The sequence below is a fragment of the Pinus tabuliformis genome, chromosome 1_1 (genome assembly GCF_031772625.1).
Source record: "Pinus tabuliformis cultivar Carrire ecotype Pingquan chromosome 1_1, CPIR1, whole genome shotgun sequence".
In the NCBI taxonomy this organism is placed as follows: domain Eukaryota; kingdom Viridiplantae; phylum Streptophyta; class Pinopsida; order Pinales; family Pinaceae; genus Pinus; species Pinus tabuliformis.
In genome coordinates, this window is record NC_142297.1 from 90,402,281 (window position 1) to 90,474,369 (window position 72,089).

Genomic DNA, 72,089 nt, shown 5'->3' on the forward strand with positions numbered 1-72,089 from the left:
AGAGGAAAAATATTACCATTATTGAAAATATCAGGATAAAGGGAAAAGTGTGAACCTGAAACAATGCATTTAAAACTGTCTCTGTTTGAGAGCTCTTGTGCATTATGCTCATTGTAAATTTCAGATTGCTGATCATTCCTTTGCATGTATATGCTTTCTTGAAGAACGCTGCTTTGCTGCTCTGATTTCAGCATTTGTTCATCATGGAGAAATTCAGAAATTTGTACAGCAGTTTGCATTTTATTTGCTTTGATTGCTGCTTGTACTTGCTGATTTGCGTTTTGATTTTCCGAATTTACTTCAAAGTAACTTTCAGATTTCAAGGCGGCTTTTTCTCCAAAATTGCTGTTGTTGTCTTCTTGCATTTGAATGGAAATATTTTCCAAGCTTTGTGAAACCACTTCGTCACCATTTATTTGCACATCCGAATTGGGATTCTCATTTGTATTGGAAGGGGATGGAACAAAGCTTGAATCAATTTCATATGGATTGGGAATGGTTGGAAGAGAACTAATATATTTAAACCAATCTAATGATTCTTCTTCCGTAGGTTTATCTTCGTCGCTAAATCTTAAACAATTCAAGTGAAATCGAATATGAAAATCATTAACAGATTCATTTTTAAACCTTCGTAGATATTCAATTTCTTGACATACCTGTTCATAATCGTAGCCGTCAAATTTACAAATGAAAATTGTAAAAAATTGATCCCAGCTATGGATTGAGGCAACTGGAAGAGTTTTGCACCAGCTTCTGGCTTTTTCCGCAAATGTGAGAGTAAAAATTCTGCATAAAATGCCTTCATCAATTCCTTGAAAATCATATTTTGAAACATTTTGAATAAATTGAAAGACATGGTTAAAAGCAGAAGAATTTCTCTTACCATTAAACTTTGCCTGAGACAAGAGTCTTACCACTTCGGGTGGAGTATTGGAAGATGCACGTCCATGGATACAACTCCAAATTGGAAGTTTAAGAGGAGCCATCACAATAAATAAAATATTAAAATTGAAAAGACTCCAATAGACAAAAATATCAGGCCCTCCTTCTAGCGCCAAAAATGTTGATGCCTCGAAAATCGCTGCTACAACATTGGGGGATAACCACCCGGTCCGGACCTTAAAAGCAGCTCCTTTTCCGTTTGGTGTGGTGGCTCCGACTGTTCATCTAGGTCCAGTTACCTTCTCCCTATTGCTGTTGGTTTATAATGTATCTTTAACTACCAATAGACAGGGACATCAGATCACTTCTCCTTGCTGATCAGGCAAGAGAATGACCCTTAAGCTGATTTGGGTTCAGCCAAGCCACAACTAAAATTTTGCCTCTTTGAGGAGAGGACTTAAAAGAATGTAAAATTACTCTAAATGCAAGCTTATTCTATGATGCAAGCAAAAGAAACTAATCTAAATCCTATCTTAATTAGGCAGATATAGATCTAACCCAACTAAGAGCAAGATAATTAAAGTATTGGGATTTAGATATGTCTTGTTTATGATGAATATCAAGTTAATGAAGTAGTTCAATTAACTGATATTATGGATATCAAAACACATCCTATTGAGACCTTTTAACTGAAATAATAAACCAACAACACTCAGGAAGTAGTTCACATAAATGATATTGATTATCAAATCAGCAAATCCAATAATTGAATAATGATATGTAGAAATAGTTCACACACATTATTATTCAATAAATCAGTTTCATAAGACAGATTTCAGAGTAAGTAGTTACTCCAAAATGAGAAATTAATCCATAAAAACAGAGATACATAATAACAAGATTGAGACAAATTACCCATATTGACAATAGTGCACAAACATGAATAAATTGACACATTCATATCACCATAAAATTAAAACTGATATTTGAAACAGTAGTATTAGAAATACCAATTTATTGCATCCATTTCTCTGTTCTTGGTCTCCAACAGCCCTTTACATTGCTTGAACTTCTGCCTTCAAAACTAGAGCCACAATAGTGCAAGCTTTGTTCCTCATGCATAATTCAATATACAAAGGGAAAATCCTTAATAATCCCCAGATCTGAGATTTTTCACTCCTCTCTCCTACAACTCTAAATTCCAATTACAATAGTGCTTTTAGAAGCTCTAAAATTGCAGAGGAGAGCAGCCCTTTTTACATTCTGCAATTTGTTATTTATAATATTTGTCAAGGAATTCTTGAGAGAAGAGTTTGTTGAAGAGAAATCTGCTAAATCCAATTTTACTTGCTCCTAATTCTGATCTTCAATTGCTGGAGCATTCTCATTGCTTGAAATCCTTTTCTCCATATCTTTTCCACTGTTTTTCTGCAAAAGAAATCAAAATAAATTAAAATGCAATCAAAATATCATTTCTGGCAATTAAATCAAACCCAATCAAATTCTATTTAAATAAATAATAAAAACAAAATATAAGCTACGTATTGATGCTTGGAATGATTTGATTGGCAAAGGATATCATTGGCCAATGGATCTGCAATTAGAAGAGGCTCTGGACAAATGAAATTGAAAACAATAACTCAGAAAATTGATTTTGTTTCCAAAATTCGGAGCCTGATCTTCTGCCTGATTTTTGGCCCAATAAATGACCAAATCTGTTGGTGAAACCTCCTTCAAAATGTTCTGCTTGATTTTCTCTTTCCAATGAGCCGTCCTGGGCCTCATTTGGCCAAGTAGAACTCAATTTATGAGCTTCCAAAGTTGATGGGTCAAATCTGATGTAAATCTGGAAATTCTGTTGCTGGGCTAAAAAATGACAATTTAAATTAAAAATTAAATCCTAAATTAGCATTCTAATTATCTAATAATAAATTCTAATTTAATTGTTAAGTTAAACTAAACTAATTATTTATTAAACTATTTATAAACAAATTTAATCTAATTAAAAAAACTAATTAATACTATACTAAATAATGTTTAAATTTAAATTAATCAAATTAATTAACTATTATAAATTAATTAATATGATTAATTTAAAATTTATTAATTAAATAATATATATTAATTAATTTTAAAATATTAAAAAATTAATTTAATATATTATATTATATATTTAAACTAATATACCTACATGTCCTCACTTCACTCATACGTATGAGTGGAAGTTTAAGAAAACAAATAACTTACAAACCTTACCATTAATGCTTCATTCCACCTTTCACTCATCGGCAAATTTTCATATCGCTCATTCGCATCGGAGCTCATGAAATATTCTTTATCGGCAACTCGCATCGAAAATGACTAATGGGTTTTTTAAATATGTTAAGTCCAATTTCCCGATGCGATATCGCATCGGAGGTGGAGGTATGATGTATATCGGGGGGTTTGAAAATGTATTGTGAGTAAGATTTGCGATGCAATAAAAAATCCGATGCAATTAATTTTATTTTATATATATTAATTTTAAATATTAAATTTTAATTTAATTAAATTAATTATATTTTATATAATAATTAATTTAATTATTTTGAAATTTAATATATAAAATTAGTGTTTTGTTTTGATTTTATTTTAATGAAATTTAGTTATGAAATTAACTAAACTACAGCGACTTGGAAAATAAATGAAAAATAAACTACAGCCACTTTGAAATTATGATTTTCGAGATTAGTAATTTATTGGAGTAGATTACTAAAATCCCGCTACTTAATGATTTGGCCGCATAACTAAAAATGACAAATGTTAGTAAAAACTCGCTACGGGTTAATATTTAAAATGAATGGCTTATTGAACTAATTTATTTACAAAATGCAATATGGTACATTTTATGCATTTTTAACCCAGGCTAGATAAATGATGAGACTTCAAAGGAGTGCCATTTTCAAACCGGTTGACCAAATGAGGCGAAACAAGCGTCAATGTGAAGCTTATAAAAAATCGGTTTTAACAAAGCAGTCAAAACAAGAATCCAAAGAAAACTAAAAATTAACGAAAGCGTAGGGCAATCAATTAAAATAAAAATCAAAAAGGTGCTTAGCCAAAATTTTTATAGAAAGGGTCCCCATTATTGAAGCGGACGCATCAATAATGGGGGGTGTTGTGTTTTTACCGCAACAATTGGCGACACGCGGGAGAAGAACCAGTTATCTCTGTTATGAATGAGATTTTCCTAAAATTAAAGCAAAGATAATTAAAGAAGAGAAAATTATGCTTGAAATGCTTGACTAAGTTCATTAGTCTGACTAAAAGCAAGAATCATCTAACTGTAATTTTTCTTAAAATTTCTCATAAATTAAAATATTTCAAAACTATACATCAGTCCTTAATTAGTTGTAGAGATAAAGCAGGGGTCACTTTACAGCTTAGCTTTTAAGGTATACTCATTTGTCACAGGTAGAGCCACTGTTGCCAGCAAACATCCATAGTTTCGACAGGGTTACCTTTTAATCATCAATGATTCAGAATCCCATCTTTTCAAGAATTATTGACCTAGAGATAAATCCATTTATATATGTATTACTTTTTATTTTATTTTTTTTTTTTTTTTTTTTATTCAATCTTAAAAGCCATTGTCCTAGTATGGTAGCCAGATAGTTGACAATGCCATTCACTGGTTAAAATTGGACTGAACAAGCTGGCTCGTGATGAGACCCCTCGTCTTATAATTGTTTGCAATCATAAGCCATTACCCTGGTTTGTTTAGCAGTGGTGGTAATGTCAGCCTATTTTTCCCCTATGATCATGGTAAGCAGGCTCATGATGAGACCTCTTATCTTCTAAGTTTAAATATATTTCAGGATTATCCTCTTGAATTGGGACAGGGAGAATCATTGACTCCTTAAGAGTTAAGAATGACAATTTTAGAGTTTAAAGGTGCTTTGCTGTAAAGTGTCTTTACTTGGTTAAAAATAATTTTTCTTGACTGATAATAGAACTTTGAAAGATCCTAATGAAATTTTGAAATCTCAAAATGATTACAATTTGATGAAAAAGAAATTTTTCAGATTTTATGATACTTTGCCAACTTCTCTTGATTGGTAATCTCTTCCTTAAGTATATCTACTTTTATAATAAGAAAATCAAACTCTACTAAAAGATGTAAGAAAAAGCTAATAGGTGACTATTAACAATTTTTCTCCACGTATCCTGACCATTGTTAGGTAACCAATAGGCCTTCCATATAAATCACGGCAAAGTCACCAAAATCAAAACTGAAAACTAAAAGAAAAGAAGTCTTATGCTAAAGTGAGAAAAGAAATCAGCAAACAAAAATAAAAACCAAGAAATCTGTAAAAATGGAAAGGAAAACCCAAGTCTCACAAGATAAACTCAAACAAGAATGTTTATACCAATGTCTCCAACAATATGAAGAAAAAGAAAATAAGCATGTTATCATTCCTTCTTATGTTAAGATTTAGAAAAACATACCTTGCAGAGTTGTGAATGCTTTAGACTTTTAGATAACAGTGATCGTAAAATTCAGCCACAATGAATACTTTCTGTCTGATATGAGTCTTCTTGTTCCCAAGCATCATCTTAATCATTTTCTAAAAGAAAAGGAATGCTTAGAGAAACAAACTAAAAGTTCAGAATCTTCCTGGTGTGGCTGTTTCAATGAGGATTATCGCTGCTTCTTGAAATAAAGCCAGCAGAAGAGTATGGACTTTCGAAAATATGATCTGGCAGAGGATTGAAAGCTTTTAAATGGAGAGCTGCAAAACAAAGTTTTGTATCAGCATAATTTAAAAACAAAAATGAAACTAGAATGATGAAATGGAAATTAATGAAAATGGGCACATGAATCTTACCATTGGATAATTGCTTTTGATCTTACCTGAAAGGTATCAATTTCTCCAAACTAGCTGATTCCTTATTTTAATTAACATTAAAAACACGAAGAAGTCATACTAACCAAAATCTTATAACCCAAAATCATCATTTATTTTATTTAAACTAAAGCAAGCAGTAAAAATGGAATGCTTAGTGCTCAAGGGAATTGAAATTAAAGCAAATGCATCAAAAATGAGAATGAGAATTTGCAGCAATGACTGTTTCTCAAAATATCACAAGTTTCATATAAATTCCATGATTTTATAAATAGTTCGGAATCAAGACCAAATCTACGATAATAAAATTTAAATATGAAGATAGAGAGGTCTTTGAATTCCATTTTTAATTATGGAATTATATATTTAAACTAAAATGTATGAGAAATTGAAATCGTTTGAATATGCTGCAAATTGGTCATTAACTGCTTTCTTACCATAGTGGTTACCCAAGCTTGCTTTTAAAATAACACATTGACGTATCGGATGATTCACATAACATGTTTCTTCACCATGCTTCAAATTTAATCTGCAGAACTTCACCTTTATTGCTATGCCATATATCGATTAAATGTTAATGGCTCATAGGCATGCATTGGAAGCTATTGCATCGGAGATTGCAATGGCAAATTGCCGATAAGAACATGTGCAATGAAATGAAGCGATCGCATCATTAAAGAAATATTATATCGGGGATCAGAAAATAAATTGCATTGTGCTTCCCATATTGCAAAATACACATTGTAGATTTAGAGAGGTGATGTGAGCGTAAGAATGTGATGAAATGATTGCAATATCGGCGATGCGATGAAAGTCGTAGCTAATCGGAAATCGGCAAATTTTGGTTACCCGATGTAACACAATATATTTTTTGCGATGTCGATATGCGATGAAGAGTGGACCCGATAACTTTTATGATGGGATTTCAATAATCAAATCGGATCCGAGATATCGGCGATAAATAAAACTGCAAGGGAGCGATTGCGATATCAGCGATGCGATGGATGACGTAAATCGGCGATCGGCAATCTTAAACACTCGATGTAACACAATATGATTGTTGCGACGCCGATATGCGATGAATGACGTGGCTAATCGGCGATCGCGATTGGCAATGTTATGCGCATGATTTAACAATTCTTAATATGCCGATATGTGATGAAGAGTGGACCCAATAATTTTATGTTGAAAATTTGATAACATATCGGATCCGAAACATCGACCTCCTTTAAAGTTATACTCCTACCATTATTGCGATTGAACATACGCGATATTTTTTATGAATTTGCTTTGAATTTCATATCGGGTCCGGAATTATGTGTTTATCGCAATATCGGTAAAGTCGATTATCGGAGATAGGCGATTCATGTTCATGGAAGTATACTTCACTTGGAAAGCTCCGATAAGCGAAATGCAATATGACATATGAGTAAGATAATACATCGGAGGTCTTTAATGAACAATTTGTGATCAAAAGGAATGCTAAGAGCTACTTCCGATGTAATGTGTGATGCGAATGGTCTTATGATATTTCTTGAAATTTCAATTGGGTCTTCTAATGAATGAAAGCAAAGCTAAAAAATGCTTAAACTCTAATGAATCAAAATTGAATTTCCCTGAACCTGTTTGCAAATTTAAAATGAGTTTGCTGCTTACTTCAGATTTTGAAAAGAAATAAAAACCTGCAATTAAAACGGGACACAAATCAAAAATAAACTAAGGAAAAGAGAGAAACTAATAAGAGATGAGAACAAAGTTGTAAATGCATACCTGGAAGGAATTTGTTTGTAAATTTCACCTGATAATCTTCAAATTCTTCCTTTGATTTAAAATCATCTCATTATTTATTCTAAATCTAAGTGTGCAATCAGCCTAAATGAAATCAATCATTCATGTTCATGGAATATAAAATTTACCAGAAATAAATATGAAACTATGCTTCCCTTTCGAAGTGAAGTAACAATTTATTACCTCTGCTCATTCCGAATTAATCTTGAGAAAAATCTGAATTGTTATAGTGACTTTTTAATAATGCCTTTAGTAAATAAACATGATGCATTTTACAACATCAGATAATAAACTAAAGATTAGAATGAGATTAAGCCACTAATTGTAGAAAAATGTCAAAACAGATTTAAATGTGTGCACTTGGCAAAATGGGCATCCTTAAGATCAGCTTTTGGCAAATTCCGAGGAATATAATATGAACTTCATATGATTGCCGTGACAGGTTAGATTGACTGATAATGATTGAATTAGAATTAGGCTTATCATAGTCAATCATACATCTCATAGGATAATGGGATCATGAAGCTTTTATATCCTCAAATCCTTACCATAGAAATTTCAAAAGAAAATCTTAGAAGGAAATCTCGAAATGAAGAAAAGTGGCTTTGAGGCCATTGATGCCAAGTGCAACCTCAATTGAATTTAATCAAGACATTATTCAAAATAAGCAGAGTTAAGGTATTGCTGCAAGAAATTTTAAAAGGCAAGCAAGAATTAAAACTTTCTGATAAGGAGAAAATGTTTCAGTGAACATACATGAGAATGGCTGATTTCTTTGTTTTATTCTTTAATCTACAGAACTAATGCAAATAAATTAACTACATAAAACAAGCTAACTAAATTAATTCTACTCCTATTCTAACCATATTCATGAAAATGACTAGGTATAGTCATATTTCCAGTGTAACCATTCTCTCATTTTTATTCCCGCATATATGTACAGTTCAAATGTTAGTAATAAAAATACAAATCTAACTAAACTAAGGAAAATAAATCTGAAATAAGAATGTACAGTTATTGTTAGCAACTTAATTAAAATCTCTTTCTCATGAAATTTCCTTTCCAATTCGATACCAATTGGATCGCAAAAATCTGGATGGATTTCCATTAAGGATGGGGAAATGTTCAAAGGAAGAGATAACAGGCCAGATTGTGAAGATGAGCATTTAGATTCTTTGACCTGAAAAAATTTGTTAGTGTTATGTACAAATGTTAAATCATTGACAATTTTCCTTGAATGAAAATTTTCCAAACAATTTTCAAATGAGTCAATGAAAAATGGATGGAAGCCTTTCAAATAAAATGACAATTTATTAATTGAATTGGATTGCTGGCAGATTTCTAAAAATACATTCTCTTGTTGACATTGCCTTTGAAAAGATAGAAGCTTTTGATGAAACATTAGCATTGATATAAATTGGAATATTAATATTTTTCGATGCTGATGATTATAATATGAAACTTGAATTTCCCAATTGGGCAATGCATCAATTGAGCGTTTGATAGTAAGGTGTTCAATATGCCAGCAAAAAGTGTGAAAATTTTGCAAAATAAAATCAGAAAATAAATCTAAGTTTAAACAAAATAGCTGCGAAAGAAAAACTAAAACGAAATCACTATTTGTACAACTAATGTTACAGCACATTTGGGATCGTTTTGAAATGATTTCATTTTCACAAGGAATGGCCAGAATTATGGAATTTGAAAAATTTTGAATTCCAACTTGTGAAATAGAAAACAAATTATGATCATGAATAGGAATGGGAGTTTGATCCTCATGTGAATCATAAATTGGAATGTTTTCTTGAATGGTGAAATCATGAAGATAATTTGCTGCTCTAAAATGAGGATTAGTTGAGATAATTCCTAAATTGAAGCGTTCTTCATCCTCAGATGTTATTTGAATTTTATCATGAGGATTCTCTTGAGAAAAATTGAAATCAACATCCTCAATATCAGAGTAATCATCATAAATGACCTCACAAGACTCTCTAGAATTCCCTTCAATCTCATCCAATATATCCAAACAAGGAGGAACAAGCATTTCATGTTCATCAGTGACAAAAGAATGATCAATTATTGTTTCTTTATCTTGATAAAAACTTAATGGTAATTCATTTAGATCAACCTCTTTAATTTCTGGAATATCATTAACATCAAGAGGAAAAATATTACCATTATTGAAAATATCAGGATAAAGGGAAAAGTGTGAACCTGAAACAATGCATTTAAAACTGTCTCTGTTTGAGAGCTCTTGTGCATTATGCTCATTGTAAATTTCAGATTGCTGATCATTCCTTTGCATGTATATGCTTTCTTGAAGAACGCTGCTTTGCTGCTCTGATTTCAGCATTTGTTCATCATGGAGAAATTCAGAAATTTGTACAGCAGTTTGCATTTTATTTGCTTTGATTGCTGCTTGTACTTGCTGATTTGCGTTTTGATTTTCCGAATTTACTTCAAAGTAACTTTCAGATTTCAAGGCGGCTTTTTCTCCAAAATTGTTGTTGTTGTCTTCTTGCATTTGAATGGAAATATTTTCCAAGCTTTGTGAAACCACTTCGTCACCATTTATTTGCACATCCGAATTGGGATTCTCATTTGTATTGGAAGGGGATGGAACAAAGCTTGAATCAATTTCATATGGATTGGGAATGGTTGGAAGAGAACTAATATATTTAAACCAATCTAATGATTCTTCTTCCGTAGGTTTATCTTCGTCGCTAAATCTTAAACAATTCAAGTGAAATCGAATATGAAAATCATTAACAGATTCATTTTTAAACCTTCGTAGATATTCAATTTCTTGACATACCTGTTCATAATCGTAGCCGTCAAATTTACAAATGAAAATTGTAAAAAATTGATCCCATCTATGGATTGAGGCAACTGGAAGAGTTTTGCACCAGCTTCTGGCTTTTTCCGCAAATGTGAGAGTAAAAATTCTGCATAAAATGCCTTCATCAATTCCTTGAAAATCATATTTTGAAACATTTTGAATAAATTGAAAGACATGGTTAAAAGCAGAAGAATTTCTCTTACCATTAAACTTTGCCTGAGACAAGAGTCTTACCACTTCGGGTGGAGTATTGGAAGATGCACGTCCATGGATACAACTCCAAATTGGAAGTTTAAGAGGAGCCATCACAATAAATAAAATATTAAAATTGAAAAGACTCCAATAGACAAAAATATCAGGCCCTCCTTCTAGCGCCAAAAATGTTGATGCCTCGAAAATCGCTGCTACAACATTGGGGGATAACCACCCGGTCCGGACCTTAAAAGCAGCTCCTTTTCCGTTTGGTGTGGTGGCTCCGACTGTTCATCTAGGTCCAGTTACCTTCTCCCTATTGCTGTTGGTTTATAATGTATCTTTAACTACCAATAGACAGGGACATCAGATCACTTCTCCTTGCTGATCAGGCAAGAGAATGACCCTTAAGCTGATTTGGGTTCAGCCAAGCCACAACTAAAATTTTGCCTCTTTGAGGAGAGGACTTAAAAGAATGTAAAATTACTCTAAATGCAAGCTTATTCTATGATGCAAGCAAAAGAAACTAATCTAAATCCTATCTTAATTAGGCAGATATAGATCTAACCCAACTAAGAGCAAGATAATTAAAGTATTGGGATTTAGATATGTCTTGTTTATGATGAATATCAAGTTAATGAAGTAGTTCAATTAACTGATATTATGGATATCAAAACACATCCTATTGAGACCTTTTAACTGAAATAATAAACCAACAACACTCAGGAAGTAGTTCACATAAATGATATTGATTATCAAATCAGCAAATCCAATAATTGAATAATGATATGTAGAAATAGTTCACACACATTATTATTCAATAAATCAGTTTCATAAGACAGATTTCAGAGTAAGTAGTTACTCCAAAATGAGAAATTAATCCATAAAAACAGAGATACATAATAACAAGATTGAGACAAATTACCCATATTGACAATAGTGCACAAACATGAATAAATTGACACATTCATATCACCATAAAATTAAAACTGATATTTGAAACAGTAGTATTAGAAATACCAATTTATTGCATCCATTTCTCTGTTCTTGGTCTCCAACAGCCCTTTACATTGCTTGAACTTCTGCCTTCAAAACTAGAGCCACAATAGTGCAAGCTTTGTTCCTCATGCATAATTCAATATACAAAGGGAAAATCCTTAATAATCCCCAGATCTGAGATTTTTCACTCCTCTCTCCTACAACTCTAAATTCCAATTACAATAGTGCTTTTAGAAGCTCTAAAATTGCAGAGGAGAGCAGCCCTTTTTACATTCTGCAATTTGTTATTTATAATATTTGTCAAGGAATTCTTGAGAGAAGAGTTTGTTGAAGAGAAATCTGCTAAATCCAATTTTACTTGCTCCTAATTCTGATCTTCAATTGCTGGAGCATTCTCATTGCTTGAAATCCTTTTCTCCATATCTTTTCCACTGTTTTTCTGCAAAAGAAATCAAAATAAATTAAAATGCAATCAAAATATCATTTCTGGCAATTAAATCAAACCCAATCAAATTCTATTTAAATAAATAATAAAAACAAAATATAAGCTACGTATTGATGCTTGGAATGATTTGATTGGCAAAGGATATCATTGGCCAATGGATCTGCAATTAGAAGAGGCTCTGGACAAATGAAATTGAAAACAATAACTCAGAAAATTGATTTTGTTTCCAAAATTCGGAGCCTGATCTTCTGCCTGATTTTTGGCCCAATAAATGACCAAATCTGTTGGTGAAACCTCCTTCAAAATGTTCTGCTTGATTTTCTCTTTCCAATGAGCCGTCCTCGGCCTCATTTGGCCAAGTAGAACTCAATTTATGAGCTTCCAAAGTTGATGGGTCAAATCTGATGTAAATCTGGAAATTCTGTTGCTGGGCTAAAAAATGACAATTTAAATTAAAAATTAAATCCTAAATTAGCATTCTAATTATCTAATAATAAATTCTAATTTAATTATTAAGTTAAACTAAACTAATTATTTATTAAACTATTTATAAACAAATTTAATCTAATTAAAAAAACTAATTAATACTATACTAAATAATGTTTAAATTTAAATTAATCAAATTAATTAACTATTATAAATTAATTAATATGATTAATTTAAAATTTATTAATTAAATAATATATATTAATTAATTTTAAAATATTAAAAAATTAATTTAATATATTATATTATATATTTAAACTAATATACCTACATGTCCTCACTTCACTCATACGTATGAGTGGAAGTTTAAGAAAACAAATAACTTACAAACCTTACCATTAATGCTCCATTCCACCTTTCACTCATCGGCAAATTTTCATATCGCTCATTCGCATCGGAGCTCATGAAATATTCTTTATCGGCAACTCGCATCGGAAATGACTAATGGGTTTTTTAAATATGTTAAGTCCAATTTCCCGATGCGATATCGCATCGGAGGTGGAGGTATGATGTATATCGGGGGGTTTGAAAATGTATTGTGAGTAAGATTTGCGATGCAATAAAAAATCCGATGCAATTAATTTTATTTTATATATATTAATTTTAAATATTAAATTTTAATTAATTAAATTAATTATATTTTATATAATAATTAATTTAATTATTTTGAAATTTAATATATAAAATTAGTGTTTTGTTTTGATTTTATTTTAATGAAATTTAGTTATGAAATTAACTAAACTACAGCGACTTGGAAAATAAATGAAAAATAAACTACAGCCACTTTGAAATTATGATTTTCGAGTTTAGTAATTTATTGGAGTAGATTACTAAAATCCCGCTACTTAATGATTTGGACGCATAACTAAAAATGACAAATGTTAGTAAAAACTCGCTACGGGTTAATATTTAAAATGAATAGCTTATTGAACTAATTTATTTACAAAATGCAATATGGTACATTTTATGCATTTTTAACCCAGGCTAGATAAATGATGAGACTTCAAAGGAGTGCCATTTTCAAACCGGTTGACCAAATGAGGCGAAACAAGCGTCAATGTGAAGCTTATAAAAAATCAGTTTTAACAAAGCAGTCAAAACAAGAATCCAAAGAAAACTAAAAATTAACGAAAGCGTAGGGCAATCAATTAAAATAAAAATCAAAAAGGTGCTTAGCCAAATTTTTTATAGAAAGGGTCCCCATTATTGAAGCGGACGCATCAATAATGGGGGGTGTTGTGTTTTTACCGCAACAGGACATTAACTACTCAGCTTGATATTGTGCAGGCTAAACAAAAGCAAATGGAGGCGGAGCAAAATCTGGCAATTTTCTGCCCCCGATGCAGAAGAAAACACAGCCACAAGGAATGTCCGCTAGATACAGTTCAAGCATGTGCTATCTGTACAAAAGACCACCTTACTGAGAGCTGCCCCTCACTTCCTGGATTGAAGGCTGTATACAAGGAAGTAGAAGAAGAATCAGAACTAGCATACTTTGTCAACCAACGTCGCCAATGGCAACCTAGGCAATCTGGTATGTTTTCTGACTCGACTTCTTCTTTTCAGCCTCCTCAATACAATGCTCAGCAATATGGTATGTGGCAAAACCAATCTACACCCCCAGTCACGAATTGGTCATCACAGCCGTTTCCTTCTCCAAATCCATGGATGAATCAGACAAGCCAATTCGGATGTCCAAATTTTCCCTACACCCCACCATATTGGCAGAATAACTCATACCCTCCGCAATGGATTCCCCCTACTTCACAAGGTTCACCCTGGCAGACAAATTGGCCAAGATCGACATATTAGTCAACAGGAACTATTCCACTCCCTCAACCGACTTTGCCAGCCTTACAACAAAATCCCCAGTCTAATTTAAGGCTGCAACTCCTAGCCCAAACCAATCCCAATCCTAATAATAGACCAGTCCAATCCCTCCAAATTATAGAAACATCAGAAACTAGACTTGACCTAAGGGAGTGCAATGACCTTCAGTTACGATCTGGACGTATCATAGAAACAGAGGGAGACAAAACAGTTCACATTGAAAATCAGTTACCAATAGAACAACCACCACAACAAGAGGGTGTAAATAAGGAACAGACCCATCAACAAACAAATACATCCTCTCCACCTTTCCCGGAACGATTAGTCATACCACGACCTGTGCAACATCCAGACTTTGACATTCTGGGAGAGTTACAAAACCTGTACATAAAAATTCCATTCCTCCAGGCCATTCAAGATATTCCTATATACGCAAAAACTATAAAAGAACTGTGCATAAAAAAATCAAGGAGGAATATAACCACTAACCCAAGAGTCCAAGTCGTCGGCACCTTATCTGACTTATTATCAGGGAAAGAGACACCTGTCAAATATGAAGATCCCGGAAATCCAATTGTGACTGTCCAAATCTATGGCCAAACCCTGACTAATGCTTTAGTTGACCTAGGAGCTGCAATCAATATTTTGACAACCTCTACCTGCCAAAAGCTTGGCATCACATCAGTAGAACCTACTTCTACTTTGCTAGAATTGGCAGATCGATCTGTAGTTCGACCAGAAGGCACTCTATACGATGTCATGGTTTTCGTAGACTCTTGGGAATATCCAACTGATTTCCTGATAATTAATCCAAAAACCCGACTGGATGGACACCCGCTAATATTAGGAAGACCTTGGCTTGCTACTGTCGATGCCTACATTGGTTGCCGGCAGGGAAACATGACTATAACTAAAGGACCAGATGTTAAAAATCTAGTTCTATATCCTCCAGCACAGCCAAGCCTACCAATGATCAAAACCAATCAGTATCCTGTGTCATACCTTACTAACAATATCAGAGCCCCATTGACTGTACAGAAGGCTTTAGATTTTAAAGATCAAATAGAAGATGATGCCATCAATAACTTCATTAGTCAAACCGAATCGAGATCTCACACACAGTGTTTTATGATAGAGACAACATTTGATAGTGAGCTAGAGGAAGACCCTTTGAAAGACGCACATGACCAAACAATACTAGTAATTGTTGTTGCCAATAGTAAAGTAGTGGAAATTGAACCTGGTAAGGCCCTAAATATCAACGCCAACCTTACACCAGACCAAGAAGCAAAACTTGTAAATCTGTTACGAAAATATCAAGGAGCATTTGCGTGGGATTACCCTGACATGAAAGGGATCGATCCCCAATTATGCACCCACCACATCTACATAGAAAAAGATGCAAAACCTGTTCGTCAGCCGCAAAGAAGACTTAACCCCCATCTAAAAGAGGTAGTAAAAGCCGAACTTCAGAAACTTCTAGATGTTAATTTTATTTATCCCATCTCCGACAGTAAGTGGGTCTCTCCCCTGGTGGTGGTACCCAAGAAAAACGGAAAATGGAGGATTTGCGTAGATTACAGGGACTTAAATAAAGCCACACAGAAGGATCACTTCCCTCTCCCGTTTATAGATCAAGTATTGGACACTTTGGAAGGAAAGAAATTATTTTCTTTCCTGGACGGTTTCAGCGGATATAACCAAATCCAAATTGCCCCCGAAGACCAGGATAAAACTACCTTTACTTGCCCTTGGGGAACGTTTTCCTATCGAGTTTTTCCCTTCGGCCTATGTAATGCCCCTGCTACATTCCAAAGGGCTGTCATTAGTATCTTCGCAGATCTGATAAATGATGGACTTGAAGTGTATATGGACGATTTTACACCATATGGAGATGATTTTTACCCAGCTCTAGATACCCTGGAAAAAGTCCTACAACGTTGTATCGCTACCAGACTTTTTCTGAGTCACGAAAAGTGTTACATGATGATGACAGAAGGACTCATTCTAGGGCACTACATCTCAGCAGCTGGCATCCAGGTAGACCCGGCTAAAATCCAGATTCTTTTGCTTATTCCTACCCCCACTACTCAAACGGAGGTACGCAGTTTCCTTGGCTTTTCTGGGTATTACAGACGATTTATAGAACATTACTCACGTATTGCTGCACCTCTATATGCTTTAACTGGCAATGTTGATTTCTTGAGGACAGAAAAATGCGACCAGGCTTTTAAGGAATTGAAGAAGCTGCTATCAATAGCCCCAGTCCTTCGAGGACCCAACTGGAATTTTCCATTTCAAATCTCATCTGATGCCTCGGACACAGCAATTGGTGCAGTCCTAGGGCAAGAAGAGGATAAGAGACCATACGCTATCTACTATATCAGCAAAAATCTATCCTCTGCCGAACTCAATTATACTGTTACTGAAAAGGAATTCCTGGCTGTAATACATGTTGTTAACAAATTTAGACATTATATCACAGGCTATCCCGTTGTGTTATATACAGATCATTCTGCTATCAAATATTTGGCAAATAAACCTGTTACGAAAGCCAGAATAACCAGATGGTTGATCTTATTGCAGGAGTTCGACATCACAATCAAGGATCGACCTGGCAAGGAGAACCCTGTAGCTGATTTCCTCTCACGAATACCGAGAGCAATTGAAACAGCAACAGTGGAAGATCAATTTCCTGACAAGCACCTGTTTGTTGTTGCTGTTCGAACACCCTGGTATGCTGATGTCGCTAATTACCTTGCAGTCGGTAAGCTACCGAAACACTTAACCCCTCAGGAACGCAAGCAGATTGTTCAGAAGAGCACTCGATTTTCGTGGATTGGAGGCCATTTGTTCCATACATGGGCAGACAGGCAAATCATAAGGTGTATTCGAGAAGACGAAATCTTCGACATTCTAAAAGCTTGCCACGACGGGCCATGCGGGGGACATTTCGCTGAAAAAAGAACAGCACATAAAGTATTGCAGACCGGATACTATTGGCCTACAATTTTCAAGGATGCGAAAAAATTTGCACAAGCCTGTGACAGCTGCCAGCGTGCAGGAAAACCTGGCCAAGCCGACGAAATGCCTCTGAGACCACAGTTGGTCATTGAGCCATTTAAACGATGGGCTCTGGACTTCTTTGGGCCCATCAATCCATAATCAAATCAGAGGACATACATTCTGGTGGCGACAGACTATGTTACCAAATGGGTCGAGGCCGAATCATTACCTAGGGCTACAGAAGACTCTGTGATACAATTCTTGTTCCATTTGTTTATATGTTATGGACTTCCGAGAGAACTAATCACCGATGGTGGACCACAATTTGTTGGAAATAAATTAGCTGCAACACTTAACAATTATCATTTCCAACATAATATCACTACCCCATACCATCCGCAGGCAAATGGACAAGTAGAAAGTAGTAATAAGGTAATAGAATCAATTTTAACAAAGACCATTGCATCGCATCGGCGAGATTGGGCCGCTCGACTACCTGAGGCACTGTGGGCTTACAGAACCACATGGAGAAGTACTACAGGATATTCACCTTATCAATTGGTGTTTGGAAAGCAGCCAATTTTCCCCATAGAATTCGAAATCCGAACGCTACGAACTGCACAGGAAGTCGGCCTAGATCTGAGTGAGGCACAAATCAATCGATTACAGCAGACTAAAGAATTGGACGAAATCAGGCTCTCTACATTACAAAATACAGCATTAATTCAACAACAACGAGCTAAATGGCATGACGCACTTATCAAGAATAAAGTCTTTCATGAAGGAGACTGGGCTCTGTTATATGACTCTCGATTTCAGGACTTCCCGGGGAAACTCCAGACTCGATGGTTAGGACCATACGAAATCCAGAAGGTACATGACAATGGGACCCTTACCCTGATCACAATTGACAGTTCTGGATATGCATTCAAAGTAAATGGCCACCGAGTTCGCCTTTATCGAAAGCCACTCACTCGGGAATCCTTCTGTCAACAGCTACAACAAGATACTGATATGGAAATCTTAGGAGAGGAAGCGAAATCTTCCTCACCTATAGCTTAAGAAATTCATTTTATAACTTGTACATAATATCTTGTATATATGTTTCCTTGATTTTTTTTTTTTACTCCAAGTGTTTTGTTGTTCCTTTGCGAAAAGGAACAGCACTTGTGTTTTTTTTGTTGTTCCTTTGCGAAAAGGAACATCACTTGTGTTTTTTGCGGTTCCTTTGCGAAAAGGAACAGCACTTGTGTTTTTGTTGTTCCTTTGCGAAAAGGAACAACACTTGTGTTTTTTTGTTGTTCCTTTGCGAAAAGGAACAGCACTTGTGTTTTTTGTTGTTCCTTTGTGAAAAGGAACAACACTTGTGTTTTTTGCTGTTCCTTTGCGAAAAGGAACAGCACTTGTGTTTTTGTTGTTCCTTTGCGAAAAGGAACAGCACTTGTGTTTTTTGCTGTTCCTTTGCGAAAAGGAACAACACTTGTGTTTTTTGTTGTTCCTTTGCGAAAAGGAATAGCACTTGTGTTTTTTGTTGTTCCTTTGCGAAAAGGAACAGCACTTGTGTTTTTTGCTATTCCTTTGCGAAAAGGAACAACACTTGTGTTTTTTCTGTTCCTTTGTGAAAAGGAACAGCACTTGTGTGCTTTTTGTTGTTCCTTTGCGAAAAGGAATAGCACTTGTGTGTTTTTGTTGTTCCTTTATGAAAAGGAACATCACTTGTGTGCTTTTTGCTGTTCCTTTGCAGCACTTGTGTGTTCGTGTTGTTCCTTTGCGAAAAGGAACAGCACTTGAGTATGTCTGTTGTTCCTTTTCAAAAGGAACAGCATTTGAGTGTCTTTGATGTTCCTTTCTCAAAAGGAACAACAGAATAGCATTTGCGATTTTCTGTTTTTCCTCTCAAAGAAATGGTATCCTACGAATGAATTCTTCTCTCAGGAATGCCATCGCCACATTTTTGCCCTTATGGAGGATGCTCTGCCCCACGTTCTCCTCAATCTTGTAGATACAGCAATGAACTTATGCGGTGAACATAAAGCCATGATATACCGAAATCAGCACATCATAAATCGTTATCACTATGAAGCCAGTATGTATAAGAGGACAAGAGGAGGGACGTGAACTTTTCATCTTCGTTGTCATTGTCATTTACCGGTACCATTTTCATTGGTGATCTTTATCATGACGATTCCCCTAAAAATATCTTTTTGATCATTACTGAGGAATAGGAACAAACGATTTATATCTATCTGTTTGGATCGTAAGACTTCTTCCACCATTCCCCGCTCTTAAGGAGTGCGGAACCACCCTTATGTGAAAATAAACAAGAGAGGTGCTCTGCAAAAGAAAACAAAAACAAAATATGAAAATTGTCAAATGCAGGATAGGGGGTCTCATTCAGAGCCGGCCTACCATGATCATAAGGGTGGAAGCGAAGTGGCATTCCCATAACAGCCACCACACCAGGGATATGGTCCGAAGGTAAATTAACAAGCAAACCTTGGAACAGGAGGTCTCATCGCGAGCCGGCCTGACCACGTTTCGCGCCTACCTTGTGAATGGCATTATGGCTATCTGGTCACCAAGCCAGCATGATGGCCTGCATTTTGACAAAACACTCTTCAGAATATACACAAAGGATCATGGTTCCGGAGGGTGAAATAAACAACTCTGCCAAGTTTATGAACACCTGTTGGCAGTAGAGCTCTGTTAATGGCATAGAAGTCGTAATAATTACACCAACAGGTATGATACTAAATTTTTCTGTCTCTTATCCTTTGCAAAGATCATATGTCACACCCGATGAATATATCGCATGAATATTTATTACCACCAATCATGGCAACGGAACTGAAAGTGACCACTGAAGACTTCGTACGCTTGACAGACGTCCCATCCCCTAGCTCCTCATTATATCACGCAGGCTCTTATGCAAAACGCGATCTACCTTTTTGCCTCGGTTTCGGCATTTCGTTGTTTTTCTAAAATATGGCATAATTTCATATGTTGTACTTTATGATTGGACCTCCGAACTGGTTGCTGCTCCTCTCTTTGACGGCTGGGGACAGCCTATCAGATCGCGGGGGGGAAGGTAATCTCATTACTCCATGATTACGTGGCTGCACACCATTCGGGCGAGACAATGTACGAAGGAATGACATGGTTTAACGGTATGATGCTTCCATTCTACAGAAATTGCCATCCACGATCTTTTCTTTATTTTTGCATGCTCAGTGATCATCCTCTCTGCGTCGCAAACACCGCAAGCATTTGTTGTTTCATTTCTGAGAAGAATCATGGGCGGAAAGACGGTCCGAAGTGAACCTCACAAGCTGACAGTTTCCGCTGCTGCTCGCAAAATTCTGGAAAACGTAGGGTGGTTGAATTACTTCAGCCGCTTGCAAGAATCAAATGAAGCCGTAGCGTTGGAATTCCTGCAGAATTTGCAGGAAAATTACTCCATAGTAGGAGGGAAGCGGATAGGGGTTACAGAGGATATTATCGCAGAAGTTTCAGGATTACCAGCTGCTGGACCCATATGGACGCCGAAGAAGGAAAGATTCCAAAAAGCTATGGAAATTTTCCAGGACAAAGGCCAAAGCTTGACAGTCAAAGGGAAAGGAGTTATGCCGACAACACTAGGGGAACCCTGGACCGAGCTAGCAAAGACAGTACAAAGTTATATCACCTGCGAAGGGAGAAAAGACGTGGTAAGACCTCGTCACTTGAAACTTTTAGCTGTTTTAAAAGGAAAATGTTCTGTAAATCTCCCTGCACTTTTTAATTCGCTACTACATGACGCGGCCCGAAACCTGAGAAAGGCCCAGCACACAGATGCAGTCGTTAGCCACCATGGACTGATTCGGTTGATAGTGAGCCAAAGTCTCAATCAACAGCAAAGAACTTGGGAGGAATTGATCGCAATAGTCGAAGGAGGATCGGCTGCACCACCCCCAAAACCTGAACAGTCCTCTAGCACGCCGGAACGATTATAGAAATGCAAGAAGACAGCAACAGAAAGACATGCCGCTTCAAAACGAAAACAACCTTTCGATACGCCAGAACGACTAGAGGAACCCAGAGAACCTGCTGGCACGCCCGACCTACCTGAGAGACCAAGGAAGTCAGCTCGGCTGGCCCGAATACGAGGAAGGTTGGAAAGAATTCAGGAAGCAACGGCCCAGCCAATTGAAATTGAGGACGAACCTCCAGAACCAGAAGGAGGACCTTCCGAAGGAAATTTGGAGCAATCAGGGCCTGGGACTGGCCAGCCGGAAGGGGAAGAAATGGTTATCGAACAGAACAATCAAGAAAATGAGCACTCTGAGGAAGAAAGGGTTACCGAACAGGGCAATCAAGAAGAAGAAATAGCACAGCCAGGGGGTAGCCCGTTGCAGGACCCTGTAGGTGAAGAGGAATTGGCAGCAGTTCTGGCCAATATGGGGGAATATGGCCAGCCCTCCGGCACAGCAGGCGTCCCTGACAGTCCCGCAGAGGAAGAACTACCCGAGGAAGCACATGCAGAAAAGGCAGGAGAAGAAAACCCGCCTGGTTATGATAATGAAATTGAAGACAACAATCAGGGACAGTCTGTCCCCAGGACGCCCGAAGATATACCAGATGAAGAAGGAGTGGGCTTAAGGGTCAAACCCTCTGCCGAGGTAAGGGAGATTAAGAAATTAAGAAAGAAACAGCGGAGGTTGTTGGGTATTATAGCCAGGCTCCGGCAGCAAATTCGAATTCTGAAAGCCGATTTGAAAATACAAAGGACCTCAAGGAAAAGGAGGAGGGCCACTACAGCAAAAACCCCAAGGACAAGAACCTGTATTGTTGGTCGAAATCCCATTAGAAGACCTACTGCCGAGGAACAGTCTGTTGTTCCAAATGTTAATGAGGAACAGGGTGTTGTTCCAAATAACATAGAGGAATAGACTGTTGTTCCATCTGACCCTGGAGAACAAACTGACATTCCAATTAAGAGAGAAGAACAGCAAGATGTTCCAATGGCAGGGGGACCTCAGCAGCCTTTCATTCGTGTCAAGAAAGAGAAAGAGAATAAGGATACCCAAACAGAGGCACCACCGTCAGGGGTTATTCGGGTTCTGAACTCTAAACAGCGTAATAAAAAGTTGCAGGTAAAATTCCCGGCCTCTACGGCTCAATGGAACAAGGATCCAAAAACGAGAAAATTGCACAGGATGATGAAGCAAGCCCAACAAGAAGCTGAACAACTAAAGGAGCAAGCAATCCCCCGGGAGAAATATGAAGAATTACAACAGCAACTTCGGAATATTAGTCAATCCGAAAGCCAAGCCTTTGAGGGATGGCAGAAGGAACAAGAAAAGGTTGCTAAGGTAACTCATCGATTAGATAGTGTTGTTAAGCAGATGGACACTGTGTGTTCCTTATATAATGACGTTTTGACTTGTAGGGCCCCTGCTAAAAATTATGCTTTATTTTTACTTGAAAGATATGTGAGATTGAAAATAAAAGCCGTTAGGGCAGGAGCACCTATCCACATCAACACTGTTAATGATTTTATAGACTGTTGCAAGCATTATGGGGTTAAGGTTCAAAGGTTATTGTGCGAGTTTTACTTGCACAACCTTGTGCTAGACCAGAAAACTGATTTAAATCCTGGCCCTTTTGTTGGTGATATACAATTCCAAGCCTTCATCTCCTTTGGGGTTAATCAGGTGAAATGGCTTAGAGCTTATAACAACTTTCAGAGACAAGAAAATGTTGGAAATAATACTGAGAGGGGGGGTGAATCAGTATTATCAGATCAATCAAACTTTTTCAATTTCATACTCAGAAACATATACGCTACTTCAATTAAGTGAACCCACGTGTACACGCTACTGTGTCTAAAGAAACTCGCGTATATCCAGAGATCTTATAATTCAGTTAGCTGAATCTTCAGTAAATGCATCAGATCATTATTAAGCATATTAACAGTAAACAGGTGCAGAGTAACAGAACAAAACATCACACAAGAGCCACACACATGAACACCATGATATAAGGTGGAAACCCAATGTGGGTGAAAACCACCTGCTGCAATTTGTTTCTTTCTTCTTTGATGAGAAACTTCTTTTACAATGTACTGGTGCAGTCCTTTACCAGCACGCAGGCTACAACCTGCAGAGGGCTACAACCCTCTTAGCTTTTGTACTAGCCGATCCATTTACTAGTACGTAGGTGCCTACCTACAGAATGCTTCTTTACTCGTTTTCCAGCTGCTAGTGGAAGGGAGCTACAACCCCCTGGCTCTTGTACTGGCTGATATGTTTACCAGTACGTAGGTGCCGGCCTACGATCTATGCGGGACCACGTTTCATACATTTTCATACTGGATCCATAAGACAATCATCTTTGTAGTACAACCTGCATCATCAATCACTGAAACACCCAATTCTGAATCACTGTAACCCTGTCAACAACAATCAGACAGCATAGCAATAACCAGATCCAGCTCCATATTCAAATATCATACTTCACATTGTATACGCTACTTGGATGAACCCAACCTGCGTGTATACGCTCTTTTACCAAGACCAACCCGCGTACAGATCTGTAAATTCAACCTTAAAACTCTGTAGCTATATCAGACATCAAAACATACCCAGATCATAATAATAAACATGCGTCAGTAGATCTAGTCTATCCATAGACAAACCATATGAAGATAATCATTCCAACCCTTGAGATCTCGTTCCATCATTCATTATCCTCCATATGAGTGAAACCTTGGTTTAGATTACCAACCCATAACCAGCACTTGGATCACACTTCCTTAGATCTTCATCACTCATGCACACTCTCACTCCTTGCTTACTTACACTTGCCTAATGATCTTCTCCTTATATAGCCTTAGGCCTTGTTCAATACTAAGAGCCAAAACCATAGTAACACAATACCATCAACTTCAAAACTAGGGATCAACACGCCCGTCGAGACGCAATGGTCCGAAACCATAGGCACAACTTCCAAGGACTAACTGCCATGGACCAAAGGTACGTTTCCACATACACGCGCTTTTGATGAAGCCAACCAGCGTGTACACGCGACTTGGGCTTAACTAACCTGCGTGTATGAACTTTCTCTTCTTCTTATAGTCTGATCATCAATTCCTTGCTGCTGACCTTCTGTACTATGATTTGTCATCAGTGAGGTTTGCCATCAAGGACAACACTTATCTCATAATGCCAACAATCTCCCCCTTTGGACTTGATGGCAAGGCTAACTTGTCACACTTAGAACTATCATCTGATTCCTTTGAGCTGTCCTCCATCAGTCACATCTGATATCTCTTCTGAAGATTATACATAAGTGAGATATTCTTCTATGAGAGGGTTGCCATCAAGTACAACACATGCATCATAATGCCAACAATCTCCCCCTTTGGACTTGATGGCAACAACACCAAATCACTCTCCCCCTTTGACATCAAGGGCAAAGGGTGGACCAAGATATTCTCTTCCTTTGCTGAATCATTCCACTGTCCATACTCCCCCTGAAATCTCTGAATAATCTCCCCCTTTGTATATGCCAAGGTGTACCAATCTGTCAATGCTCCCCCTGAGTACATGCCAAGTCTCTGTACTGCTGAAGTGTGCTGTTCATGCTCTTCCTGACCCTAGGCAAGATCTGCAAAAGATGTTCTTCAAGAAGAACATGACTCTATACATCATAAAAGACCTTCCTATCACTTAGGACTCATACATACATCCATCTCTCAACTAAGTGAGGATATACAAAAATTGACTCATCCACCCAACCAAGTGGGAATACATCAAAATTTTACATATGACAACCAATCACATTGCATCAATCATCCCAGGCATAGTGGGGAAACCAAAATAGGCCGTTACATGACCTTGACACCATGAAAGAGATATCACAAGAGAGATACATGACATAGAGACAATAGATTTAGACCAAGACTTATGAAAGTCACTAGCAGCATCTGATAATCACCATTCAGATCAGCAACCAAGAGATCCTTATGTTCTCCTTTCGCCTTTGTTCCTCCTGAAATCAACACCAAATGTGAACTAGAACCAAAAGCTTTAAGATAATGCCAACAATGCATGATTGGAAGACTATCTGCTCCCCCTGAACCTGTGCCAGATGATCTCTGTCAGACCTATATCAGACTTTCTGCAACCAACATCTGTCCCTGCTGATTTCCTTTAAAAAACTCCATATACGCGCCTGTATACACATAAAACAGCGTATATATGCGGATATCCCTTACGCAACACGCGTACACAAATTTCCATATCAGCAACCTGTAATGTCCTGTAGAGAATAGGTCATCAACCTATAACAAGGTATGTTTGTATCAATTCATCTCTTTGAACAGAATTCAGAGTCATTCACATTGTATCATGTGTGAAACCACCATAGCCATTTCATCAAGCTCTACATGATTCAAGTATCATTACTTGGGAACATCTGCATCAATCAACATATGTAAGGATCAACCTATCATCATATAGATAAGAACTCATCACCATGTCTCCAATAAAACAACTTTGAGTAGTCATCCATGTATCAGCATTATGTATCTTGAGCTCAAGCTCATTTGACAAAACTTCTTGATATCATCAACAGCAACAATCCTTATCCACAAGAGTGCCTGTATCATAACGGTATGATTTTTATGCATATGACAACAGCAGTATATAAGTGACCCATCATCAAGTGAGGAAGATGTATATTCAAGCTTTGTACTTCTTCTTGTCCTTATGAAGATCACCATGTAAGCACCGTATATGCATCATCAAAGAATCATCCATAAATCTGATCTGAACATCAACTATGTAACCCCAAGAATCATATGAGATAGACAACTCACAACCACATCATAGCAAAGATATATCATTTAGCCATATAAGAATCATCACCAAGGATTATTAACCATAATGCCAACAATGAATTACTAAAGGCATATGCTCCCCCTCAACCAGTGCCATCTGTTAGATCTGATCATGCATATATCAGCAATAAGCATCAAAACATCATCATCCTCAAGTTGGGATCAAAGACACTTCTAGACATCATACAAGTAACACAACATTTCCACACATCCTCAGCAGACTGTAACCAATGGAGCAAATAACAGACTGAATCATATCAGATCCTTTTTCTGATCCTGTTCCCACTGCTTTTCCTCAGACTGACATATACGCGACTTTGCAGTGTCTAACTCGCATATATACGCGACTTCCCTTTAAGGAACTTGCGTATGAGATTCAGAACACTGAAGTTTTACACTTTCAGCTCCCTCTGAGTCTGATATGTCTGTGTTGTGCTGTGTCTCAGTACATTGTGCTGACTGTACTTCCTTCTTCCTCCATATCTTCAAGTGTGATGAGGTTTTCTCCTTTTGGTGTGATGTCCATCCTTTGTTCCTGCATTCCTTTGCTATATGTCCAAGCTTGTTACATGCATAACATCTTACATGTTTCATATTCCTCCTGTAGCAATCAGCAGCTTTGTGACCAAACATATTGCAAGCAAAGCAATATCCATTAAAGTACCTTGAGTGTGATGATCTTTCTGCATGATGGTCTTGAACCCTTCTTCTTCTACATCTAGCTGCAACATGTCCAAGATTATGACATACATAACATTCAACATTATTCATAGGAGGAGTAAAAGATTTTCTTTGAGGAGTCTCTTTCCTTGATTGTTGACCTTTCATCTCCTTGTCGATCATTTTAGTTTTCTCTTTAGAGTTCCTTGCCTCACCTTGTGAGCTAGATTCACCTTCAACAAATTCATGAAAACCAAGACCGGTCTTGATAGCAGGAGACCTTTGATTACTAAGAATATCATCCAAGATTTTAGTACTATCTTGAAATCTCAACAGTTTATCCTTTTCTTCTAATTTACCTTTCAAGATATTTACCTCAACCTGAAGTTGTTCTTCCTTTTCTAGACATTGCTTCTTCATGTCTTCTTCAACTTTTCTTCCTTCTTCCATTTGTTGCCTTAGATTGAGTATCTCCTTTTCTTGCTTTTCATGCAGATCCTGCTGCATTTGACGAACTCTGAAGGCACATTCCAACTGTGATTTTAAGCTGATGACTTCGTTGTCTTGTTTTGCAATTGCTTGGAGTAGATCTGTATTCTGCTTCTTTGATTCTTCAAGATCTCCTTTTAGTGAGAGGATTGTTGCTTCAAGATTTTCATAGTAGCTGGATCTATCTTTGAGTTTCTTGATGGTTGTGCTTCTTTCGTTGACCTCTTTTCTTAATGATGTCACTTCATGCTGCAATTTTTGACATTGGTCTTCCTTGTCCTTGAGAAGCTTTCTTACCTTGTTTTCTTCTTCTAGTTGGGCCTTTAGTTTGGTAACTTCTTCTTTGAAAGCACATTCCCTTTTGTTCAGTAGATCTTGTTGATCTTTAACTTTGTCTGTAAGCCTTCTAAATATTGCCTCTATTTGATACTTTTCTTGATCACCCATAAAAGCATGTTCAGTAGTTTCACTATCACTTCCATCACTTTCACAAGGAAATATAGCAGGAACATCAGAGGATAACACATTCATACCTGATAATGATTCTGAATCTAATTCTGAATCTGATTCTGAATCTGAAGAACTTCTTATACCTAATCCCCAATCGACTCTCCCACTGTCATAGATCTTCTGAGATGTCTTCTTCTTCTTATGAGCTTTCTTCTTAAGCTTCTTTCCCATTGTTCCACGGATCTCCTTCAAGCGATCAAGCTTCTACCAAAGGACCTGCTCTGATACCAATTGTTGGAAATAATACTGAGAGGGGGGGTGAATCAGTATTATCAGATCAATCAAACTTTTTCAATTTCATACTCAGAAACATATACGCTACTTCAATTAAGTGAACCCACGTGTACACGCTACTGTGTCTAAAGAAACTCGCGTATATCCAGAGATCTTATAATTCAGTTAGCTTAATCTTCAGTAAATGCATCAGATCATTATTAAGCATATTAACAGTAAACAGGTGCAGAGTAACAGAACAAAACATCACACAAGAGCCACACACATGAACACCATGATATAAGGTGGAAACCCAATGTGGGTGAAAACCACCTGCTGCAATTTGTTTCTTTCTTCTTTGATGAGAAACTTCTTTTACAATGTACTGGTGCAGTCCTTTACCAGCACGCAGGCTACAACCTGCAGAGGGCTACAACCCTCTTAGCTTTTGTACTAGCCGATCCATTTACTAGTACGTAGGTGCCTACCTACAGAATGCTTCTTTACTCGTTTTCCAGCTGCTAGTGGAAGGGAGCTACAACCCCCTGGCTCTTGTACTGGCTGATATGTTTACCAGTACGTAGGTGCCGGCCTACGATCTATGCGGGACCACGTTTCATACATTTTCATACTGGATCCATAAGACAATCATCTTTGTAGTACAACCTGCATCATCAATCCCTGAAACACCCAATTCTGAATCACAGTAACCCTGTCAACAACAATCAGACAGCATAGCAATAACCAGATCCAGCTCCATATTCAAATATCATACTTCACATTGTATACGCTACTTGGATGAACCCAACCTGCGTGTATACGCTCTTTTACCAAGACCAACCCGTGTACAGATCTGTAAATTCAACCTTAAAACTCTGTAGCTATATCAGACATCAAAACATACCCAGATCATAATAATAAACATGCGTCAGTAGATCTAGTCTATCCATAGACAAACCATATGAAGATAATCATTCCAACCCTTGAGATCTTGTTCCATCATTCATTATCCTCCATATGAGTGAAACCTTGGTTTAGATTACCAACCCATAACCAGCACTTGGATCACACTTCCTTAGATCTTCATCACTCATGCACACTCTCACTCCTTGCTTACTTACACTTGCCTAATGATCTTCTCCTTATATAGCCTTAGGCCTTGTTCAATACTAAGAGCCAAAACCATAGTAACACAATACCATCAACTTCAAAACTAGGGATCAACACGCCCGTCGAGACGCAATGGTCCGAAACCATAGGCACAACTTCCAAGGACTAACTGCCATGGACCAAAGGTACGTTTCCACATACACGCGCTTTTGATGAAGCCAACCAGCGTGTACACGCGACTTGGGCTTAACTAACCTGCGTGTATGAACTTTCTCTTCTTCTTATAGTCTGATCATCAATTCCTTGTTGCTGACCTTCTGTACTATGATTTGTCATCAGTGAGGTTTGCCATCAAGGACAACACTTATCTCATAATGCCAACAGAAAATAGCCTAGACTTGTGGATACGAGCTGAACCTAGAGACCCAGTGACGCTATGGAGAGAGCATAGGAGTCTTATGAGGATCCCAGGTGTCATTGAGATAATAGGACCCATGCACGAAGACTTGATCTGAAATGGTCTGGAATATTTCCTGACTATTAAAGATCTTGCCCTCGATGCTGCAAAATTTCGATACCGGACCTCTAGTCCAAGCATCCAGCTCAGGGAACCATTCAAATATGAGAATTTTGAGCTGGCTGCCAGCCGATTGAACCTTTATGGGGAGCGAATTCTACAAGAAGGGCCATCCTGGTTAGGGTATCGATTTCGCAGTCCAATTATTTGGCACCCTGCACCCGGATATCAGGCCTTGTATGAAATGCCTGCAGATCAAATAGATCAGTTCTTTGATAATCTAGTTGCTCATCACGGTTGTCGGCCTCCTCACGAGATCCCTTCTCCGACCTATTCTCTCACCGCCTTGCATGTCAACTACAATGTTTTCATGAGGCCATGAAACAGGGTAAGCAGGGGGGTGTGTGGAGCACCTGGAAGGTATGCTTTTGACTAGCAATCTAGTGGTTTTTCAATAATAATTGTAACTTTTTCTGCATGAGAAATTCGAAGAAGATAAAGGATTTTGATAAAATGTGAAAAAATAGACAAAGGAAGCTCAAGTGCTAATAATTGACGTTTTCTATGCAGGAAGACATGCGAGCAAGGAGTTCCCGCCCAAAAGCGAGAAGCAGAGGAAAAATAACTGCTGTTCCTCCAGTAGGGAACCAGATGCGGACACGATCAAGAAAAATTGGAAATATTCTTGTAAGCTTCGATGTCGTATCATTGTTTACTAAGATTCCTCTTGATGAAGCTGTTCATGTCATAAAGATGGCCACCGATCCTGAAACAGCAAAGCTTGCAGAAATCTGTTTACGGTCCACATTTTTTAGTTTTCAAGATCACTATTATGAGCAAATTTCTGGAGTTGCCATGGGTTCCCCGCTCTCACCTATTGTCGCTAACCTTTACATGGAGTACTTTGAAAGGAAAGCCCTTGACTCCTTCCACTTGAAGCCAGCATGGTGGAAAATATTCGTAGATGACACCAACCTGAATTGGACTCATGGTAGGGCTGAGCTTGAGAGGTTCTTCAATCATCTTAACTCTATATCTTCCGAAATCAAATTTACGATGGAGCTTGAGGAGAATGCCAAGATCCCCTTTCTAGACGTTCTGATCAGCAGAAAGGAGGATGGTACTTTGGGTCACCAGGTCTACAGAAAGAAAACGCATACTGATAGCTATCTTCACGCTGACTCTTATCATCATCCCTCCCAAAAATCCGGCGTCTTAAACACCCTAGCTGTGAGGGCTTTTAGGATCTCTGACCCTGATCACATAAAGGATGAGATAGATCACTTGACCTCTGTCTTCAAAAACATTGGATACAAGGAGTGGAGTATCACGAAAGCTATAAGAAGGGCTCGGGATAGGGCCCTCTCTGAGCGTCCCCCTGGAGACAAGAAAGAAAATCAAGGGAAAGTTTACCTTCCATTCATCGAAGGGATTACAGATAAGATTGCAAAAATTTTAAGGAGGAAGAACATTCACACTCAATTTACAACATGTGGAACAATAAGGCAAATAATGAGGTCGGTTAAGGATAACATTGATCGTCAGCAGCTCAAGGGGGTGTACAAGATCGATTGTTCTTGTGGCAAGAGTTATATTGGGGAAACAGGTCGATCTCTGAAAATAAGGCTTAAAGAACATACCGCTGACATAAAGAATGAAAGATCCCGCACATCAGCCCTTGCTGAGCACTCATCCAAAACCAAACATCATGTGTGTTTGGAAAGTGCCAGGATAATTGCAAGAGAAGACAACTATCATAAAAGAAAAATCAGGGAGGCCATTGAAATTATGAAATACCCTCAGAACCTCAACAGGGACAATGGAAGTGAAATCAGTGGAAATTGGCTTCCTCTCATAAAGAAAATGAAACCCCCCGGACCCTTGGAAGCTCACGATCGGAAATAAAGGGTCTTGCATTCAGGGAGTTTACTTAAAGCAATTAAAGCAAATTTATATAAGTATATAATTATATTAATTTAAAATTAATATAAATTAATTTATATTAATTTTATTAATTATATTAATCATATTAATTATATTAATTATATTACTTATTATATTAAAATCTTGAAAAATCTTATAAATTGTATTAATTAATTTATATTAAATTATATTAATTATATTAATTAATTTATATTAAATTATATTAATTATATTAAGATAAATTAATATAATTTATATTAATTATATTAATTATATAAATCATATTAATTAATATTAGTTATATTATTTATTATATTAAAATCTTATAAATTATATTAATTAATTTATATCAAATTATATTAATGAAATTAATTAATTTATATTAAATTATATTAAAATGATTATATAAATTAATTAAATTTTTTTTATATAATCACATATATTATTTACATATATTAATTATAATAATATAATTAATATAAGTAAGTTAGTTATATTAATTAATATAAATAAATTATAGTATAGATTTTAATTTTTGTTTATAATTTAATAATTATTATATTTTAACTATGGTAAAAAAATTATTCATAAATTTAAATAATAAAATCTTGATTAAAAAATAAATAAAAATCTTGATTAAAAAAAAAAAATAGAACAATTAAAACAAATTTATATAATTATATAATTACATTAATTATATTAATATAAAATAATATAAATTAATTTATATTGATTATTTTAATTATATTAATAAAACATATTAATTAATTTATATCAAATATATTAATTATTTTAAAATCTTATAAATCATATTAATTAATTTATATTAAATTATAGTAAATTAAAATTTTTATTAAAAATATAAATTAATTAAAATAATTAGAATAATTATATAAATCAATTATAATTTATATATATATTATATTATACATATTATTTATATATTAATTATAATAATATAATTAATATAATTTAGTCATATTAATTAATACAATTCAATTATAGTAAAGGTTTTAATATTTAATAATTTTAATAATTAATATATTTCAATAAATATTCAAAAATTGTAAATAATAATAAAATCATGTTTCAATGAATAAGAAAATAATAAATAAAATAATAATTAAAAATCATATGTCGGCCTCTATTTGTGAATTTAGGTTTCTTGTATTTATTTTCACGTCGCAATTCTATTCTCTCTCAATAATCTCTCATTCTTATTCTTTCTTATCTGTCCTGATGATGGACCCCCTTTGGGGTTTGAAACGTTGGAAGAATGAAGTGAAGACTGTGGTTAATCCGGATCAGGAATCAAAAAATTGGAATTGAATAGTCCAGGAAAAGAATGCGGGATACCGGCTCGGCAAACGCAGGAAAGATTGAACGATTAGCGAATCCCTCAGGATCTCCGATCCTGAGGGATCACTGCTTTACTTATCTCTGATTATCTAGATATCTCCGTCATTTCTGTTATATAATGGCACAGCATCATTAAGCAAAGGGGGGATTATTTTTGTAATTTTACAGTTCCAGAACAAACTTTAATCATTGAGTCTCATTGAGACCTAATTTTGTTATACTTTTGTGGATGCGATTAATATAAAAGACTTGGTGTTTATTCCGTCTCTGCGTCTGGAGTAATTTAAGGCAGTGTACCATTGGCAGCTAAGGGCCCGGCTCCGAAGGACACTTGCTTTTGTATCATTATATGGTGATTTGTGTGTGATTTGTTTATCTTTATTGCTTATCAGTCTGATGAATTCTTTATATGATACGCTATGCTCTATTATGTTTAATGAATGAATAATTTCTCTATGTCAAGATTCTGCACTGTATAACTGGATTTACACAGGGTCGGATTGTATCTTTATTCAGCCATTTCTGTAATAGAGTACTGGTACGAATGTCACTGTCACTGAATTTATGTTAAACAATATTTGTGGGATTCGAGAGTAGCGTCATTCTGTTTAGAAACATAGTTGTATCATTCAATACTCTCAGATTGCTATATTAATGTAGATCATGTACATACGGGTGATGATTGTTGTTTCGTAACTCATTAAGGATTGTTGTTCCATTTGATTATTGCTGTTCCATTTGATTACTGTTGTTCCATTTGATTATTGTTGTTCCATTTTACTGTTGTACCATTTATTGCTGTCCCATTTCCATTTCGTTGTTCCATTTTACTTTCTGCTGATTTATTTACTTGCCTTTATTGCTTTGGTGTGAGAGAAGGCCTAAGGTTGTAGTGAGCCTCAGCAAGACGCTGCTTAGCTCCCAGACCTATAAGTCCATGCTCTAATTTCCCTTCTTTAATCAGTTTCTAAAGGGATGGGATATTGTTTCCGTACCCTTGACTGATCAACTGTTTTGTGTGACTCCATCTTTTAGGTTAGTTTAGTTACAGCTTAGCATCTGTTTTCATTTGATCTTCTCAACCCTGTACTACTAAGCATTACTCGGACAAATAGCCTCGGATTGAGCTACTTCTTGCAATAACAAAGCGTTCCTGGATTGACTTATTAATGTGGAATAATTAGCGGTGTGAGAGACCCTAGTTACAGCTCTACATATCTCTTCCTGAACCTTGTTATTCATCAATAAAGCTATCTTGGTTTCTCCTATATGCTGATGTATTCTTGATGTATGATTGCATTAGTATGTTTAGTTTATTTCTAATCCTGAACTAGTTATGAATATGAATCCATGTCTTGTGTAGTGTTCTCTTCTTGTGATCTTGCAGAAACCTCTTGAAGCTAGGCGAGCGAGAAGGCAAGTAGCTGGGAATCCTCCAAGAGAAGAGAGACCGGATCGAGGGACAAACGGAAGACACCGGTTAGTCCATCTATCTCTCTTCATTCTTAATTCATAAAGGAAGAAATACTAGAATAGTTGTCTCTGTTTGTTGCTAAGGCACTGTCACACCTTAGGTGGATAGGATCGTCCTGCATAGGCATTTTTCCCCACAAAAAGTGAAAAGTTTCCTTTTCTCATATAGTTGCATTTTTCGATTTAGGTGACACCGTTTGAGCCAAAAATTGAAACGTAATTCAAGAATAACATTAAAATTTACTGAATTAAGCTAAGGAGCTTTTGGAACTTAATGCAAACATTTAGAGGTCTAAGCTAGAGATGAGTTCCAACGTCTATAAACCTAGTAGTTGGTGTTATCTTCCAGCATTGTATCCCGAGAGTGAAATACCGTTCCACGTACAGAAGTATATAGGATTGTTCTCCAGTACTCTCAGGTATATCAGAGGTGCTCCACGTGTTAGCGCTCAGTAATTTTCTGAGGTTGTAGAAGAAAATCACCAAGGTAACCAAAAACCAACTTTGGAAGCTGGGATCTAGCCCTACAGCTTCAAAGAGGGCTCTCTCTATAATATTTAAATTTGTTTGATTGAATATTAGGCTAGCTATGAAATTTAAGGTTTGATTTTTATTTGAATGGTTGGTTGATAACTAGATTACCATTGGGCTATGGAGTCTATGACATAAAATAAAGATTGATGCAGTGTCTACAGATAGATCTCGTAGGGCAAGATAGCCAAAGCGAATGGATTCTTTAATGTGTGTGAAATGGAGAAGAAGAACATATTTAAGGTTCACTTTAAATATTGAGCATTGTTACCTGAATTCTATATTTAAAGATCAGAAGAAAACATTGAAATTATTCGTAGCCAGGTGCAGAGTGTAGATTTAAACAAATTCTTCCCTTTACTTATCTATTGAATAATTCAGATTTGAAAACAAATATGTGCTATAAACAGAGAAATATAAACACATAAGACGATAGATGCACTTCACCAACAACTTGACACAAGAATCTTGTGAAAGAGATTTTGTATTACTGGTAATCTGTTGATGCTTCAGAAATATACAATAGTGTTTTTCGTACAAAAACCAACCCTTGATACTTATGAAGATGAAGTATTTAAAATTAATTTACAAAAAATATCCTGTCAGAATGACAAGGACATACCTAAAAATAATCAAACTGAATCACTCTAACTTATTACAATGATATCAAGGAAATTCACACTGTCTAAAGTGGTGGCACTGAATTGGCGGAACAACCGGCTGTCTGGCACTCAAATTCTGCATGTGCTATAACGCTGATTTGTGCCCCCGAAACTACTTCTTATTGCAATAAATCACAAAGTTTATCCCACCATTGTTCACTCGGGATATTCATCTTCATCAACTTTTTGTACACTTCGTCGACTTTGATGTATTTGGAAAATGTTAGTTAGTGATGAATAGACTTTTAATTGCATACGAATGTCGAGATCGTACGCCAATGCTTGATCCAAGTGGATCTTCAGACACAGTGGCATGGAAAAAGCTCAAAATTCAAAGTGGCAGAAAGATGATGAAATTGAAATCAGATCGAAGTGCTCGTTGCCCTGATTCCAACGGTGTGAATGACACTCCAATTCGAGTCCGGATGAAGAAGATAGAGTTGGTCAAAGTTGGGTTGATTTTTTATGATTGGACGAGATTAATGAAGGCGCAATTTGGACTTTTTTCGACAGATGGAATTTGGGCAAATCCAGCCAGATTCCAGGAAAGATTGTTGCCTCATTAAAAATACTTCTTCAGTCCAAAACTGAATTTTCAAAAATGCATAATTTGTTTTATAACAAAAAATTATAAAAAAAAGGTGGCAGGCCACCAACCCCACCACCCCTTAACCGCCCACATAACATTAAAAAATATTGGTGAGGGGCAGGCCACGACCCCTGGCCCCTCCCATGGAACAGTTGTAACAACCATATAAACCAGGGTGGGCGGCCATGACCCCACCACCCCACACCACGGAACTCCCACGGAGCCACACCCCATACCGTTATAAAACATGCATGGTAGATGGTGGACCGACCCTTGGGGCATGTACCCAACCATGCACAAAGGGAACCATTCATTACAAGAACTGTTGAGAAGGAGGTTGGTACGGTGGGCGAGCCTAACCCAACCATTAAATTATTTAAAAAAAACTCTGTTGTAATGTATTAAAAAAAAGATCTTGTTATGCAAAAGGGAGGAGGCGGGGTTTGACCGCCCGACCTCCTCCATATTAATTAGATCCCTGGCCAACTGCCCTACAATGAATTCATTGAAGAATCCACCGACACTTTTTTTTATTTAAAATGCAGTTTTTAGTGTGCTCAAAGAGGAGGCAGTGCACACGGTTCGAGGCAAAATTTTGCAAGAGGGGTGAAATTTCATTTTGTTAGAATTTGACAAATTTTGTATGGTTTCAGCACTTCTCGATGCCACGAATGCAATGGCGATGTCCGCTTCTCCATTAGAGTTCTACATTTTTTGGACATTTTTCAATATGGAGGTATAAGACTCCTTTTTATAACTGATGCTTGTACTGTTCTTTTTCATGCCACTTAATGAATGAAGGCCTCCCCATTGATCGAGCAGGGCCCAGAGATGTAGTCCAAGACGGGCGAACTTCATTATCAAGTCTTGTTGTCTTCTTTCATGCTTTATGTGTTTCTCCTGTTCTCTCATGTGCACATTAAGTTTTCTATGTTAAGCTACAATTTATGCATGTAATTCTTTAATACATCTATAAGCAAAAGATTTTGGATCAAGTGGTTTTAGAGCAGGTCTTTTTTTAGATGTGAATTTCATGTTTGCATGCTAACAAGAAACATTCTCTGAAGAGGCGAAGGGAAACTAAAGTCTTTCAATCCCGAAGCGGGGCGTGCACATCGAAGGAGAAACATGGTAGATGAAGAGGCTCATCTTGAAGAGGAGCACAATTTCCACAAAACCTTCTATTCAATGGCAGAGAATGTCGGTCAATTTCTTTTAAGGTTATAGAAAGGAGAAGAGAGAAAACTAGAAGAACAAGGTTCAGTGAATGGAAATGGTGGAGAATAACTCCCTCCTTCTCCTTCCATGAGTGAAAGTTCTTCTTCCTCTCATCACCATAATTGTAGAAATTCAAGGGATGCATCTAAGAAACCTTTCTTTAAATTAGATGTCAAATTTGATCTTCCCATGTTTAACGGTGAAAGTAATGTAGAAAATATTAAAAACTGGATTAGGCAGATTGAAATCTATTGCAAGATTCAGCAGATCCATGAGGACGAGGAAATGATTCAGCTATCCTCTCTTCAGCAGAGTAGCACTGCTCTCGTTTGGTGGGAGAGAAAATTGCGAAGTAGTAAGAGTGTGGGTAATCTTCTTTCCTCATGGCCTAGTTTCATTTCTGCATTAAAGGAATAATTCTATCCCTTGGTTTACAAACAAAAGGCCTTAATGGATTGGCAATACTTAAGGCAAGCCAGAGGTTAGGATGTTCAAAGTTTTATAGAGGAATTTAGAAAACAGGCACTTAATTTGGACATTGCACTTGACTCACCTGTAGTAGTAACTAAGTATATTGGATCATTACATAGTTACCTTAGACATTCATTATTAATGTTTGAACCAACTACTTTTGACTCCAACAGTGTGAAGGCAATCCATCTTTAGAATAGGGGAAAAAATGAAAGAGATGATCATTTCAAGAAACCACCTTTCAAACCTCCAAATGGAAAACCCATAGTTAAAGGAAAAGGAAAGGAGAAGAGGATGGCATCAACCAAGAAAGATGAAGGAGAAAGACCTTATTGCAATCACTGCAAAAAGGAAGGTCATGATGACGATCATAGTTGGAAATAGTACCCGAAAAAAAGACCAAAGAAGTATGGAGGAAAAGGCAAGCAGAAGATAGTGGCAACTGTGTAGCAAGACCTTGGATCCGATTCGGGAGATGAAGCATTGATCACAAAAGCAGGAACAAAAGGTACTCTTACACTTCATGTTAATTCTGAATCACATGAAGGCACTAGTTCAATAGATGAGTCTCTTCCTAATGAACGAAAGAGAATTGAGCTATTTCATATTAGAGTTGTCATAAATCATACAAAAGTGGAAACTCTATTTGATACTGGATCCCGAGCAAACTTAATTTCAGAGTCCTTGGTAAAGAAGCTAGGCTTGGAAACTACACCACATCCAAAACCTTACCCACTTGGATGGATACATGATAAAGAAAAACTGAATGTAACTAAGCAGTGTAAGGTTAAATTTGTGATTGCTTCTAAGCTAGTGGATGAGGTAAAACTTGATGTAATACCATTGGATATCTGTGGCATAGTGTTAGGGAGTCCATATCTATATGAAAGAAAGGAAATCTTCTTCCGTCATGAAAACAAATATCAAATCACAAAAGATGGGGTAGAATATATTATAAGGGCTCATCAAACTAAAATCAATGCCAACCTTGTAAGTGAAGGACAAATGAAGAGGTTGGTGAATTCCAGTAAGGGTTGCATGCTTATGATTGTAAGGGGAAAAGATGTAGAATTATTCGATGCTTTCCAGGGTTGTGATCATGTGCATAAAAAGGAATTATGTGAATTAATTTCTAACTATGATGAGATGTTTCAGGAACCAAAGGGATTACCTCTGAAGTGAATCCAACATGAGATCCACTTGCAGCATGATGCTCCTTTACCAAATATTGGCATGTACAGGATGTTGACCATTGAGATGGATGAGATCAAAAAGCAGGTGCAGGAACTATTGAACCAAGGGGTCATCAGACCGAGTACTTCTCCATGTGGCTTACTGATTGTCTTAGTGCCGAAGAAAGATGGCACATGGAGGATGTGCATGGATTATTGAGCACTAAACAAAATCACAGTGAAAAATCGTTACCATCTTCCCCACATTAATGACTTATTAGATCAGTTAAATAATGCTATCTATTTCACCAAATTGGATTTGCGTAGTGGTTATCACCATGTCTGAATTGCAGAGCAGGATGTGTGGAAAACCTTCTTCAAGACCAAACAGGGGTTGTTTGAATGGATGGTGATGCCATTCGAACTTTGCAATGCTCCAACCACTTTCATGAGGGTCATGAATGATCTCTTTAGGCCTTTCATTGATGAATTTGTTCTTGTATATCTAGATGATATCCTTGTCGTTAGTAAAAGTTGGAATGAACATGTATGTCATGTGAAGAAAGTGTTTGATGTATTGAAAAATAAGTTTGGGAAAACCTCTTTGGTTTACCTAGGTCATATTGTTGGTCATGGTCAGTTAAAAATTGATCCTTCTAAAGTTGAAGCAATTGTAAATTGGCCTAAACCTACTAGTGTAATCGAGGTTCACAACTTTTTAGGTGCAATACAGTATTGGAGGAGATTCACTGCCAATTTCTCTATTATTGCAATAGTCATAACTTTCTCTCTGGGCATCAGATTGAAAATTCATAAGAAGGTACAGAAAGAGGACGGACTGTAGTTTCTTATATATATTTTTCAGAGCCAAAGGTCAAAACAGGGACACGTGGCACGTCGTACAAGTTCTCTCTACTGAACTAGTATATAATCAGGTCATTGTGGGAGATTTGGCATAACTCTTCTTTGGAGAATCCAATTGGGATCAGACTAGTGGCATTGGAAAGAGGACACAGAGGGATACTGCAAGTTGCAATTTCAGAACTGGATGATCTGAAATTACAGAGATACGTCAAAGGCAATATCGAGCTCCTACAAAGTGAAAAAAGGTGTGTAGATTTTTTTTAAATTTTTGCTTAGGCTTGGTTTGAAAAATTATTTTAAAGGAATTCAAAGGGCATAGTAGAGCATTATTATCGGTAATCGATGCCCCAAGGAAAGAAAATGCAAACACCTAGTAAGCAACCTGAAAGCTCTAGCATGACTCATGAAGAAGAGGAAGAAATGATACATGAAATATCAAAATTACAAGACCAAGTGCAACAAATTTCACTCTCACAAAAGCTAACAGAAGCTAAGATAAATGGCGTGGAATCTAAGATAAAGGGCGTGGAAGCTAAGATTGCAATTTGATGATAGATTTGAAGGCAGATTTGACGAATTTTCTACAAGAAATACTTACTAATGATGAAAGGGTAGTAAAGGAAACTCATGATGCGAACAAAAGAAATGTTAATCATGATTTCATAGACACCATATTCCAAAAATCGATATGAGGAAGTTTGATGGCAAGGATCCCGCGACATGGATATTACAGATGGAGCAATTTTTCGATCTCAATAATGTGCAAAACACACAAAAGGTATGTATTGCAACTTTATATTTGGAACCAAATCAGTTTGTATGGTATCAATGGCTTTTCTCTCATAAACAAATTATCACTTGGGTAATTTTTACAGAAGAATTGACAGCACATTATGAGGATACAAAAAGCAACAATTTTTTTAGCCAATTGATAAGTCTCAAACAAAAGGGTTCAATAATGGAGCACATTGAGGAGTTCCAAAAATTGAACATAAGGGTAAAAGATATTCCAGAGGAGCATAGGATTGATGTGTTCATAGGGACTTTAAAGGATAATATCCAACATGATGTTTGCCTTTGGGAACCTGATTCATTAGAGAAGGCATTCAGGTTATCAAGAAAAATGGAAAGAAAAATTATGGCAACCAAGAAGCATACCACTCACAACTATAAAGATGGAAGTGTTGTTGCCCCTAGTCTTCCACAACCTATAAGGTTGACACCACAACAATTGGAAGAAAAAAGAGAAAAAGGGCTTTGTTACAGTTATGATAGAAAATACACTAAAGGTCCTAAGTGTGCTGAGAAGAAATTATTCTACATAGATTGTGAAGAGGAAGAAGAAAAGGAGCAAGAAAGGTCAAAAGAAGAGGATATACTCCAGGAACAAAGTCTAGATAAAGAATAAATGAATCCAACCATATCTTGTAATGCATTGGCTGCAATTACCACTCCTCAAACCATCAAGATAGAAGGACAAATCAAGAAGAAAAAGGTAATAGTGTTGATTGATTCAGGAAGTACCCACAATTTTATTCATTGTAAGGTAGCAAAAGAATTGAATTGCTTCCTATATCTAGCACCAGAGTGTCAAGTGATGGTTGCAATTGGAGGAACAATAAATTGCTCTGGAAAGTGCCATAATATCAAGCTATCCATGGGAGAATATGTATTGAATAGCCCAATGCTTTCCATTCCAATGGGAGGTGCTGATATTGTACTAGGAGTCCAATCGCTACAATCCTTGGGTACAATAGCTTTTAATTTTCAAGAACTTTTCATGAAATTTTATGCGGAAGGAAAGGAAGTTGAATTAAGGGGTATTGCAAGGAAACCGAGAAAGATAATCAGCTCTAATGGTATGACAAAGCTTCTAAAAAAGGAACTAAGAGGTGTAATTGCACAATTATGTTTGCTAGATGTTTCCACATCGAAATCATCTATTTCTCCAGATCTCCAAAAAGTCTTGGACAATCATTCCAAGGTATTTGAGACTCCCAAAGGTCTCCCACCTATTCGTGATCATGATCATGCTATTCATCTGATTCCAGGAAGTGTTCCTCCAAACATCAGGCCGTACAGATATCCCTATGCCCAAAAGAGTGAAATTGAACGTATGGTTGCAGAAATGCTAGAGGCTGGTATAATTCAACCTAGTCAAAGTTCTTTCTCTGCTCCAGTAGTATTGGTGCACAAGAAGGATGGATCATGGCGCATGTGTCTGGATTATAGGGAGCTCAACAAGCTCACTATTAAAGATAACTTTCCCATTCGTGTCATTGATGAATTACTGGATGAATTGCATGGATCAATTTACTTCACCAAGTTGGGTCTTTGTTCGGGATATCATCAAATCAGAATGAAGATTGAAGACATTCCGAAAACAGCATTTAGAACTCATGAGGGTCATTATGTATTTTTGGTCATGCCTTTTGGCCTTACCAATGCACCTTCTACATTTCAAGGTTTGACGAATTCCATTTTCAAACCCTTCCTTAGAAAGATTGTGTTAGTATTTTTTGATGATATACTAATCTACAGCAAGTCGTGGAAGGATCATGTTGAACATGTTGACAAGGTACTACAACTATTGGAGTAGAAACAATTATATGCAAAAAGATCCAAACGTTTCTTTGGAATACAAGAGGTGGAATATCTGGTTCATATTGTATCTCATGAAGGAGTTAAGGTAGACCCTAGCAAAATAAAAGCCATTAAGGAATGGAAAATCCCCACATCCATAAAGCATCTGCGAGAATTTCTTGGGTTGACAGGGTATTATCGCAAGTTTGTTAAGAATTATGGGAGAATAGCAGCACCTCTAACAACATTATTGAAGAAAGATGCATTTTCATGGACTCCAGAAGCAACAAAGGCCTTCGAACATTTTAAAAAGGAAATGTGCCAAGCACCAGTCTTAGCTACACCGGACTTCACAAAAACCTTTATTGTGGAATGTGATGCTTCAGGAAATGGAATTGGTGATGTTTTAATGCAAGATGAAATACCCATTACTTTTGAAAGTCGTCCAATCAAGGGAAAGTTTTTACACAAAGCTATTTATGAGAAAGAAATGTTGGCAATACTACATGCAATTAAGAAATGGCGACCCTACCTAATGGGAAGACACTTCAAAGTAAAAACGGATCATGATAGCCTTAAACACTTTTTAGAACAAAGATTATCATCTGAAGAGAAACAAAAGTGGGTCACAAAGATGTTGGGTTATGAATTTGAAATCATCTAAAAAAAGAGAAGCAAAATGTGGTGGCAGATGCACTCTCAAGAAAGGATGAGGATGTGGAAGCATTGTTGTGCACTATTTCTATTATCCAACCAGATTGCATAAACGAAGCAAGGGAGGAATGGAAGAATGATGAAGAAGTGTGGGAACTTATTCAAAATTTACAACAAGATTCCAATACATCTAATACATTTAACTGGAAAAATGATTCGTTATGGTACAAAGATCGCTTATACCTTTGTAAGAAGTCCCAACTCAAACAAAATATTCTTATGGAATTGCACACTTCTCCCTTAGGAGGGCACTCGGGATTTTTAAAAACTTACCACAGGGTTAAGAAGGAATTTTTTTGGGATGGCCTTAAATTAGATATTCAAAAGTTTGTGGCGGAATGTTTGGTTTGCCAACAAAATAAAGTTGAAACAATTAAGACCCCGGGTCTATTACAACCTTTATCCATTCCAAGCCAATGTTGGAAGGAGGTTTCAATGGATTTTATCACAGGTTTACCCAAGTCTGAGGGAAAGAGTGTCATCATGGTGGTAGTTAACAGACTTACCAAGTATGCACACTTTTGTGCATTATCACATCCATTTAAAGCCAGTACAGTTTCTACTGCATTTATGGAGACAATTCAAAAGCTACATGGAAACCCAAAGATTATTGTAAGTGACAGAGATCCCATTTTCACAGGAAATTTTTGGACATAATTATTTTCTTGTCTCGGTACTCAGTTAGCTCATAGCTCATCTTATCATCCTCAATCTCATGGGCAAACTGAGATAGTAAACAAATGTTTGGAAGGATATCTTCGTTGCTTTGTATTTGATAAACAGACACAATGGGTCAAATGGTTGCCTCTGGCTGAATGGTGGTATAATACTTCCTTCCATACAACAACAAAAATGACCCCATTTATGGCACTTTATGGATATCAGCCACCATCCATCACATCATATTTAAGAGAAAATTCAAAGGTTCAAGCAGTGGAAAATCACATCAAGCATCAACAACAAGTCCTCCAACTCTTAAAGGATAACCTCGTGTTGGCGCAGAATAGAATGAAACAACAGGCAGATCAACATCGCAGTGAAAGAAGTTTTGATGTAGGTGATTTGGTATTCCTACGGCTACAACCATATAAACAAATATCCCTCAAGTAAGCTAAGAAGGATAATAAATTATCACCAAAGTATTATGGTCCGTACAAGGTGTTGCAAAAGATTGGTACGATGGCATACAAATTGGAGCTTCCTGCAGCTTCTCGAGTGCACCCAGTTTTCCATGTTTCATATTTTTAGGAGGTTATAGGCGACAAGCTCCCAGTTAAAACAATATTGCCAGAACTTGACAAGGAAGGAAAAATTATATTGGAACCGGAAGCAGTCATAGAAACAAGAACTCGACAGCTATGAAATCGATCAATTTCGGAGTATCTCATCAAGTGGAAGAACTTATCGGTTGAAGATTCCACATGGGAGGATGAGAATTTTATACAGAAGCATCCAGAACTACTCAAGCGTTGAGGACAACACTTTTTTGAAGGAGAGGGGCATGTTAGGTCCCTATAATACTAGTGATTATGCCATTACTATTGTATTTGTATCCCTTATTAATATTGTTGTGCCCCTATTGCCCCCATATTGTTATTACTATGCCCCATACAATCCCTCTATTGTTATATTTGTGGCTTTATATTATTATTGATAGGTCGGCTGGGTTATATTGTGACTCCTTAGACTCCTATATATAGAAAGGAAGTTTTGTCATTTGAATCATCAGGGAATCATTCATTTGTGTAATGTAAAGGAGGTTGCCCCCTCGAAGAGGCTGAATTCTAAGGCGTTGATCTATCTTTTCTATCTTTTTGTGAGCTGGTTTCATAACAAAATTCTCCTAGTTAGATTGGAGCTTGGTGTGGTCGGACTTTGGTACTAGATATAAAGGTGCTCCATACTTGATGATGTGTCTGACTCCTTTGTTGAGGAGGAATTTGTGTAACAAGGTAGGTATGGTGTAGAAAAACACCTTTGTGGAAATCATCGTAGAACCTTTCCTTGATTCTATCGATTGAAGTGTTTTCTTCAATCACTTGCTCCTTGCAAAACTCATTGAGTATATTTTCGACGTGTAGATTTTTTCATTTCCCATTTGTTAATTTTAACATAACCACACATCATTATTAGGTCGACGCATTAGATGATTGGTAGATTTATTTCTTTAATTCTAAGGGGATCTATTCAAGGAATTTTTCGTGAGTTTCTATGAGAAAATGTGGCCTCGCTTATGGGCGTACTTCTTCAGGTAGTTATTAATATATTTTTGCACCACTCATATATCTCTTCCAAATTCATCATTTAAATATGCATATTTGACATTGTACTCAGGTCCAAAAATTGTCGGCAACATAACCAATGTTGTAGTCTAGGGAAAATTATGCATTAGCTACCAACAATATGTACACCAAGCAATCTAATACAATATACATAATGAACCAACAAAAAGGAGATAACAGAAATAGTGGAGAACGAGCAAAAGCACCCTTATATTATATTGATATATCAACAACCAACAACTTCATCATGTCAAGTACATACATATTTATACTCCCACTAGACAATTACAACAGTTATAGTAACTAACCAACCTAGTTAGCCAACTTGACAAGGAGTTGATTGACTCACAATATAGACCAAAACTAAGATGAGTATGTCGACTCAAAGACATTGGTCAACTAAGTTGACTAACCTCTCCAACAACATCTATGAATTATAAACCAACCTAAATACATCTTAACTTCAGATCTACTAAGCGCCGAGAGGAATCAAATCACTTTTCACTTTAAAAGAGGTCTGCATCTCAAGAGATTTCATCCCTCTTAGTGCTTGGTAGATCCAAATTTAAGATGGATTTAGGTTGGTTTAATTTCCCCTTTTAAATAGGCTATATTCCACATGAATAACATGGGTCAATATCACGGGTTCTCATACCATGGGTGAATACCATGAAGTTATTTTTGTTTTAACAATTTATTTATTTTTATCGAGTCAAAATGTTTATAGGACATGACATTACAACATCTCTTCCACATTGGGCTCGAGAGTGCCTCTCGGCGCCATAATAAATAAAATGATTATCCTCACCATTATAATAAATTTCATCACTTTAAAAAACTTAACATTAATATTTTATTTTATTTTATTTATCGTATGTCTCCTTATGGACTACCAACAGGTCATTCTAGGTGGCATGGTTTTCCTTGAGTAATAATGATGAATCATTCTGCATTCGTGAATAACAATCATAGATAATCGCCCTCACTACTGATTTGACAACTAAATTATAATACATTTTCTCGTTGTTGAAAAAAGACTTTAAAACTGCAGCGAGAATCTTTGTTAACCAAATACATATGTGGAAATATTTTATAATGCTCGTAATGATTTTAAGTTGTAACATTAATGTTTTATTTATTGTTGAGGAAGTGCACAATGAGGCACAATGTTTGAAACTCTCACCACAATGATGCAGTGATTTTGAAAATATGGCTTCAGTTCATGGAATTAATGGTGTCTTACACGTGTTTTTGGTGGCCGTACAATTATTTATGCTAATAAAATAGAATTTAAGGACCACCAACCAGACAAAATTAAGGACATGAAGGTCCACCCCAAATGATGGTAACCTACGTGTGGAGTAAGTAGCATAATGGTAACCTAGATTGAAATTTTCCATGTGCTTTCTTACATCCTAACATGTCGAGAGTTTATAGACTCTAAAACCTTAGTTGACATTTTGACTATAAATAAATTAAGAGACTTTATAGAGCCAAAAACTTTTTTACATTTTTAATTAAAAAAAAAAATTAAATGAAGAACAAAGCCCACCCCGCATTTACAGTAAGAACAAAATTTAAGAACAAGAAGGTCCACCCCTACACTAACCAACAAAACATATTAAGTAATGCTTAATTATCTTAAAATTTTCACGGTTATATCTTAACATTTTAGAGTAAATAATGCATATTTATATTTTAAAAAATTCCATTCTTGTATCCTAAGATATCAAAATAGTTTATAGGGTAGATTTTCTTTGGCAAGTATTGACTCTCCTCTTTCGTGAGGAGGGGGGTTTTCACGTCTCCTAAAACAAGTTTGAAAATGTGTTTTTCATTGAGTTTATTTTTTATTTCGTTTTGTGATATATGTTTTTGATTTTTATTAATAGTCAAAATAACGCAAAATTGTATTTGATGTTTTTTGAACCGCAATATTGACTTGGTAAGAAGACCAATAATTTATTAACAAAAGAGAAACTACATATTTAAATAAGTTGACATGGTGGTTGACTTAACAACATAGGAAAAACTATGGATACTAGTAGACAACAAATTACAAACTAAGAACAGATACCTTAAAAAGAGCACGATGACAGAACAGATATATGAAACTGTAGCTTACTATAATGCCATAAGAACGAAAGACCAACACCTAACGAAAAGAAAAAATAAAATATGGATTCATTCATCCAAGATAATCACCGAGAGATCTAGAGAGGTAGGTGCAGTGGCCATGTTGAGTGGAGGAGCATTAATAACTGCATTGTCTTTCTGAGGTGCCTCTGAATCAGTATCAGATTTTGAGATTATATAACATTCAATTTTATTCATATGAACCACCATGTCATCTATATCATAACGAATATCCCTTAGGATCCTCTTTAGTTCCTCCTGACCGACGAATAGCTTGTAATTATCTACCTGTTTATCTTGAAGCACCATGTGAAGAAGAGTTTCCATTTGCCTGTGTGTTGAAATTGAGTGCAGAAAGTATAATCTTCTCTTCCTCCATTTGTTTGGATTGAGTACCCATTTGGTGTTGCCACTACAGACTTTTGAATCTGAATAATACAAGCGATCTCCAAATTCCTTTGCTTCAAGGGTGTGAATTTCCTTCCACGCTTCCAAAGGAACAATGTCAAAGAAGTTCACAACTGACTCCAAGCCAAAAAGGTGACAATGCTTGGAAGAAGATTCCCCCAGTGTGACACCCCTTCGACTGAGCATATATTGACACGGTGCCATATGATACCAATACCTGCAAAAAATATTGACAAGGAAAAATTGGAACAACCCACTAAACTGGCGATAGTTCACGACGGGCCAGAATAGGACGATTATGACCCTAAATACCAAGTAAGAAATGATGGATGGGTTGGAGTGAGCAACTGGAAATTCAAGACTAAGATCATCGAGGAACCTACAACTCATTGTGTCAAGACCAAAGTGGGTACTACAACCTTGATAAAGCAAACTAAACAAGGGATTAACCTCTTATGACTTCCGAATTGTCCCTTGGAGAATGCAACTGGAATCACAATTAAAGCCAAATAGAAAAGGAACAGCTATACTAGACTCCAGCAACCAAGATGAGACAACTAAACAAGATTCTTGATGCCTCGATAGATTAAAAGTTTGTGGAGGGTAGAACAACAACCAAATCAAAGGAGGGACCAAACGAGGAGTTATGCAAGAAATAGACAAAGGTATCGGTGACTGAAGCTTAACCCCATGAAACCCACTGTAATATATCTTTCCACATGGCTACAATGGAATAGTGACCGACTGAGATACCACACACCAATAATTGTTCCTATATTGTCTATGATGAGGGCCAGAGACAATATAGCAGTTGTCATAGACCAGGAGCAAGAATGATGAGTGTATCCTGAGTGGAATAGAAATGATAATTTCTACCTTGAGAACATGATGGAAGTTCGCCACCTTCGGATTTCAGACGAACTACTATACAAAGATACAAACCAAAGGTTGTATTTAGAAGACATGAAACAATGATGAGAGAAGATGTAGAAAGTATGCCAAGTTTGTTTCTGCTCCCTGGGTTCCTCCATACTAATACCATGTATTATGATGAAGACAGTAATGTATCGCAATTGAATGTCAGATAGCTTCTTAGCCACATACAATCGCTTGAATGTTTGCAGCACCTCCATACCTGGAAAAATTAAGCAGATGGAATGTCGAGACAGTTTGGCAAACCTAGATACATGGTCCCCCATCGTTATGAATTTAATGTGATAACCCTCACACCATATGATGCTAATGTGTGAATTAATTCCCCTCCATGAATAATTAGTATTAGGCCAAGTGGAGGCCATGGCTCACTCTCCAAGGGTCGCCTCCAGCTTGGCCAAACACAATCTTGTTGCATAGTACTCATGAGACACCCCCATCAAGGAACATCATGTGTACTTTTTTCCTATCCTGATCAACCCATTTTTGCAGTTCCTGGAGAGATTGGTGTTGCTACCATTTCATCCATTCCTCATCTAGTGCTAATTCTTGCTCACAATTTCCCCATTTAGCTAGACAATTTGTGGCCTTGTTACCCTCCCATTTAGTGTGGATAGGGATAACGTAGTCAAAAGTTAACAATAGGTCCCTTATGTTATTTGTAGCTTCTTGGAGGTGCCAATTGTTGATAATTTTGTTAGGTGGATGACCTAAGAGGATTTTTGCACCATATTGATCATTATTTGAGAGTCCCCCTGAACCTGTAACAAACGCATCCCTTTCCTTACAATGATTTGAAGAAATTTCTCTAATGCCCAAATTCTGCCAAATTGTTAGTAGTTTCCCCACAAGAAAAAACATAAACATGAACGAGCATTATATTATCATCTCACAAGATTCCACCAAAACTAGCTTCACCCAGGTTACCTCTTGAAGCGTTGTCAAAAATCAAAACAAAAAAGGATTGTGGGGGGGTATACGAAAGATCTTTCCATTTGGGTTTGTGTTGTGAACATTATATGAAGGAAAAACCTTATCAACTACCAATTTTAGTTCTGTTAAAATAAGCACAGCCTCTGCATCAATTTTACCATCTCCCATATATGGCGGATGCGCTAGCAGGTTTTTTCTAACGTTGGTACAAATTATTTCTTGCACCACATGAGAAGGTATATATTCACCTTCGAACAACCTTATGTTTCTCTCCTTCCAAAAATTCCATATCAAGAAACCTAAAATTAGGTTCCAAGCCCTTATTATCCACAAATGCTTAGGCTTTTCTTGAAACCTTTCATTCATTCAACTTTTGATATCCATTGTAATTAGAAAACAGCGATTAAATAAGGCATGAGAAAACTGCCATATTTTTTGCGAATAGGTGCAAGGGATGAATAGGTGACTTGTTGTATTTTCTTCCTAGAAGCATAGTGTGCATTTTGATGGGCCCTCAGAGCCTTTCCTTTGAAAATTATCCCAAGTGAGTGCTCTTCCCCATGCTATCATCCAAAGAAAAATGGAGACTTTGGGCCACCCGCAATTCTTCCATATATTACCTCAAATGTGATTATCCCCCTGAGGTTGTAGGCCAAGTAATAAAGAATATGCCTCTCCTACAAAAAGGTTCCTAATTGTCATTTCCCCCAATGTAATATATCATTTTAGAAGAGCATCTTATCCTTATGCATTGTAGGTATCTATGGAGATCTAACCAAGGTAAAGAATTATTTGAATTTTCCCATTCGATTTGAGTTTTACACATCTATGAAGTGGTTCCATAGGACTCCAATAATTTTCTTCTTTAATAAATCTTTGGGATTGTGTCCACATTTGTATTTCATTAAAATTACTTCCTTCACTTAAGGGAGGATATTGTTTCCATGATTCCTCCCAAAAGAATGCAATTTTGTCATCTCATATATCCCAAAAATCATATTTTTTCACCAAGTCCTTTGCCTCATAAGTCCAGTTCCATATTTTTTAACCTTTTATAGAATCTTGCAGTTGTAATCTATCTATCTGTTGAGTGAGAGCCGAGTATTTCCTCTCCCAAATACACTTTCAGGCTTGATTACCTCCCTATACCCATAAGCACCACAACTTCATTGCATAAGCCTTGCTCATAAGAGAGGGATCTTTGAGGCCCAAACCGCCATGTAATTTTGGTACAATTATATTTTCCCAACCAACCAAAGCCCACTGTTCGTTGCGTCCAAGCCTTCCCATAGAAAATTGGTTCAAAGTGTCCTTAGGGTATGACAAATGTTGTTTAGGATTAGCATTAGAGATAGTTGATAATTTGAGGGCACTTGGAGAATTAGTTTCACCATGACCAGTCTACTAGGGAAATTTAGGTTTCTAGTCACCCAATTGTTCATTCTACATAATGTATTCTCCATTATCTTTTCCCATGTGGATGCTCTATGATAATTCAATACTTTCGGTACTCCCAAGTATTTAGATGGTAGCACTCCTCAAGTATAACCTGTTACCTAACATAGTCTATGTTGCATCAATTCCAGACAATTAAAGAAAAATATTTGTGTTTTATCTTTATTAACTTCACTCCATGAAAAGGATATGAAGATTGAGAGAAGCTCCTCCAACCTTGCCATATCTCCCCTTGTAGGTAGGCCAAACAATATTACATCATCAACAAACTGAAGATGAGTATGGGAAGTCCCTCTCACATAATTGAAGGCCATAGATATAGACTTCCTCCCTTGCATTCTGAAACAATCTCCTAAGACCTTCCATAACTAGAATTAAAAGAAATAGAGACAAAGGATCACCTTGTCTGATGCCTCTAGAAGGATGAATGATCTGTAAGGGTGATCCAATTACTAGGATAAAGTAAAAAATTGTGGAGATTAGCGAACCCACCCACTCTAGCCATTGTTCTAAAAAATCAAAATCTTGTAAGACTTATAATAAAACGACTAGAGAATTCTATCATATGCTTTAGATAAATCCAATTTTATGAGCATACTCAAGTGTTTATGCTTTTTCAGTGAGTGGATTATTTCCTGTACTGCTATAATGAAATCTGCAATATTCATACCTTCAACAAAACTTGTTTGGGATGGAGATATCAAAGTTGGTAGTAATGGTTTCATTCTATTCACTATCACTATGGAAATAATTGTAACAACCCTGGGTTAAAAGTTCTTGCAATAAAAGTTAATAAAGTTAAAATAAGACCATGGGCAAGGGACACCTATTCCAAGCTGAATTTTGGGAAAAGTATCCTAGTGGGCATCACTTGTTGTGTTTTATGGCTAAGGGAAATTGACAAAGGCAATAGCTAAGGCTTTGGAAAGGAAAAAATGTATTTTTGGCACATTATTTATGAAAATAATGGAAATTAGGAGAAAAGGAAGGTGAAATGTCATAAGTTGCATGTGAGGAGGAAAATGAAGGAAAATATTGGAAAATGAAGAAATTAGAGGCCTCAATAATAAAAAGGCTTTTGAGTATTAGTTCATAGCTCTTGTTGGTTTAGCCTTTTATCAATTTAGTGTTAGAATTTGTCTAAAAGAGGAGAAAGCACCAAGAGGAGAAAGAAAGGAAGCAAGCAAGGAAAGAAAAGGAAAAGAAATGAAGGACAAGAAAAGCAAATGAAGGATAGGATCAAGCAGCTTCAGCGGGGATACTTGCAAGTAACAGATTGCATGTGTGATTTCCTAGATGGTTTTGACATGCATGGTATATGAATGTCGGTATATGGTTCTCTTGTTGTCATTGGCATGGATTTTGTTGGGATTCAACAGTGGATTTTAACCCAGCCTTGTCATTTATAGATACCCATGGTGTGATGGGATTGTTCTTGGTTTGAGATTTGGATTGTTGGATGGTTTCGGAATCTGGGGTGAGGTGGTATCGGGAAAATTCCCAAATTCCTAGGAATCCCTTGACCAGTAATGGCAGGATACACAGTAAAGCCGGAGGGTGGAGACAAGAAAATTCCTCAAGGGTGGTGAAGAAATTCTGAGGCATCCAAGCTTGTTTCAGTTTTGTGTTCTTAACATCGATTTAGGTGTGATCGCAATATGGAGAAGGTGGAGGTGGTTTAACCTCTGGATTCCATTGGTTGTTTATGGATTGGTTTATCCCATGAGATCCCACATTCATGCTTGGAATATGGCATGTGGGTGATTGGCTAAAAGAAAGATTTGGTTCATCCAATCTATGTTGGGTGGTTCATGGAAGTCCCAAACTTGGTTGGCTTTTTCCTATGTTTAATAAAATCTAAGTTTCTCTCTTTGATTATTAAATGTACTTTGTATTATGTGTCTTTAATGATTGTTCTCTCATTGTTATTTATCTGGTTATATGTTGGCTATAAGCATGGTTATATGATAGATCTTAGTCACAGCTCTATTCACGTTTTTACTTGTAACTAGATGAGAGAAGGTAGTGACCCTTCTTGTTAAACCTCGGATAAGTTTCCAATCCCTTAGGTTCATACTTGCATTCATTGCCTATAGGTTGTATATCTACCAAGTGTTTGTCAAAATTTCAGTTTGGGTTGGGATAGTCAGGTCAAGTCATGGTTCCAGTTTTTGGTTTACAAACATTGTCTTCATGTCTTTTATGAGTTCTAGAAGTTTCATAGTTTTTTGGGCAGAGGCTAAGCCCCAACCCTGGAAAATAGCCTTAATTATTTTAGTTGATGGAAAAGCACTAGCAAAAAAATGCCATAGTTGCATTAATGCAGGCCTATGGGAGCGACTAGGAACCCATAGTCGCATGGAGGTCTTGGCAAGGGAGCGATTGGGGCTCTAGGTCAGGGAAAAGGTGAGTTGTCTCAGGGATTGGACACCTGGAGAGGTTGGGTTACTCCTATGGGCCTTGTGGCATCTGAGGGACGTCAGTAAGGTCTAGTTGTGTCGACTCCATTTCCTTAAGGTCATCTAGCAGGTTGAGTCATATCATAGTATCCCCTCATCTCAAGTTTACCCCAGGTAAGCTGGCGAAAGTGGGTAGATGTGAGAGGAGGCACGTCACAATAATCTCTTAGATGACATTACAAAGTGCTATGGATCGGAAGCCTTCCGGACTTTTTGATTTGCCTGGTTTTGGTACCAGATATATGAATGTAGCATTCAATGCTAGTAGTATGCTTCTAGTTTGTCATGATTCTTCAACTACCTCATGGACCTCTTTTCCTATAAAACTCCAACAAGCCTGATAGAAGTCAGAGGTATGCCCAACCAGTCCTGGTGCTTTATTTTTTGGCATATTCATTACTATTTCTTCCACTTCCAACAAAGAAATTATTCTCGCCAGTGCTTTATTTTGTTCCTGATTAATAGTTCTTGGAATATGTTGAATAACTAAGGTGTTCGATTCAGAGGACCCTGACCCAATCTTAGTCCACAGATCGGTAACGTAATGGAATAATTCACATTAGATACCATATTGGGAAAGTTGTCTCCCACCCTCTTAATCTATAATGGAGAATATTTTTTTATGGAGACAATGTTGAATTACAACATTATGAAAGAACATAGTATTTCGATCCACCTCCTTCAACCACTGAATCCTAGATTTTTGCTTCCATAAAATATCCACCTACTTCCATCTTTCTTCTAACTTACCTAGGATTTCAGCCTCATCCATTGCCAAATCTTTGGTTCTACCATCCCAGCTAATTATTTGTTGTATGAGAGACATCTTGTTTTCCATATCTCTCTTGTCATTTAATATGTTCCCAAAAATCTCCTTATTCTAGTTTTTAATTCTGGATTTCAGCTGCTTCAACTTTAGTTGGAATACTCTCATCTTTGTGTGAGCTTCAATATGTATTCCTTTCCACCATTCCTTTAATAGGTCAACAAATCCTTTCCATTGGAACCAGAAATTTTCAAAATGAAAAGGATGATTTAATGGAGGTACTTTTAAATCAATTTCCAATCTGACTAGCTAGAGATCTGAACCCATACATGGCAGTATAGAGGCTTCAATATACAAGTCTCTTTATATGACAACTTTTGATAACGAAAAACAATAAAGACAACAAGAAATTTGATTCCCCCCCCGATTGTTCCAGGTGAAGCAATCGTTGATTGTAGGGATATCAACCAAACGAAGAGTCCCTATCAATTCATCGAAACCCACTGAAATAGGGTCCAAATGACTGTTACCACTCTTTTTCTCCTAAGGCGGTCTTATTATATTAAAATTTCCACCCATAACCCATAGTGAGTTTCCTACCAATCACTTCATAGTTTGTCGTTGCTTCAAGAAGGATCGTTTTTCCAAAGGGATTGAGGGACCATAGACCGCTGACAGGAAGACGAAGTCATTTGCTCCCACATATGGAAATTTACCTGTGATCAATGTATGTGATGCAAACCATTCCAAAAATAGTACCAAACGAGGATTCCACCACACTGTTATCCCACCTACATGCTCAATGGCATCAATGGATGTGTGCTCACATCCTTTCCAACAAAAGCTAACTATGGTGTCCATTTTCTTTTCTACCAATTTTGTTTCTTGTAAGATTACTATTTTTGGGTTTTCCTTTCTTATTTTATCTTTAAGATAATGTTTCTTACCTTTATTTTTGACACCCCTTATATTCCATGAAATAATTTTCATTTATGAAGGGTTGTTGAGTTGCAAGTCCTTTTATGGGTTGGTTGATGATTCTTCTGGGCTAATCTGGTTCATCCCCATGTTTTTCCTTGCTTCACGCTTTGGTTTTGTTACCTTCTTCTTTGTCTCCTTATTTAGTTCTTTTAACAAAATTTCTTTACCTTTATCTTTGAATGCTTGAAAGGCTTGAGCTATTAGATCCCCTGGGGCAGTTCGCTTTTTTTATTTCCATTGAAGATAGGATTTAGAGTGCCTTTCTTTCTCCTCTTTAGGAAGATCTCTAAGGTCTTCCATAGCCTATTCGTTTATCATTGAGACTAATATCTATTCTTCTTCTGAGAGAACTAGTAAAAAATTCCCAACAGAGGAACCACTTCCTCAAAGCCCGGGAGTGTCGGTAGATTAGAGTTACATTTTGGGTTTTATTCATCCTCCAATTTAAGTTAAAAGGCCATATTTTCTATGGGTTGCTCAGTTGGAAGGATTTCCATATGAGTAGCATCAAGATCTTGAATATCCTCCTCCATAGCATCAAGTATAGAGAATGTTTCTTTTCCTCAAAGTCCAGTTTGTGAATTGGGGGTTGATGTCGTTGGTTGCGATGTTCATTGGGAACTCGCATGAACCCATCATTAACCATCAAACCACCTAAATTATGTTATTCTTTTTCAGAGGACATTCTCGAATGAGATGGCCATATTCAGGGAAGAGTCTACATTGGAATAGAACATGCCCATAGTCTAAGGGTTGTTTCGAAATTTCTCCCTGGCAGTCGAGTTCTATGGAATTTGGTGGTGGTTGTGAGATGTTCATGTATACACATAACCTAGTGTATGATGTGTTTCTCCCTCTTTTGGTAACCTCTGAAACTTTTACAAATTGACCCCGGACTTGGCATATTCCTTCAAATATTTCTAGTATTCATAATTCAGCTAGCAAGGAATATAAGATTACCCATATAGGCGCCTCTGTGAATTCCTTCTTGTCTGGGTTGAAAAAATATTCCCAATGCCTAATATAGAGAACCACATTATTATGGAAGTAAGGTCTTCCTTCAAAAATGTGATCTTGATCTTCTAGGTTTGAAAAAATAACTGTAAAGAAACCTTTGGGTCCTAAACGCAAGTCTACCTCTCCCTTTGGTTTCCAATTGGCTTGTATCTAGCGTTCAATTTCTTTCTTTGTTGACTAGATTCCAATAAACTTGCAGATGAAAGCATGACCTCTCATCATTTTCCTCTACTCATCAAGACAGTTAACCAGAAAAGTGAATTTCATGTTTTGTGAGGCTTTGGGAACGCATTTTCCCCCTCAATCCCTTTTTCCACAAACCACCCATGACATGAAGACACTGACTTCCCGAAAGACCGCTCTTAGGTCTAGTTTTCAGCTCGTCATCTGATTTTCATGCCAAAATGTTTCGAAAGGAGGGGGACACCCCTCCTACCTTGGAATTCATGTCTGTGAAAAGCCCTTATTCCTAGCAATATTGAACAAGCCCACTAAAAATTCCAAAATGGGAGAGTAGGAGAGAAGAGTCGCTACCCTCTTGAAACCAAAATTCTGTCACGACGAATTGATTGTATAGATGTGAATATTGTCGATTATTAATAGGCTAGCACTAGACATGCGCACCTCCGCTCTGGTTCAATCGCTTTCCATTGTTTGCACCCGCAAACTTCATTTTGATAGTGCGTGGTTATTACTTTTTAAGGTAATTTTAAAAATGTGTTTTTCATTATGAATCTATTTATGAGAGAGCATGATGATAATTTTTTAAGGCTTTATCATGGAAGCCCTTACTTTGTTGTAGGCATATAGAATTTTAAATTATTTTAGTTACTTTGTTTTAAAATAACGCATTTTTTAATTATTTTAGTTTTCAAGGTATTGTTTTTTTTTCTCTTACATTTTACTTTTTGAATGAAAAGAGTTTAATTTTTGAATTCTATAAGGTTAGTTTATTGGTAATATAGTTTGTTAGTGGATGTTAATTTCAAAGTTAGTTTATAGTATTGATATAGTTTACTAATAAATGTTAATTTAAAGATATTTTTTGCATTTGAAAATTATTTTCACAATCTAGCGTTGTGTTTATGAAATATCATTTAGATCTAGATGTAAGGTATTATTAACGATAGTAGGTGGCAAGTTTCTATTATCAATTCAGGATCATAGAATTTCAAAATGCTCAATACTATATATATTTTTGGGTAATTCCTTCTATATTACTAATCTTAAGAAAAATTACAAATATTTAATAAGTAATGTACAAGTTATTACAAGGAATAATCAAAATATTACTCCATGGTTGATTTCAAATTAAAACTAAGTAAAAACTAATTTGTACAACAATTCAAAACCAATCTACTAGTTAAGAATGAAAATTTCTTCTATTCCTTCAGAAAATCAATTAGGCAATTATATTATTACATAAAATAGACCTATTATTGTTGCTACAAAAATCCACTACATCTATTATTCTAAAGTGTACTTGATATTGAAAGAAAACAAAGTAAACTACTTTACATAAAATATACTACTGAAAATAAAATAAAATATAGACATGCTTCAACAATATAATACACCAAATAAAACAAAGTATGATTATTTTACTGAAAATAATTTACGATCATGGAAAAATGGCATATGTCTTAAATATTGAGAATAACAATTAATGAAACATAATACATACAAAGAATATAGACGTAAAAAATTAACTAGGAAAGTAAATGAAAATAAAGATTATCACAACCACATAATGGCCCTTGCTCTACAACACGACTGGTAATTAAAGAACACACTAATCCACTAAGATTTGAAATGAAAAGAACTCTTGTATTCCGAAAACAGTGCTTCCACATCCAAAATAGTTTAACCTCTCTAGTTCAGTTCTCTTAGTTTTTATACAAAAATAAACTTCCTAACTATATCATTGATGCTAACTTCTAATGATTATTTCCTAGCATGCAGCGAGACAACATTTTAGTTAAAAATGGATAAGTACATATAATTAACATCCAATAAAAACTAATTAACTAACTTTTGTATCATGCTCCCCTTTTCGGCCTATATTTAAACCAAATTGTCCGAGTGTCTACAATGGTGTAAAAAAATTAAAATATTTTACAAGAGTAGTTACAATGAAAAGCAAATAATTACATAAATTACAAAATTAAAATCATACTCGTGTTGATGAAAAGTCTTGTAACACTAGTTATTTTTCATTCAATTATTCAACTACAGAAAGGCTTTGTTGAAGGGTTGTTTAGGTTTGTACGACTTATGTTGCAGAATAATTCTACAACGTTGCTATTGTTGGAAAAACCCTTCATAGCTCATGATTGCTCTCAAATAATTTTGCACCTATTATTTCATCATAAAAGTAAAAGAGTGTCCCATTGAGTCCAACAAAATACATATTACCCAACAAAAATACACCAAGACATGCAAATTCATTAACTTATTATAAAAATACTTGTTTTCTAACACACAGTCCAATCATACTGGATGTGATGGATAATGAGGATAACATGGAAAAACAAGTTGTCTTTGAGGAAAAATGATGATGAGTATTTGATTAGAAAGGACAATTGCAGGGTTCACACAACTTTCATCTTGTGGAAAAAATGGCTAATCATGTGTTTTTTTGTTACGTTGAAGAGTGTTCCAACTATGTTAGTCACGGCTTTTGGTCACTATGTGGTGGCACAATATTGTCAATAGCGACATGACCAAGTAAAATTAAAGTAGAAAAAATAAAAGCATAAGATTAGACATTGTGTGTTGAATGTTACATTTAATTGAATATGACATGTTACCTAAAGAACACATGAGAGGGCAATGCCAAGGAGATCATGACTCAAATATTAGATAACATGATCATATAAGATTTGGTTGAATTATATATTTGTATTCCTAAAAAATTAGAATTATATATAAGTAATTGCATTATGAGTAGTATGGTACATATAAAGCCTAGGTATATCATATTTATAATGTTATTAAACTAAATTGAAAAAAATGAAATTCATAAAACCGAAAATAGTAAAAGAATCATGCATAAAAATAATACAAATATATATAGTAAAAAAATAAATCAATATAGATCCATTTTAACTCTGATATTTACAGCATCAATAGTTTTGTGGTTCCATTTATTTTTTATCCATCTCAACACATAATAAATATGGGATTAAGATGCATGCATGTTGGTGGTAGAGATTAAAGCTATGTGGGATCATTGTGGCTCAAACTATGAGAACAATTATGACAAAGCTAGATCTCACTGAGGATCATTAAAAATTGTGCATGTTATATATGATATATCAACATATTTATACAAATAAACATATAGGGATTCCATTAATAATGAGTTACAAAGTTGACATGCCTTAGAACACATTCCTTGTGAATCTTGCATATAATTAGATGATCATTGAAATAGGTGCTAATTTGGTCAACTTTGATCATCTTGGATATCAGGCATAATGATAGTCTCAATATTAAGATTTTGAAAAGCAGGACGAGGAATCTAGAATTGATGAAGTCTAGTTAGATGGGTGTTGATTCGTTGAAGGTGAAAAATGGAATATTTGTTGATGGATGGATTGTGATGAAACTTGTTGGATCATTCCTAGTTGTGTTATAAGATAAGAAGTGTCTATCATGGGATATGATTGCACTAAAGCACAAATTAGAAGTTCCCCTCCTCCTCCCTACCCCCAAGTAGTAATGATCCCCATTGTGTTGAAGGTGATGTGGATCCCCATAGTGACATACTTAGATGTTGATTTAGTAAAAATCAAAGCCATGTATACTAAAAAAAAGTTTTATTATATTAGCTCAAGTGTGAAATACTTGGTCATGAGTGAAACTAAAGTGCTCTAATGATGAGGTAGAGCTATATAGGCTTCTTGCAAGTATATTGATTTTTTTAAATAGAGAAATCATTAGATGAATTCATAGTTTTGAACTCAAGATCAAAGTTAGCTAGAGTATTTTATTTTGTTGTACTTTGCTTAAGTAACATAGGACTACAAGGCATTGGGAGATTAACATTGAAAACTAGATGTATACTAAGGTAGGTTGACATGTTGAGCTTAGAATCATTGTTTCTATATTACTCAATGTTTGTATAAGTTGGATTATATCAAGTTGGTCTAAGAATTTGATGTGGGCATTGAGTCCATCTTTCAGAATGTTAAAAGTGAGGGAACCTTCTAGTTGCATTATAGATGTTTTTTTTTCAAATTAATTTATAAGGAAACCTTAAAGAATCAATTAACATTCAATTAGGTGATAATATATTTATTGTACTTATGCGATATAACAATCCTAAACTTGGAATTAGTTAACATTTAAGTAGATAATAAGATAATTCATTTACTTGTGATATATAACAATCTGTGGTGACTTACTTTAGATGCTAAAGTTCAGACTATGGAATCAAGAATTTCTCTTAATGGTCAAGCCATTAGAAAATTCCTTGTCTTGTTAAGCTCCCTGGGATAATCTAATTCCTTTAGCTCCCTTTATTAGTTGAGACAAGTAGACTATGATAACAAAAAATAGAGCTAATAGAAAAAAACAACTATAAAATATTTCTTAGCCCCTATAGGTGTATTCTTAGTCATCTTACTTTATGCAAAACATCATTGAAAACTTACCAAGACCTCTTAGTCTACTGGAAAATATCTTAGATACACATAATCATGGTCACTTTTGTGGATACCCATAGCCAATACCAAATGTAAGAGTTCTCAAAACCTTACAACAAATTTGTCCCGATGTTAACTTTAAAGTATTGAACAACATAACTACTAAATTAGAAATAGAATTATGAATTTTGCTTTCCAATACCATAAAATTTTAAACTTCTAAATCATTAGATAAAAAATAATATAATTTGTATTATTATTTAAAAGATACATAAAGTTAAAATCTCTCCCTATTTCAATATAATATTAAATTTATAATTTAAATAGGAATAAATCATAATATAAAATTTATTAATTAAAAAAAAATTCTTACTTTTGATATAAAATTCTTACTTCGAAAGTCATTGCAATATTACATATTCCAACCAGAGGTGTTTGCAATGGAGTTGTCTTTAGTGCAACTTTTTGGAGATTCTAGTGATGGAATCCGGCGGAAAAAATTGAGGTTAAATCTTGATTTGTATTATTTAAAATGGTTTTTTAACTGCATATTTGGATTCAACGCCCTGAAAAACCCCTAAGACGCTTTGATTGTGCAGAATTTACCTATCAACCTTGTGATCTCAATAAATTGCTACTGATTTTAGAGAAATTTGACCGAAAAAACCACCGGAAAAGCTTCCAAAAAGTCTCACTAAAGACAACTGCGTTTGCAATCGGTATTGCATCGAGAGGGAATTTGCAAACCAGACAAAAAGAAAATGGGAAGCAACCGTCAACATGACATCATGAATCTAAATGCAACAATTTGTGAAACTCGAGGTGAGTTATCAGTTTATAATATTTTAGAAAAAAGTTTTTTGTTATTTTTTTAACAGATGATTATTGAATTTTATTAAAAAGATAGTTTGGTATTCCGGTCAAAACTTTTATATCTTGATCCATTATAGTTTTATTTTTAGAAATCCAAAAGAGATGTAGCTCTTTTTTGACAATTTTTATCTATTGTATTAAAAGATGTTTATTATAGTCTCTTTTGAAGACTCTTTTGGAACAAACAAAATTTACAAAACATCAGATAACATTAAACAAATATACCAACCTATCACTAAATTGTTGAGCCATATTTTCTAGACGATATATTAGTCAAGGTTGTGCTTGAGCCAAGGACCTGTTTGCCTTTTCTCTATAAAATGCTCTTGTTGCCTTCAAGCTCTGTCATCGCCATTTGAATGCCTGACATATAATTCCTCCACTTATGTGAATTTGGAATGCATTGCAGCAAGCTCAGTCTAAGTTTCATGTTGGAGATGGTCCAATTTCATTTGCAGTAGATCTGGCTTGGCATTAAATAACACCTTGAAGGATTCATGTTCCTTCATTTCTGCCTTGGCCCTTTGGTTGAAGGCGTCAGCCCTCTGGTTGAAGACACACAAGAGGCCAACCATGGCATCAATAATTTTTTCCAAAAATACATTGACATCCACCTACACAAAATCGTAGGAAGAGGTACAGTATTTTCCATGGGATAACCGCTCCTCAACAGTGCTTGACCCACTCCTCTCAACGCACAAAGTATAACACTGAGACTACACCTTCTTGGACTCGACAATCTTGGCATGGCTAAACAGAGCTTGCATGTCATTAAAGGCCAAGGGATGCTTGAACTCGAGCCTAGAATTCCTTCCTCAACCAATGAACATTCTCTCTAAGACAATTAAATGAAGAGTTATATCACCAAAACCCAGCATGCTTCAAATTCCTTACTGAATGTGCATACTAATATGGAATAAGAATGGAAATAGTGATTATTTTGTGCAAAAGGAATGGGAATTAAACTTGAATAACCTCCATCTTTTGAAGGCTTGACTCCTAAGGTGATTCAATGAGTGATCCAGATACCTGTACAATGGTATGCTAGCAAGAAGAGAGGTGAGTAAATACCAACCGCCGAACCATGGGAACCATTGTCAGATGGTGAATGATCCGGATTTAAACAGGAACGCAATAGATTACAGAGATAACCATAAATAGAGAGATGCGATAACCATATACACAAAGATGCAGCGGAAATAATACTTCATTTCATTACTGTAAAATACTGAAATATGCTTACAAACAGAAATGGAAAGAAACCAGCTAGGGCGATGGTAGCTTATCTCTGAGAAGAGATGTGGCGGCTACATGCCTCTGAACTGTTCCGAACTGTGTTACAATGAAGCTCGAAGGCCTATTTATTGTTGAGAAACAATGGAAAACCCTTCACATCCCGAAACCTAACCCTTAGAAGATGAACCGCCAAATTGTGGGCCTCGTTTGGGTAAATTGGTACATCAATTTCCCGGGGTCGTAACTTTGGCATACGATCTCCATTTGACGCGTACGATAGCTCGTTAGAAAGATCTATCCGAGAACTACCACTTTGGGAAGGGCAACATCGGTCCATGGACCCATGTTGCCCCCAGATTCCCAAAAAAACGTTGTTTAGGGCCTCAAAACGGCTCCGGAAGTTCAGGACCCGAAAAACTGCTAAAAATAGTAAGTTGTGCTACAATTAAGGAAACTGAAAATGCTGAAAGAGACAGTTGTGAGGGTCCAAATGGGTTGGTGGGTGGCCACCAACATCCACCTGGATCAGTGAACTAGAAATTTAATCAACCACCAATGTTGCCAAATGTTTCTTTCTCCAAAATTCCTTATGCCTGACAGCCTATTGGGGCCCTTCATAATTTTATTAATGACTATAATATGGGTCATGGAAAATACATATTTGAATAAATTCAATTATTCAACTTCAACGTCCCCTGATCCATATTTGTACCTTTGTTGGCTAATGAATCTGCTGACGAGGTTAAATGATAAAGAACATGAAAGAGTTCTATCTTGTCAAATTTCTGAAGTTGGATGATTATCCTTTGCAATAGAGGAGAAAGACTATTGTTTTGGGATCCTTTCGACTTCCAGAATTACCCAATTACAATTTGAGAATCCCCAAAGACCAATGTATTTGAAATTTTCTTTTCTATTGCAAGATTCAATCCTTTCCAAAGAGCCAAAAACTCAACTTAATTGTTGGTAATAGAGCCCAACCCCCAAGCATGTTGAATCTCATTTTTTCATCGGAGCTAAGGATCACCCCTCCCGCTCTTGCCACGTCTGAAATAGTTATTTAATTGAAAAATTATAAATGAAGATATATATTTTATAAAAATTGTTGTTATTGGAATGAATGATTGTTATTTTCTTTGCGTAAGTTTTATTTTTGTAATTAACAAAATGAGATTCATGTTGTAATGACTTCCAACTTTATTATCGGATCTAAAAAAACCCTCAAAAATCAAAATATGTATATTCCCCATATAAAATATAAAAATAATATATGTTCTTAATTATTTACAATCATTTAACGAACATATTTATGCAACCCCACGGGGGTAGGCGAGTTGGTAATCACACTGCGGTGACGTTCGTTAGAAAGGCGGGCTCCGTACTGAAGGTCACGAGTTCAATTTCCCCGGACTAACCCGACACAGTGGAGAGGGGCGGGCACAACTCCCAGTGGTTATAGAGGTAGCGGTCAGAATTGATCCCGTGTAATGCGAGTCGCAAGGCTGCCCCTGTTGTCGATTCCACTGTACAAAAAAAACATATTTATATAACTATATAAAAATATATAATTTTCAAAAATTATAAAACAATTTTTTTTTTACTTTATAAGTAAACGATATTAAAAAGATGTAATAATTTTAAAATAATAACGAAAATCCATGGTGAATTTAATATAATCTGTTCACCAAGGTTATATATATAGATATAATATTTGTTCATATATAATATTTGTTTTTGTTATATATATATAGATATAATATGTGTTTATATTTATATATATATATATATATAGAGTATATTTTGTTAGTGGTGTCAAAATGACGATGTATTTAACTATTTTTTTAAGTGGGAAAAGGTTTCGGAACATTGATAAAAATTAAGGAGAGGTCCACACAAGGAAAACTAACATAATGCTAATGTATATCAAAGTCAATGTTTGCAAAAGTCACCTTGTGATTTTTACATCCCCAAATAGCGAATTGTCGATAGTTATAATGGCAAATCTTGCATTTCGAGGGATTTTTTATACTCTAGTTGGTCCACATGTAAAGTGGTATCCTTTGGAAGTGAAGACACCACATCCTCCATGGTTGTATCCAAGTAAAGACACCACATCTTCCACTTTGAGAACAACTCAAGGAATTTAATCAGCCCCCTCATGGTATTCAATCAAAGTCAATAAACCTTCTCCTCCTCCACTTTGAGAATATCTTTGTATTTTTAATTATTCACACTTTTGAGTAAATTTATTATCATAATAACAATAATTATGTGGTGTTAATTGTTTATATTTTGAATAGTTAGGAAAAATAATTAAAATGATAAATTATATTCTAATATTATGTTTTTGTTTTAAAAAAATAATTTTACGAATAAATTTTATATATTTAAAAAATTAATAAATTTTATATATTTATGTGTTTTTTTCGTTCTCAATTAAATGAATTTAGCTATTTACACAATAAATTAGCATTTTCATTATAGATTGTTTAAATTATATTTATGTAAAAGTTTTAATGGTTTGTTAACATTAATTAAGTTTTATGTTTTTGTTATTTATTTATTTATTTTTAATCAATATTTATTTGAAATTTAGTAGAGATTTGTTGGAATTGCAAGTTTGGTTTATGGAGTTTACACAATCTCAATGCTCCAAAGATCTTTTATGATGAATCAAATTAATGAATTCAAAAATACAATTTAAATAACAAAAAATAACAATCTTGCTTAGAATTGTATTACTAAATTTTGATCAAATAAATAAAAACTTAAAAGAGTTGAACTACACATATTAAATTTAACTATCAACACAATATATTGATATTCAATATATTGTGATTGTCCAGACTACTCTTTATTAGACATAGTTAAATTATTTATACAAAACTTCTTCATAGGTTTATATTAACTAATTTTAATTATTATAACAAATAAATTAATATTATAATTATAAAATTATATATAATATTAGTTAAAATTTATATATATATATATATGTATATAATCATAAATTAGTCCATCAAAATCATAGCTTATAACTCATAACTCATAACTTAGGTAATTGATTTACATTTATTATCTCTTGCACTCATTTCTCTTCTACATAATCAAGGTCCTTTGTAAGTAAATACATTGCAAATGTTTCTCTTTCATCTCCTTTTCACACATTGGAAAGATGCTACTCAACTTGAGATGTCAGTTCCCCTGATCCCGGAATGGAAGATATATATCTCCAACCTAAAACTCTTGGGGATTATCCTCTCTCCTAAAGTAGACAAATTTATCTGGATTGGAGGCTCACAACGAGGAAAGGCCATTGTCAAGGAGGTATATTGTATAATCACATAGTTTTCTGCACAGATATTGGTCTATTATTGGCTTGCTAGATATTGGAAATGGAATTTCCCACTTAAACTCAAATGTTTTTCTTGGTTGGTAGTACACAACTGGATTCTCACCTGGGAAATCCTATGCCAACGAGGATTTCAAGGTCTGGGTAGATGCAGTCATTGTCAATCCAATGGAGAGGGCATTAATCATCTTTTTATCCATTTTCCCTTTGCCTCCTCAGTGTTGACATGGGTGCTTCACTGGCTAAAATATCCTGTTGACTGGGGCCGCTCTCACATTGTCTCTTGCCTTGGTTAGTGACTTATGGATCACAAAAAACATCGGTCATTGGCCTTCTTTATCATATGGGGCATTTGGAGGTCTAGGAACACCCTCATCTTTAATCAAGTAAAGTCGGATATCTAGAGGACCAGTTGTAAAATCATATCATACTATATGGAATTTACTTCCTTTTCCTCTCCTATTCCTAAATGCCCTCCTCCTCCACATGACATTTGGTATGCATTTCCTGTCGGCGTTTTTTTATGGTGCTTAATCTTTTGGCCTCTACGGATGTGGTATGGCCATTTATCTAGGGCCAGTGCGCTCATATAGATTTCATTGGCACTGTGGAATGGGCATTAATACTCAAGTTGAGCTTCTTGCACTCTGGGTGTTCTTACACTGTGCTACCTAGCATGGCCTCAGGGATCTCACTATTTATAGAGAGTCCAAACCTATTATAGATTGGGAAAATGAACAAGGCACTTTAAACTCTTCGGCTTTCGACACTTGAAAACTAAGAATCAAGGCCCTAATCACAGAGTTCTACAACATCTCCATAGCACACATCTATGAGACACAAAACTATGAAGCTGACCTCCTCTCAAAAGAAGGATGCAGCTTGGTGCCTGAACATATCATCTTCCAGTAATTTGATAATGGTATTATGTAGCGAACAAGTCAATTTAATACCCTGACCTCTTACTTGTTTGGAGGGTTCTCAGAGTACCCTATTTTTACATGCTCCAAGCCCTTTGTTCCTTCGAATTGTTCGATTCTCTATCTTGAAAGGCTTTTTGATAACACACATAGCAGAGAATTTGTTTTCTTATTTTGGCAAAATGAAACAGTTAATGTATATGAGGATTATGAGGTAAATGTATTTCAAGATCTTTGATAACGCACTTAACATAGATTTTCTTTTCTTGTTTTGGAAAAATGAAACAGCTAATATTTAGAGGACTTCCAGGAAATGTATTTCATGATACACCTATAAAGACACTGATTTTTTTTAGTATCATTTATATATACTTTCTTACGAATATTAATAAAAAAAGTTTTTTCCTGTACTAAAAAACTCGTAAATTAAAACATTTAAGAATATTAAGACACTTAAATAACTACTTAAAACAATTAAACATTGCAAAGAAAATACTACAAGTTGGCAACTCATGATCATTTATTGTGTCGGATAATGCATTCATGGAAAGGTCATCTTAGATATGGGGTGCCAAATTATTATGTACCTTTGTATGAGATTCCAAACTATTTTATACCTTATTGCAATTACTCACCTTTTCAGATGACAAGCTATATAGGCGGAAAATTATTATTAAGTTTATTATTATTGCACGAGTATTATGGGCTATAATTATCATTGCTAATTTTATCTTTATTGTGTATTTTTTTATTCGTACCATGTATGGTTAGTATTATGTAGTCGTTGGATTCTTATTAAGATAAGAATATCATCATTATATTAATAAATTATTAAGAATAGCATAAATGATTTAACAAAATTTTTATTATAATATAAAGTATTTGAATATAATTTCAAAATTTGGCAAAGTATTAATTAAGATGTATTATTTTTTTGTTTTTGTTTTTATGGAGTATAAGATTTGTATTATTTAAAATAAGAAATTTACATTTTACACCTGAGAAGTTTGTGTTGGTTTGTTATTAGAGAAATCAGATTATTCACATAACTTTAATTGTTTCAAAATTGCAAAATATAGAAGAGATTTTTTCATTACAAAATACAAAATATTTGGATAGTCTAGATGGCTATTGTGGTCTTTACTCAGCTTGGTGCTAACACAACAGAACATAAAGAAAAATGAAAAGTACAAAGGCAGTTGCACAAGCATATCTATTTTTCAAAGCTCGTGGCTTTGACATGTATATGCTCCTTATTGCTGCTACGAGAGCAATCATGACCAGGAGGAGGTCCCAATTGTTGTTCAATTCTTGTGAGCCTACATTCCATCACCATCAAGAAATGTTTCATATGATTTAGAGACAAAATAACAACATTCTTGAGCTCATCGCAGTTTACCAAGATTTTACCTAGGAGGAATTTGATATGCTAGTAGATATCCATTATATACATGTATTGATTATGTCTACCCCTAGTATGGCCAGTTTCGAGCACCCAATTGGAAAACTTAATAAGCACCTTAGTGTCTATGATATTGCACATCTTGCTAGTGAGATCTTGCTTAACCTGAGTGATCTATTCTTATATCAATTGGGGGGTCAGTTCCCTATAGCGTGTTTTTAAACTCTAGACTAAGTTTTGGCTATAAAGTGGCCTTACTCCTGATAGTAGGTAGCACTGCGTTTGGCCTTGACCTGCTACCTATGCATGGTAGCAAATACATGAAATAAGAGAGAGAGAGGTGTCACCCTAGGGTTGGCTAGAGTGGTTGTGATCATATCGCATATTAGATTGTTGATTGAGTCCCCTAAGAATTGAACATGGTTGTGAACCGAGCCATCTATAGGGCAATGCCTAAAACCAAGTCGAAGGTGATTATTTAAAATGTAAAACTTCAAAAAAGCAAACATAATGAAACTTGTGTTAACTTCCTAGCTTCAAAGGGGGCATATCGCAATGGAATCGTTGCTTTAATAACACAAATGGCTTGCCATATTGAAACCTGATGCAATTTGACCCCAGAGTGAAGCCCAAGAGGATTAATGTGTGATTTTGGTTAGTGCTTTCCTCGATCTAGGAAGAGGAAAAAACAAGGTTGTGCTTATGTTTCCGTACAAAACTCGGTGTTTTCCATGGACCAGGATCACAAAAAAACCTAATATGCCTAGCATGGAAAGTGACCTTGGAATTTGGTTGTAGCCCTTGAAGCATGAGGAAAAGAGAGAAATTGTTGAGACCGCCTTGAAATAAGGAGCTTCATCACCAGATTTACTAAACAAAACCTCAGGCAGTGTGTATAATGCCAATGAGGCATCTATCAAAGGTCCATCATTGGATGTGAAGGAATTTACAGGATTGCAGTGGGTTGGCTTGTGTATGAGAATGGTACTTTCATCCATTACTTACCTTGGTATATCTCCTGAAATGTTTGTTCGCATGGGTGACTAGCTATGGCATCAAATTCAGAGCATGCCCACTAGGTGGCATCTTGCAATGAAGATTGTCTTGTTCTACATCATTGAACATTCTCTTGGGGGGAGGGGGGTGGGGGGTTTGTTGCCACATCTCGTCAACTCATGGGCTGGTGGGGTGATGGCAACATGTGCCCCTCTTCGCCCCTTCTTTTTCCACCATATTTACCCCATCGAGGTGATTGAGATGCAATATTATTTTAAATGTAAATTTAAATAAAATTCATTATAAAAAAATCATGTTGAAATAAAATATTATTATAGTATTTTCAATCAATAATAAAATTCAAAAGAGTGAAGGGAACTCTACTTGAATGATTCATGAGGCACAATACTTGCTAAGGTTTTGCAAATGGGGTAGCAAGCTAAGTGGGCTTGATTGTTTGGAAAACTCCACAGTTAAGCGCACTTGAGCCAGAGGCGATTTGGGATGGGTGACCTGCCAGGAAGTCCTGGTTACCGAGTGCAAGCCCCAGAATTGATGATTGACGCTATGTGATTCATTTCACTAGTTTCAATCCCACTTCTTCACCCCTGTGAGCATCACCCGATGCAATGAGTGCTAAGTGGACTATTAAAAAATCATGATAAATTAGTCAGTTATGACTACCTCTCATGGAAATGGTCATACATGAATGACTTACTTAACGCAGTTGAATCCCAAAATGATATCTAAAATTTATGTTATTATTTTATATCTCAATATTTAATATTTATGTCGTTAAAATATTATTATAATATTTTTTCCTCATAAAAAATTGTAATTTTTCATTAAATAAAATGAGCAAAGGACATTTTGTATATACATGTTCAACATGTATTAAGGGACCAAAAGCAACGTCAGTCACATAACATCATTGTATTTTACACTCCAAAAAACAATGATGCATAAGTTCTTTGCTTCCTCATAGCATAGGCCAAAAAAGAGTAGTAATTCTTATGAACCTGTCCCATATGGATAACATAATCTAACCAAACCATCACGTTCAATCCAATGACTATAACTAATATAAATATGTCTTATAAGTACGAACAAAAATAATATAGAATTTTCAAAAGTGCATCATATTTGTAGCTTCCAAAACACAATGATCATCTATGTAGTGCCTGTGGTGAAATTCAAAGGTCATTTCATCTTTAATGTCATGTATCAGCGAGATCTTTGTATCCATCTCTAGGAAACCTTTATAGAGAGCATCAGTGGCAATGCTTTATTCCCTGTAAATGTGAGAGCATGAGAAAGGGTAAAAAAAATAATAATCGATGTAGTTCTCCCACAATTGGAAAATGAAGTAATTCATGAAATTGTTGAGTTGAATTTATCCAATTTATTACCAAGAGATAATCCCCAAAAATCTGAATATTTTTGCATCCTTTTTCAATAGAGAAAATTAGGAGATTTTGACTGTCAAAAGTTCGGCCCTATTATTGGTACCCCTCCCCAACCCCATTTTGATGTGAAAGGAAAGATATTAAGTCAAGTGAATCATAGCACCCCCGCCACTGTGAGCACCACCCCCTGAGAAGCACAATTAAAAAAATCCCACAGAATAGTGTAATTTGGATCTTCAACAATGATATGATGAGGAGCCAAACCATATTTCACCTGAGGAAAATGTGAGAGAATGAAGAGACCCTCCTTAGCTACTTGGGCCAAAAATAAGGGAGATCATGAAAGATAGCCTTGTCATGGGTTATCCATATTGACACATGTCACCCACAACAAACATGTGAAAGGGCATGAAATCAAAAGATGAGCAACAGATTCCTCATTGGATTTACAAAGCGAACATTAACCCAACCTAGATTTCTATCTTTTTTGAAGCACATCCCAAGTAGGTACCTTATTGTCTAGCAGACACTACATAAATAATTTTGATTTAGTTGAGAATTTTTGTTTCCAAATAAGCTTCCACCACCATTTG